Here is a 62,616-nt window from a genome sequence, read left to right on the forward strand (position 1 = left end):
AATTGGTAATTAATTTTTGTTTTGTTTCTTCAATAAAAATGGTTTCGACAGCTTGGCGACTCCACTGGGGACATAAAATAACAGAGTCGAGCCACAAAGTTGATTAATTTCTGTCTTATGGTCGAGAAAATAAATTTTAAGAAAATTCATGAGATCCTTTCGCATTCATTATTTTTACCTAATTGATCTAAGTATTTTTGCATTATACATTACATGAGTCGAATGATTTTACCCTTCTAAGTGGGAGTGAGAAACTATTCCTTCGTGAGGTTTTCACCTCCGTATAGGATAGTGGATCACTTTCGGGATACATCTGTACCTATGCCTTCGTGAGATTTTCATCTCCATAGGGTCATAAAGAAAATGTATTCCCCTGAACTAAACTCAATCTATATGAGCCTATAAAGGGTGAAGATCGAGGAATCTACTGGTTCGGGTACCTTTTCCCTAGAAGCCGAACCTCATATAATGAACTTTAGGAATCCACCCTAAGTAGAGCTACACTGAACCATAGTAGATGCCCGAATAGGTGTTTTTACTATTTCTTGATTGCTTTCAATGTTTATACATGATACTAACTTTTCGTGTTTTATTTTGATTGCATGACATGACATTTCATTATAAAAGGTGTTGGTTCATATTCAGTTGCTAGCTAGAAAGCTTATAATAGAAAAAGGGTTTCATGATAAAGTGGAGGATAATGCAGCTGTCCCAGCTTGGTCTGAAACAACGCAGTGAGAGAAAGGTGATAGTTTTGCTGATGGATACGTATCAAAATTATGAGACTTTACGCGCATCAGTGTAATTCAAAACAATTTGCAAGAATTGAAGGAAATTTGGGATCAGTGGAATGATGAGGTTAGACAGCTATTTTATAATAATTATGGGGATTTGCCTTATTTGCTTGATGTGAAGATCGACAAGCACTTGTTTCGAGCCCTCGCCCAGTCTTGGAATCTTGCTTACAGTTGTTCCACATTTGGGAAGGTCGATTTGGTGCCAACGATAGAAGAATACATGGCCCTACTTCGATGTTCAAAGTTTCAAGTAGACAAAGTCTACTCGAGAGCGGTAAATGTGCCAACCTTTTTGAAGAAGCTGATGAATATAATAGGGATGAGCGAGCAGTAGGTTACTGCACAGATTAAGCAAAAGGGGGATAGCAAGTGCATTCCTTGGAAGAGTTTGAAGGGTGCAATTCTAACGCACCCAGACGAGAGGAAAAGGGTAGATATCTTTGCTTTGAGTATATATGGCTTAGTTATCTTCCCCAAAGCCTTGGGGCATGTTGATGAAGCAATCACCGATTTATTCGACCGGCTTGATAAGAGGGTTACACTAATTCTGGCAATTTTGGCAGAAACTTTTAGGTCATTGAGTGTATGCCGAAAAGCAGGTGAGGGTAGATTCATTGGATGTGCACAACTCTTACTCGCATGGTTTCATAGTCACTTTAGGAAGGTTGACAAGGTTTTGTATCGGGTTTTCTCCGAAAATTATTCGCCATTAAAGGAGATAGTAGCTACACCCAAGAGAGATGACATTTCAAAGGTGAAATGGATGGCAATTCTTCAGAATCTTCAAGAAGAGGACGTCGAGTGGAGAGCCCCTTGGTTGCTTCCAGATGAGATCCTGTATAGATGTGGTAATTTTGATTAGGTTCCACTGCTTGGAATTTGGGGAGCTATTGGATATGTCCCATTGTTAGTGCTAAGGCAGTATTGGTCAAGACAATTTATACCTGCGACCCAAGGAATAGCTGATTATGAATTTTCATACAGGGATGATGGTTATAGAAAAAGGATTCAAGAGATATCTAGCGCATGGAAACAAACTCGCCAGATGAAGAGGTTAGCTGTGGGTCCGATGACAACTCCTAAGTTTAATGAATGGTGGATTAGGAGAATTAATGATAATACACCCAAGTCAAGATAGGAAAATGGCCAGTCAATAGAGGAACATTTGAGGGTCATCACATCTGAGTTGGAAATCATAAGACAAGATTTTGAAAAAAGGAACGTAGATTTAGAAAAAAAGATAGAACAAATGGAGGAAGAAAAGATAAACTTGAGATTAGACATAGACGTCCAGAAGCTTGAAACCGAGAAATTAAGGAAAGGGAAAAATAAAGCTTAAGAAGAGTTGGATAGTTTGAAGACAGATTATAAAAAGTTGCGTCGGTCAATGAAAACTGCCGGGCTGGGAAAATTCTCAGAACAGTGGCGTGTAGAAATTCGAGAAGAAAAGTTCAGAAAATGAAGAAAAGAATAGAAGAGTTAGAAATGAAGCTGTAAAATTATGAGATCCGGATCGAGTACTTGGAAGCAAATGAAAGTCGTAATAATGAGTAGCTTCACTACTTTCAGAATCAGGTCAGGAGCAAAGATCATATTATGGGAGAAGCTGTGGTCCAAATTCGAGAAGTGGCTGATCACATACAGACTTGAGCAGTGCAGGCCAACATGCTGAGCGTGAAGTATGAGTTAGAGTCAGATCGGGGATGAAAATTAGCTTTGTTACTTAGAAAGATTAGAGTTCTGAGTATTAGGGCAAAGCCTTATTTGTAATTCACTTTATGTAAAAAAAATTATTTTCTAGTAAAGTTTTCCTAGATGGAATTGAATTATAATTGGCGTCTTTTTGCATTCATTACATGCATTGCATTGCTTCATATGCATTAAAAAGGTATTAAAATATTCTAATTAATTTAAATCACTCCTCAGTTAATCTGGAAATCAACCAACCTACCAAACACCACTACGGTACTCGATCTAAAACTAAAGACATGGACCAAAGGATGGAGAGGCTAGAACAGTTCCAAAAAGAAATGCAAGATCAGCTTCAACAACAAATGAAAGAGCAGCTTGAGAAGATTCAATAAAAAATGATGGAAAAAATGATGGAATCTCAGGGAATATGATGACTCAGTTAACTCAGTTGTTGACTAGGGGAATTGATAAAGGAAAGGGCTATGTGCTCAACGTTGAAGAAGGAGACAGTGAGGAACCTATTTATCCCTAAAGCTTTACCCCTCAACATGTCGAGGGATACCCGCGCAAATCCTCTATCACCATCAAGCCTCAGTAGTTTTAGGCCGGTGCTACAACACCAATGAATTTTCAAGCTGGATCGGGCTCTAACCCTGGAGACGACCTTGTTAATCCTGCTATCCCTGACTTCGATGAAGCAACTGGAAAGGAGAAAATGAAGGATGAATTGCCAAAACAGCATGAAGAAACGTATAAATGGCTGAAAGAAAATTTTAGAGCGATGGAAAGTACTGAGAGCTACTATGGGGTTGATGCTAAAGAATTGAGCTTAGTTCTGGATTTAGTACTCCCTTACAAGTTCAAAATGCTAGAGTTTGAGAAGTACAATGGAACTAGTGGCCCTGAAGCTCATATTACTATGTTTTGTAGGCGGATGACTGGGTATGTTAATAACGACCAACTGCTGATGCATTGCTTCCAGGATAGCCTCACAGGGGCGGCATTCAAGTGGTACAATCAATTGAGCCATACCAAGATTAATTCATGGAGAGATTTAGCACAGGCATTCATAAAGCAATACATTCATGTAACCGACATGGTACCTCATAGAATCACCCTACAAAACATGGAAAAGAAGCACGGTGAAAGTTTTAGGCAATACGCATAGAGAGGAGGGAGGTCGCTGTCCAAGTTCAGCCACCGCTCTTGGAGAGGGAAATGTCAATGCTATTTATAAATACATTGAAAGCCCCATTCATCACACATATGTTAGGAAGTGCCACAAAAAGCTTTCTTGACATAGTCATGAATGGTGAAATGATTGAAAGCGCCATGAGGAGCGGAAAGATTAATGCTGGAGGAAATAACAGAAAGCAAGCCTCAAAACAAAAAGAAAATAAGGTGAACAACGTGAATACGTACAGCAAATTGATTGCTAATCAGTAGGGTTCATCAAGACAAGAATCAGGTGTGAAGCAAGGTACTGAAAAGCTCCAGTTCACGCCAATTCTAATGTCGTACAAGAAGTTGTATAAAACTTATTCGACGCACATGTTCTTTCTCCTTTTCATGTGAAGCCTCCACAGCCTCCGTATCCCAAATGGTATGACACAAGTGCACAATGCAATTATCATGCGGGAATTACGGGACATTCAATAGAGAATTACACTACCTTCAAAAAGCTAGTTGAAAGACTCATCAACATGGGTGTTGTCAAGTTTGATGACTCATCTAGTGAAGGAAATCCGCTACCCAATGATGATTGCTAATGGATTGAATGCAATATATGAAGAAGTGGTGGGAAATTTTCACATCAATGCCATATATGATGACACAATTTAAAAGGGACCTTGTTAGATATCCACCTTTATAAACTCGGGAGTGTTTTAAGTAATCGAACTGCAGAAGAAATATTTGTAGTATTTAGGGCTTATTTAGAGCTGTGTTAAAAACACATTTTTTGCTTTTAGCCTAGAGGCAATAAGAATTCCGTTGTGAAATAGGCTCATGTCTGAATGTCATTATTTTAATGAAATGCATCCTTGCGATAATTTTTGAACCAATATTCTTTCGCTCAGTTTGAATAGTTATTCTTTCATTCTTTTAGATTTTCTTCCACATAATTCATTCACTCATAATTATGTTGTACAAATATTTATTCATAAATTTATACATTCTTTTGTATATTCTTTGGTATTTATTATGGGTCCCTAGATATCAATGACATGAATGACGTTGCTACAGACTCAGAATTTCTTTTTGAGCGAGGCATGTGTTTAGAGGGATTTCATAACTTTGAAAATGACATAGATTGTAGCTTATCTCCTAACTTGTTGAGGATGGTAGAGCAAGAAGAGAAACAAATTTACCTCATAAGGAGACAATGGAGACTGTGACCTTGAGGGAACATACATGACCAAAGAAACAAAGCAAGATGTTGCCTTCACATGGTCATACCAGGATATGCCCGGGTTAGGCACTGTCATTACAATCTAAACAATAGCACGATATCAGAAATTTGTAGTATGTTCAAGATTAATATCACGAATGATGTGTGAAAACTCTACCCGAGCAATGCTTCTTTTAGTTTATCACAGTTTTTCTATTGAAGCCAAAATTCTTTCTCTCCGGGTATTGGCTGAGCAAGTTGGATAAAGCAGAACGGATCTAATCGTGATGTGATCAGAAAAAGGTTAACAGCTATTCGTCATGGTCAAATGTACCAGAAATGAATGATGCAAGCCTATAACAAAAGGGTTCGTCCTAGAGAGTTCCACAAGGGTAACCTAATGTTGAAGATCTTCCCTCTACAAAAATATATATATTTTAGAGCGAAATGGATACCAAATTTGGAAGAACCTTATGTTGTAGAGAAGGTTCTTTCAGAGAAACACTGATCTTGAGAGAGATGGATAGTAAAAACTTGTCTAAACCTGTAAACTCAAATTCAGTCAAGAAATACTTCGCTTAAAGAAGGAGAGGACCAAGGTAAAAACCCGCAAAGGGCAGCTTGAGTCCCAAAAAAACAACGTGATGTGAAAAAATGAAGAATGAAAATGAAAAATGAAAAATGAAAAAGTAAAAATGGAAAGGCTAAGGTGAAAACCCGCAAAAGGCTCCTTAGACCAAAGGGGATTTGAGTTGAAAACCTGAAAAGGGCGGTTCAAATTTTGACCAGAATAGGCCATGAGGTGATCAGGGTTACTCAAATGTTGATCAAAATGAGGCATGCAGTGATCTTGCTATGCCTGAATCAACAAGAAAGGTTAGGCGACATCTTGGGGCATCGACAAAGTATTGTAGATCTCCTAAGCACATGTCAAACTCAGAATGGTCTTCAGAAAGTTTGTATAGAGAAGTTCGAGCTGCGATATCTGGGGCACCTAGTCTTTATACTATTGAATTGCATATTCTTGGAATACTTCATTCTTTTTTAAGATATGAGTCAATTCCTCTTTTATTCTCAATATTCTTGATAATATATTCATGTCAAGCTATGCTCTAAAATCAATTCTATTTTACCCATTGTTTTGTTCTTTTGGCAAGTGTGTTGCATTAGAATAATGATTAATAGACTAATAAAACTTTCACAATGGAAGTTTTGCATATTACTCTAGAAGTTTCTAAATAATACAGTAACCTGAAGCAGGGCTATTGTTTAGAATGCACCAAGTTTAAAGGTTGAAATTTCTAAGAAGGAAAAGTCTAAATTAAGACTCTCCCTTCATATTTTGTTGTCAAAAACATTGACTAAAAAAATGAACAAAAAGACAAGATGTCAGGTTGGTGACGAGGCTTAAATGAACAAGTAAGCAATTATCACCGAGCAATAGAAAGGGGTTTCCTTGGAGAAGAGAATCCTTCATTTATGCATAGGCATTTGGTATGACACCCTATGAATGGTAAAAGATCAAAGTGCTTCACATGGAGATAGGAGAGGGTTGAGAAAAAGGCCAGATTTTTCTACCATTGGGTCACAGCTGGAGGAAGATGATACAAATTTTGCGTCTCAGTGGATTGAACTTTGACGTTCACAGTGAGGGGCAGTTTGATTAAGTGTTTATTTGGAAATGCCAGCCAAACAAGAAGGCATTGTAGCACATCAGTGATAAAGAAGGATCATTCTCGAAAAAATGACATCATGCAAAATTCATTCATACACGTCTAGTTAGAAGCATTTGATTCATTCTGATCATGACATCCTATTCACTAGACATAATTAGGTTCATAAAATGAATTATACAGGTCATGTTTCCCAGAGAATAGATCGGTGTGAGCTCAGCTTTATCTCTCTGAGCAGCAATGGAGTAGGTTAAAACTAGCAGATCTTGTCTTCCTGTATCAGCAGCGAAGTAGATCGAAGATACCAGCCTTGTCTTCTTCAGCAGCAGTGGAGTAGGTTGAAAATAGCAGATCTTGTCTTCCTGTATTGGCAGCGAAGTGGATCTAAGATACCAGCCTTGTCTCCCTGAGCAGCAGTAGAATAGGTTGAAAATGACAGATCTTGCCTTCCTGTACTAGCAGCAAAGTAGATCGGAGACACCCCTCTTATCGCCTTGACATTACAATGGAAAAGATTAAAGCCACAACGGTGAATCTTATTTTCCTGGCGTTATAGCAGAGCAGATTGAAGCCATGACGGTGAATCTTATTTCCCTGGCGTTAAAGCTTGGATTAGTTGAAGTGGAGCGGATTGAAGCTGTAGGCAGCAAATCCTATCTCTTTGGCATTACAGTGGAATAGATTGAAGCCACAACCGCGAATCTTACTTCCCTGGCGATGTAGTGGAACAGATTGAAGCTGCTACGGTGAATGTTGTTTCCCGACATTGTAATTAATAGATTGAAGCCACAACGGCGAATCTTACTTCTCTGGCGCTGTAGTGGAACAGATTGAAGCTACGATGGTGAATCTTGTTTCCTGACATTGCAATTAAAAAGATTGAGGCCACAGCGGTGAATCTTACTTCCTTGGTGGTGCAGTGGAACAGATTGAAGCTACGACGACGAATCTTATTTCCCAACATTGCAATTAAAAAGATTGAGGCCACAACGGTGAATATTACTTCTTGGCAGTGCAGTGGAACAGATTGAAGCTACGACGGCGAATCTTGTCTTCCCGACATTACAGTTAAATAGAAGAACCAATCCTATCTCCCTGAAGTTGCAGTGGAGCGGATTAAACTGATGGATCTTATCTCTCTGAAGTTGCAAAAGAGCATATCGCATCCAGTCTTATCCTCCTGAAGTTGCAGTGGGGCAGAATGACGATGGCAAATCTTATCTCCCTGAAGTTGTAGTGGATCAGATTAAAGCCAATAATCCTATCTCCCTGAAGTTGAAGTGGAGCAGATTAAAGTGATAGATCTTATCTCTCTGAAGTTGCAGAGAGCAGATCGCATCTAGTCTTATCCCACTGGGGTTGCAATGGGGCAGACTCAAGAAAGCAAGTCTTATCTCCTTCAAGTTGCAGTGGAGCAGACTGAGTAAGTAAGTCTTATCCTCCTGAAGTTGCAGTGGGGCAGACTGAAGATGGCAAGTCTTATCTCCCTGAAGTTGCAGTGGAGCAAACTCAAGAAAGCAAGTCTTATCCCCTTGAAATTGCAGTGGGGCAGACTGAATAAACAAATCCAATCTACCTAAAGTTGTAGTGGAGTGGATTAGAATGATGGATCTTATCTCTCTGAAATTACAGTAGAGCAGATCGCATCAAATTTATCTTTAAGTTGCAGCGGATCAAGTTTAAGCTATAAGTCTTATCTCTCTGAAGTTGCAGTGGAGTAGATGAAAACACTAGTTCCTATACTTCTGAAGATGTAGTAGGAAGGAATGAGGCTACTTGAAGAATAAGAGTACCAAGTTCCAGCACGATCGGGCAAAAATGGGCATTTTTAAAGTCTTTGCTCCGTTCCCGTTACACGATAACGAGCAAAAAGGGGCAGCTGTAATTGGCCCAATTTGACCCGGCCTATACAAAGCAAATACAAACAGTCCTTTTACAATAAAATGGGCCTAAAACCCAAACCCAATTACAACAAAATAGGCCCAAACCCAGACCCGATTTTTGTTAAACTATAGAGGCCCAAATTACAGTGGCCCAAAAAAGATTCAAGAAACCTTAGGGTTTCTAGTGTGAACGTTGCGCCGCTGCCAAGCCCCCGCATCTCCAAGCTCGTACCTGCACGACAAGAAACAAAACAGTATATGGAAAGAAAAATCAAAAGATTGTGAACCAAATCAATGTAAACAGATTTGCTTTCTATATTATTGTCTTATTTTGACTATAAAAAGGCCATTGTTACACTAAAAATGGAAGAGGAGATCAATAAAAAAACAGCTATTTTCGCAACCAAAAACAGAGAACTCAATACTGAGAGCAATACAGTCGATCCAAAGGTTAACATCTGCAGTTTTTTTTTACTCTTATTTTTATTATATTTTTTATTTACATACGAATAAAGCAAAAAAAAAGAGAAAAAGAGAGAAACGACCTTTAAGTGACGCCCAGATCGCCGGGGACAGCCGAGGAAGTTGTCTCCAAGGACGGACAACTGGAAGCCGAAGGGTCTTCTCGAGATTTGGGGCTTTTTGGCGGTATCTTGAAGGATCTAAACCCAGATTTGGGCTTTGAGGGGTCGGAAGGACCAAAAAGAGGATTTTCCTCTTTTCGGCCACCGCAGACGATGGTACCGTCGCCGGAGATCGGCGGTCGATGCGGTGGCCGATGACCGGCCAGTGCTCGGACCCTGACCGGACGAACTGGGGGGATAGCCTTTTTTTTAGAGGTTTTTTGGTTTTTTTTTAAAGGGAATGAAAAAATGAATTTTTTTGAATTATTTTTGGCTTAAATAGCCTACTGAAAACAACGTCGTTTAGGCCTGGATCAACCCGAAACCAACCCAACCCGGCCTAGGATCCACACGTTTTTATGCGGAGGGGTAAATTATGTTTTTAGCCCCTCCGCCTTTTAGTGTTTATTCAATTGGGTTTTCTTTTATTTTTAAAATTTATCCTTTTAATTTATTTTCGATTTCAATTTAATCCTATTTGAACGACGCCGTTTTAGAGGAGAAGGGATAATTTCCTTTCCAGCCCCTCTAAGTTATTGGCTTTTTCAAAATAGTCCTTTAATCTTCAGTTATTTGCAAATTTCCCCCCGGGTTTCTATCTCCAATTCAATTTAGTCCTTTTCATAATTTTTAATTAATTTCAATAATGTAATTATTATTTATATTTTTATAATTTATATATGTAATTATTTTTTTATAATCTATATATATATGTATATATCTATTTTTTATATATGTATATGTATATTTTTTTTCTAACGAATATTTTTCTATATTTATATATATATGTACGTATATATCTATGTTTTTTATTTTCGAAAATAATTAAATACTTACTTATATTTTTAACATATATTTTATAATTTATATATTTTTCTTTATTTTCATAAATGTATTATATATTTTGTTACAAAAATTTTATAATCCCAAATTTTATATGTAAATTTGTGTGTATGTCTATTATTCTTCATAATTTCAATGTATATATTATGTACCTTCTATTCTTTATATTTTGTTTATTTCCTTCATTTGTTTATTGATTTATGTTTTCATTTATATTTTAAAAGAATGTTTTTTTTATTTTGCTCATTTATTTGATACTTTGCATGTCATTGATTATTTTTTTATGTACATTAGTATCGTTTATTTATTTATTTATATTATTTCTATACCATTGTTGTATTTATTATTGTTATTTTTTAAAACGGCATTTATGCATACATCTAATGAAACATCAATTTTTTTACTCGAATTCATTAAAAATGAAAAACTTCGAAAACAAAGGCAATACTCGTATTTAGAATCTTAGAAAAGATTGAGCCCTAACGTATTAGGTTCCAATTTTATTCGTTGAATCTAATTATCGAGAATGCTCTTTAAACAAACAAAATAAAAAGTTTGTCGTCATGAATTCGATATGTTGTGTCCTAATGCATTGTGTAATACCCGATTTTGGCCCGGGTAAAAGGCCCAAATTATAAACAGGCCTATAAGGGCCCAAACCAAAATAAAACAAAGGCCCAAAGCTCAGTGGCCCAAATTAGTTGCAGAAACCCTAGGGTTTCTGAGGAAACCTTTGTGCCGCAGCCACCTAGCCCGCACGATCTGGATCTCCACGCCTTCACTTGCAAGAAATAAACACAAAGATTGCAGATCAAGAAGATATCAAACGTGATTTGTTTCTTTATTTATTATTATTATTATGACTATAAAAAGGCCATTGAAATATTGTAAGAGGGATTGGAAAAAATAAATAAAAAGGGCAGTATTTCGCACAAAAAAGCGACTGGAAACACAGACAGAATCAATCGAAAATGAAGATTGATTTTTTAGCTTTATTTTATTCTATATTTGTCTATCTATTTTTTTACTAAAATAATTAAAACAACAAGTAAAACACTTACTTTCGTTCGCCTCTGTAACGCCGTTAGGAAGGCCGAGGTCCGTCTCCGAGGACAGACGACTAGAAGCCGAAAGCTTTCTAGGGTTTTTCTAGGGTTTTTTCGTTGATTTTGGGAAATTTTAACCCGAATTTGGGTTTAAAGGGGCCGAAAGAGGCGAATAGAGAATTTTCCCCTTTTTCGGCCACCACAGATGGCGGTGCCGTCGCTGGAGGCCGGCGACTGGCGCGGTGGCCGAAGATCGGCCGGTACCCGGACCCTGGCCTGACGACTGGGGAGGGGAGAGAGTTTTGAAGGTTTTTTTTTGTTTTCTTTTAAAGAGAAATGAAAAATGAAATTGTTGAAACTTTTTTGGCTTACACAGCCAAATGAAACAGCGTCATTTAGGCCTGGATCGACCCGAAACCGACCCAATCCGACCCGGCTTAGGATCCACGTGTTTTTATGCGGAGGGGCAAATTGCGCTTTTAGCCCCTCCGCCTTTTAATATTCTTATAATTGAGTTTTTTTTATTTTTAAAATTTATCCTTTTAATTTTTCTTCGATTTCAATTTAATCCTATTTGAACGACGCCGTTTTGGAGGAGAATGGATAATTTCCTTTCCAGCCCCTCTGAATTATTGGCGTATTCAATAGGGTCCTCCAGTCTCAATTTATTTGTAGATTTGCCCCAGATTTCAATTTCTAATTCAAATTAGTCTTTTTTTGTTATTTTTAGGAATTAATTAATTTAAATGATGTAATTATTATTTTTTCTTTTATAATTTATATATATAATTATTATTATTTTTATAATCTATATATACACGTGCACATCTATTTTAAAATTATATATATACATATATCCATATATCTATTTTTTATTATTTTTGCAAATGTCTTAATTCATATATATATATATACTTTACATTTTAAATATTCCTAGTTTTACATAGATATTTTTTTTCATAATTGGTATATACATATATTTTATAAATTTTATAATCCTTATTCGTACCTTATGTATGTCTTTTATTTTTCATAATTTCAATAGATATATTATATACACACTTTATATCCTTTATTTTTTTTATTTTATAGTTTCACTTATGTCCTTCACTTGTTTATTTATTTGTGTTTGCATTTATATTCTAAAAGAATGTTTTTTTACTTTGCTCATTTATTTGATATTTTTGCATTGTTATTGTTTATTTTTTTATTTATATTAATTTTGTTTATTTACTATTTATACTATTTCTATACAATTGTTGTATTTGTTATTGTGACATTTATACATACATTCAATATAACATTACATCATCTTTTACTCGAATTTAAAAATAGAAAATTTTCAAAATAGAGATAATACTCGTATTTAGGATTTTCAAGAAAATTGAGCCCTAACGTATTAGGCTCCAATTTTCTTCGTTAAATCTAATTATCGAGAATGCTCTTTAATCAAACAAATGAAAAGCTTGTTGTCGGGAATTCAATAAGTTGTGTCCTAATACATTGGATGTGACGTGTTGATTTCTCGAGACAAAGATTTTTTTTAAAATTTAATAAAGGAAATGTTCAACGTTTAGGATTTTGAGAAATTGTGCCCTAATGTATTGGGCTGCGATTTCTTCATAAATCTCAAACAATTGAATATATTTTTTAAAATTTTATTACATGAATCTTTTGGACAAACTCATTTTTGAAGAAATAAAATATCATGCCCTAACGCATTGGGTGTGACATTTTTCTGCAAAATGAGTGACTGTTAATGAATAACTTGATTTAAATAAGGATCATATTTTTCAACTCTCGACATCAAGATATTTATTAATCAACTTGGTACCAATTTTTGGGCGTTACGGGGTGCTAATCCTTCCTCGTACGTAACTGACTCCCGAACCCATTTTTCTAAAACTCGTAGACCAAAGTCATTTTTAGGTGATCCAATCACACCTTAATAAAATATTGGTGGCGACTCCAATTTTCATCGACAACTAATTTTTTTTTCAAAAATAAAAAATAAAAATGGTTTCGACAGCTTGGTGATTCCACTGGAGACTTTTAAAAATAAGAGAGTCGGGTCACAAAGTTGATTAATTTTTGTCTTATGGTCGAAAAAATGAACTTTAAAAATTCATGATATCCTTTTGCATTCATTATTTTCTTGATTAATTGATCTAGGTATTTTAGTTATTTTTGCATTATACATTACATGAGATTAATGATTTTACCCTCTAAGTGGGAGTGAGAAACTATTCCTTCGTGAGATTTTCACCTCCGTATAGGATAGTGGATCACTTTCGGGATATATCTGTACCTATGCCTTCGTGAGATTTTCATCCTCGTATAGTCATAGGTAAAATGTATTCCCCTGAACCGAACTCAATCTATATGAGCCTATAATGGGTGAGGGTCAAGGAATCTGCTAGTTCAGGCACCTTTGCCCTAGAAACCGAACTTCATATAATGAACCTTAGGAATCCACCTTAGGTAGAACTACACTGAACCCTAGTAGATATCCGAACAGGTGTTTTACTATTTCTTGTTTATATTCAATGCTTATATATGATACTGACTTTTTGTGTTTTATTTTGATTGCATGACATGGCATTTCATTTCATTATAAAAGGCGTCAGTTCATATTCAGCTGCTAGATAGAAAGCTTATCATGGAAAAAGGGTTTCTTGATAAAGTGGAGGATAATGCGGCTGTCTGAACTTGGTCTGAAACAACGTAGCAAGAGAAAGGCGATAGTTTGGCTGATGGATATGTATCAGAATTTTGGGACTTTACGCGCATCAGTGTAACTCAAAACAATTTGCAAGAATTGAAGGAAATCTGGGATCAGTGGAATGATGAGGTTAGACATCTATTTTATAATAATTCTGGGGATTTTCCTTATTTGCTTGATGTGAAGGTAGACAAGCACTTGTTTCGAGTCCGAGCCCAGTTTTGGAATCCTGCTTACAGTTGCTTCACATTTGGGAATGTTGATTTGGTGCCTACGATAGAAGAATATGTGGCTTTACTTCGATGTTTAAAGTTTCATGTAGATAAAGTCTACTCGAGAGCAAAAAATGTGCCAACCTTTTCAAAGAAGCTGATAAATATAACGGGTATGAGTGAGTAGTGGGTTGTTGCATGGATTAAGCAAAAGGGGGATAGCAAGTGCATTCCTTGGAAGAGTTTGAAAGATTTCATTCTAATACACTCAGATGTGAGGAAGAGGTTAGACGTTTTTGCTTTGAGTATATATGGCTTAGTTGTCTTCCCTAAAGCTTTGGGATATGTTGATGAAGTAGTCACCGATTTATTTGACCGGCTTGATAAAAGGGTTACACCAATTCCGATAATTTTGGCAGAAACCTTCAGGTCGTCGAGTGCATGCCGAAAAGCGGGAGAAGACAGATTCATTGGATGTGCACAGCTCCTACTCGCATGGTTTCACAGTCACTTTTGGAAGGTTGATAGGGTTTCGTATCGGGTTTTCTCTAAAAATTATTCTCCACTAAACGAGATTGTAGCCACACCGAGGAGAGATGACATTTCAGAGGAGAAGTGGATGGCAATTCTTTAGAATCTTCAAGAAGAGGACATCGAGTGGAGAACTCCTTGGTTGCTTCCGGATGAGATCCTGTATAGATGTGGTAATTTTGATTGGGTTCCTTTGCTTAGAATTTGGGGAGCTGTTGGATATGTCCCATTGCTAGTGCTAAGGCAGTATAGGTCAAGGCAATTTATACCTACGACCCAAGGAATAGCTGATTGTGAATTCTCATACAGGGATGATGGTTATAGAAAAAAGATTCAAGAGATATCCAGTGCATGGAAACCCACTCGCTGGATGAAAAAGTTAGCTGTGGGATCGATGATAACTCTTGAGTATAATGAATGGTGGGTTAGGAGGATCAATGATAATACACCAAGTCAAATTAGGAAAATAGCCAGTCAATAGAAGAATATTTCGGGTCGTCCCTTTTGAGTTAGAAATCATAAGACAAGATTTTAAAAAAAGAAATGCGGATTTAGGAAAGAAGATAGAACAAATGGAGGAAGAGAAAATGAACTTAAGATTATAGAAAGAAGGCAAGAAAGAAGAAGGGCGCTTTTAAGTGGGGAGGAAATTAAATAGGAGCCAATGATAATTCCCCACATATCCAAAACCTTCGTATCTGGAGGGATCATTCATTCTGAGAGAAAGATACTGATTGAGGAAAGCATCAGAGAGACGTTGGAAAATATGCACATCAATGCCATCAATGAGGATGCAAATGAAGAGAGGAGAATGTTAGACATTTGTCCTTATGAACCTGGAAGTGTTCTAAATAATTGGACTACGGAAGAAATACTTGAAGTCTTTAGAATTGTCTCAGAGTAATATTCAGAACAAACTTGTTGTTTTAGCCTAGAAATAATAAGAACTCTTTTGTGAAAAAAGGCTTATGTTCAAATATCATTATTTTAATAAAATACATCTTTGCAATTGTTTCAAGCAAATATTATTTTATTTTTTCCATACGAGTAAATATATTAAATTATTCTTTCATTTATAATCATATTGCACAAATAATTGTACATAAATTCAAGCATTCTTTTGTAACCATATTAGGTCCCTGTATATCAATGACGTGAATGACGCTGCTACAAACTCAAAGTTTCCTCTTGAACGAAACATGTGTTTAGAGAGATCGCAGGACTTTGAAGGTGACGTAGATGGTGGTTTATCTTTGGACTTGTTGAGAATGGTAGAATAAGAAGAAAAACAAATTCTACCTCACAAGGAAGCAATAGAGGTTATGAGCTTGGAAGAAGGGAAAGAGGTGAAAGTTGGAACTGAGATTTCCGCAAAGACAAGACGAGACCTCATTGAATTACTCCAAGAATTCAAAGATGTCTTCGCATGGTCATACCAAGATATGCCCTGGTTGAGCACTGACATTGTAGTGCATCGCCTACTTATAAGGAAGGATTGTAAGGCAGTTCAACAGAAGCTAAGAAGAATGAGGCACGATATTGTGCTTAAAATAAAAAAGGAAGTCAAGAAGCAGTTTGATGCTGGGTTTTTACAGGAGGTCAAATATTCTGAATGGGTAGCCAACATCGTTCCAGTCCCTAAAAAAGATGGAAAAGTACGAATGTGCATAGATTACAGAGATTTGAACAAAGCAAGCCCAAAAGACAATTTCCCATTGCCACATATTGATACGTTGGTGGATAATACAGCGGGGTATTCACTGTTCTTTTTCATGGATGGTTTCTCAGGATATAATCAGATAAAGATGCATCCTGAAGATATGGGAAAGATTACATTCATTACTTTGTGGGGAACATTTTGCTATAAAGTGATGCCATTCGGATTAAAGAATGCGGGAGCAACATATCAAAGAGTCATGGTAGCCTTGTTCCATGACATGATGCATAAAGAGATTGAGGTTTATGTAGATGATATGATTGCCAAATCCAGAATAGAGGAGAAACATGTGCAGGTCCTGAGAAAATTATTCTTAAGACTAAAAAAGTTTTAGCTCAAACTTAATCCAACAAAATGCACTTTTGGAGCTAGGTCAGGAAAGTTGTTGGGCTTCATAGTCAGTGAGAAAAGAATCGAGATTAACCTAGAAAAAGTCAAGGCAATACGAGATTTACTGCCACCACGTACTCAGAAAGAAGTTTGAGGTTTCTTAGGAAGACTGAATTATATTGCTCGGTTCATTTCACAATTGACCGAGAAATGTGATCCCATATTTTGTCTTCTAAAGAAGCATAATCTAGGTGTTTGGAATGAAGAATGCCAGGAAGCTTTTGAAAAGATAAAGCGATACCTATCCAATACTCTAGTGCTGTCACCACCTAGCCCAGATAGACCCTTGATTTTGTATTTAACGGTGTTCAACAATTCCATGGGATGTGTGTTGGGTCAACATGATGCGACTGGAAAGAAGGAAAAGGTGATATACTATCTCAGTAAGAAATTCACTAATTGTGAAATGAGATATTCGTCTATCAAGAAATTATGTTGTGCCTTGATTTGGACGACAAAGAGGTTCAGGCAATACTTACTCTATCATACGACTTGGCTAATTTCAAAATTAGACCCTTTAAAGTATATGATGGAGTCAACGGTGTTGAATGAGAGAATGGCTAGATGACAAATCTTGCTCTCCGAGTTCGATATAGTATATGTAATTCAGAAGGCCATCAAAAGGAATGCGATAGCAGATTTCTTGGCTAGCAGAGCTTTAGAAGATTATAAACCTCTGGACTTTGATTTCCCGAATGAAGACTTGATGTGTGTGGTGAATGCTAAAGAGGATCCCCAAGAAAATCATTCTTGGAGGTTAAACTTTGATGGAGCTTTGAATGCGTTAGGCAATGGAATGGGGGCAATCCTGGTATCTCCAAATGGAGATTATCATCCTTTCACTAGTAAATTGGACTTCGATTGCACTAATAACATGGCTGAGTATAAAGCTTGCATCATGGGTATCTGAGCAGCCATAGAACGGAAAATTAAGACACTAGAAGTATATGGAGACTCAGCATTGGTAATATACCAACTAAAAGGGGAATGGGAAACGAAAGACCCCAAGTTGATCTATTATCAGAGATTGGTTCTGGAATTGATTGAAGAGTTTGACAACATTACCTTTTGTTATCTCCCACGGGAAGAAAATCAGATGGCTGATACTCTTGCTACTTTAGCCTCCATGATTAAAGTGAATAAATTAAAGGACATGAAGCCCATTCAAATTAGTATTTATGAGATCCTGGCCCACTGCTACAGTATTGAAGAAGTGAAGAATGATAATCGTCCCTGGTACCAAGATATATTGCTATATGTGAAGAATCGCGAATATCTTGATCAAGTAACAGAGAATGATAAGAGGACATTGAGGAGACTAGTTATTGACTGTGTCTTAGATGGAGAGGTTCTATACAAAAGCGGAAAGGATCAAGTACTGTTGAGATGCGTGGATACTGTAGAGGCTAAGGAAATTTTAGAAGAAGTCCATGAGGGTATTTGTGGAACACACACCAATGTATTCACCATGGCTAGACAGATCATAAGATTCGGATATTACTGATCCACCATGGAAGAAGATTGCATCAATTATGCCAAGAAGTGCCGTAAATGCCAAATTTATGGGGATAAAATACACGCGCCTCCTTCACCTCTTCATGTTATAACTTCTCCATGGCCTTTCTCCATGTGGGGGATGGATGTCATTGGGCCAATATGGCGGCTTCTAATGGACATCGTTTCATTTTTGTGGTTATTGACTACTTCACTAAGTGGGTAGAAGCAGCCTCATATGCTAATGTCACGAAGTCAGCAGTTAGTAAGTTTTTGAAGAAAGAGATCATATGTCGATATGGAATGCCTGAAAGAATCATATCTGACAATGCGCTGAATCTAAATAACAGCACAATAGTAGAAGTCTACAACCAGTTCAAGATTAGACACCATAATTCATCACCATATCGTCCAAAAATGAATGGTGCAGTGGAGGTGGCCAACAAAAATATCAAGAAAATTGTGGCGAAAATGGCTGAAACTTACAAGGATTGGCATGAGAAGTTACCATTCGCTCTTCTTGCTTACCGAACATCTATCAGAACTTCTACTAGGGCAACGCCTTTTTCTTTGGTTTATGGGATGGAGGCAGTTTTACCCATTGAAGTTGAAATCCCTTCTCTCCGGGTATTGGCTGAGTTAAAGTTGGATGAGGCTGAATAGATCCAGTCTCGGTATGATCAGTTGAACTTGATAGAAGAAAAAAGACTAAAAGCTATTCGTCACGGTCAAATGTACCAGAAACGAATGATGCGAGCTTATAAAAAAAAGGTTCGTCCTAGAGAATTTCATGAGGGGGACTTGGGGTTGAAAAAGATCCTCCCATTACAAAAGGATTTCAGAGGGAAATGGATGCCAAACTGGGAAGGACCTTATGTAGTAAAAAATGCTTTTTCTGGAGGTGCTTTGATTTTGAGTGAAATGGATGGTAAAAACTTATCGAATCCTGTAAATTCAAATTCAGTCAAGAAATATTTCACTTGAAGTAAAAGGAGGAATCAAAGTGAAAACCCGCAAAGGGCGCCTTGAGACCAACGGGGATTTGAGTTGAAAACCCGAAAAGGGCGGCTCAAACATTGATCAAATTGGGGCATGTGGTGATCTTGCTATACCTAAATCAACAGGAAAAGGACATGCGACATCCTGGGGCATCGACAAAGTACTGTAGATCTCCTAAACACATGTCAAACTCAAAACGATTCTTAGTTTGTACGGAGAAGTTCAAGCTGCGATATCTAAGGCACCTAGTCTTCATTTACTTGTACTGAATTTGTTTGTTCTTGTATACTTTATTCTTTGATGATCTTGAATATTTTTTTCTTTTCAAGGTACTTGCTATCAATAAATTCCTTTTCTATTATTCGAGTTATGCCTCGAATTAATTCATCTCTTAGTCAGTATTTTGATCTTTGTGCAAGCATGTTGCATTAGAATAATGATTAATGGACTAATAAACTTTCACAAAAGAAGTTTTACATATTACTCTGGAGGTTTCTAAATAATACAGTAACCTGAAACAGGACTATTGTCTAAAACGCAACAAGTTTAAAAGTTGAAATGTCTAAGAAGGAAAAGTATAAATTAATACTGTTCTTTCAGATTTTGTTGTCCAAATGTTGATTAAACGAAATGACAAGAAATCTTGATTGGTGGCAAAGTTTCAAGGGATAGGAAGAAGTTCCCTTTAGAAAAGAATTTCTTCATTTGCGCGTAAGAATTTAGTATGACACCCGGGGAATGGTGTAAAGGACCAAAGTGTTTCATGATCTGCATCATTGAGTTACGATAGGAGAAGATTGAGGAAAAGCCAGATTTTTCTACCTTTGGGTCACAATGAAAGAAAGATACAGTGGGACAATCTGACTAAGTTTTTCTTGGGAGACACCAGCCGAGCAAAAAAGCGTTGTAGCACATCAGCGATAAAACCTTAATAAACTTTGAGTAAACTTGAATGATAATGAGGGATCATTCTTGAAAAAATGACATTCTGCATTCAGTCAAATGTCATTCATACATGTCTAGTTAGGAGCATTTGATTCATTCTGATCATGACATCCTAATCAATACACATAATTTGGTTCATGAAAAGAAATTACAGGTCATGTTTCTCAGAAAACAAACTGGTGAAACTCTAGCCTTGTCTCCCTGAGCAGCAGTGGAGTAGGTTGAAAAAGTAGATCTTGCCTTCCTGTAATGGCAGTGAAGCAGATCGAAGACACTAGTCTTATCGCCTCGACGTTGCAATGGAAAAGATTGAAGCCATAACGGCGAATCTTATTTCCCTGGCGTTGTAGCTGAGCAGATTGAAGCCACGACGGTGAATCTTATCTCCTTGGCTTTAAGGCTTGGATTAGCTGAAGGGGAGTGGATTGAAGCTATAGGCAATGAATCCTATCTCTTTGGCATTACAGTGGAGCAGATTGAAGCTGCAACGGTGAATCTTACTCCCCTGGCGGTGTAATGGAACAGATTGAAGCTACGACGGTGAATCTTGTTTCCCCAACATTGCAATTAAAAGATTGAAGCCGCAACGCCGAATCTTACTTTCCTGGTGGTGTAGTGGAGTAGATTGAAGCTACAACGGTGAATCTTGTTTCCCCAACATTGCAATTAAAAAGATTGAAGCCGCAAAGGCGAATCTTACTTCATTGGCGGTGTAGTGGAGCAGATTGAAGCTACGACGGCGAATCTTGTTTCCCCAACATTGCAATTAAAAAGATTGAATCCACAACGGTGAATCTTACTTCCTTGGCGGTTTAGTGAAACAGATCGAAGCTACGACGACAAATCTTACTTCCTTGGCGGTTTAGTGAAACAGATTGAAGATATCAGGTCTTATCTCCCTAAGGTTGCAGCAGAGCAGACTGAATAAACAAGTCTTATCCCCTTGAAGTTGTAGTGGGGCAGACTGAAGATGGCAAATCTTATCTCCCTAAAGTTGCAGTGGAGCAGATTTAGGCCAATAATCCTATCTCCCTAAAGTTGCAGTGGAGTGGATTAAAGTGATAGATCTTATCTCTCTAAAGTTGCAGAGAGCAGATCGCATCTAGTTCTATCTCCCTAAAGTGGTAGTGGAGCAGACTGGGTAAGAAAGTCTTATCCTCCTAAAATTGCAGTGGGGCAACTGAATAAAAAAAATCCTATCTCCCTAAAATTGTAGTGGAGTAGATTAGAATGATGGGTCTTATCTCGCTGAGATTACGGCAGAGCAGATCACATCAAATTCATCTTTAAGTTACAGCAGATCAAGTTGAAGTTATAAGTCTTATCTCCTTGAAGTTGCAGTGGAGCAGATTGAAGCACTAGTTCCTATACCGCTGAAGATGCAGTAGGAAGAAACGAGGCTACTTAAAGAAGAAGAGTACCAAGATCCAGCACGACGGGCAAAATCGGGCATTTTTTAGCCTTTGTTCTGTCTTTGTTACACGATAACGAGCAAAGAGGGGCAGCTGTAATACCCGATTTTGGCCCGGGTAAAAGGCCCAAATTACAAACAGGCCTATAAGGGCCCAAACCAAAATAAAACAGAGGCCCAAAGCTCAGTGGCCCAAATTAGTTGCAGAAACCCTAGGGTTTCTGAGGAAACCTTTGCGCCCCAGCCACCTAGCCCGTACGAGCCGGATCTCCACGCCTTCACCTGCAAGAAATAAACACAAAGAAGGAAACAAAATCAAAGATTGCAGATCAAGAAGATCTCAAACATGATTTGTTTCTTTATTTTTATTATTATTATGGCTATAAAAAGGCCATTGAAATATTGTAAGAGGGATCGAAAAAAATCAATAAAAAGGGCTGTATTTCACACAAAAAAGCGACTGGAAACACAGACAAAATCAATCGAAAACGAAGATTAATTTTTTAGCTTTATTTTATTCTATATTTTTCTTTCTATTTTTTTACTGAAATAAATAAAACAAAAATTAAAACACTTATTTTCGTTCGCCTCTGTAACGCCGTTGGAAAGGCTGAGGTCCGTCTCCGAGGACAGACGACTAGAAGCCGAAAGGTTTCTAGGGTTTTTCTAGGGTTTTTTCGTTGATTTTGGGAATTTTTAGCCCGAATTTGGGTAAAGGGGCCGAAAGAGCCAAATAGGGAATTTTCCCCTTTTTCGGCCACCGCAGACGGTGATACCGTCACCGAAGGCCAACGATCGCCCGGTACCCGGCCCCTGGCCGGATGACTGGGGAGGGGAAAGAGTTTTGAAGGTTTTTTTTGTTTTTCCTTTAAGAAATGAAAAATGAAATTGTTGAAACTTTTTTTTGCTTAAATAGCCAATTGAAACGGCGTCGTTTAGGCCTGGATCGACCCGAAACCGACCCGACCCGGCCTAGGATCAGCGTGTTTTTATGCGGAGGGGCAAATTACGCTTTTAGCCCCTGCCTTTTAATATTTTTACAATTGAGTTTTTTTATTTTTAAAATTTATCCCTTTAATTTTCTTCAATTTCAATTTAATCCTATTTGAACGACGCCGTTTTGGAGAAGAAGAGATAATTTCCTTTCCAGCCCCTCTGAATTATTGGCGTATTCAATAGGGTCCTCCAGTCTCCATTTATTTGCAGATTTGCCCCAGATTTCAATTTCTAATTCAAATTAGTCTTTTTTGTTATTTTTAGGAATTAATTGATTTAAATGATGTAATTATTATTTTTAATTTTATAATTTATATATATAATTATTATTATTTTCATAATCCATATATACACGTGCACATCTATTTTAAAATTAAATATATACATATATCCATATATCTATTTTTTATTATTTTTGCAAATGTCTTAATGCATATTTATATATATATACTTTACATTTTAAATATTCCTAGTTTTACATAGATATTTTTTTTATAATTGGTATATACATATATTTTATAAATTTTATAATCCATATTCGTACCTTATGTATGTCTTTTATTTTTTATAATTTCAATAGATATATTATATACACACTTTATATATATCCTTTATTTTTTTTTATTTTATAGTTTTGCTTATGTCCTTCACTTGTTTATTTATTTGCGTTTGCATTTATATTCTAAAAGAATGTTTTTTTTTATTTTGCTCATTTATTTGATATTTTTGTATTGTCATTGTTTATTTTTTTATTTATATTAATTTTGTTTATTTACTATTTATATTATTCCTATACAATTGTTGTATTTGTTATTGCGACATTTATACATACATTCAATATAACATTACATTATCTTTTACTCGAATTTAAAAATAGAAAAATTTCAAAATAGATATAATACTCGTATTTAGGATTTTTAAGAAAATTGAGCCCTAACGTATTGGGTTCTAATTTTCTTCGTTAAATCTAATTATCGAGAATGCTCTTTAATCAAACAAATGAAAAGCTTGTTGTCGGGAATTCAATAAGTTGTGTCCTAATGCATTGGATGTGACGTGTTGATTTCTCGAGACAAATATTTTTTTTAAAAAAATTAATAAAGGAAATGTTCAACGTTTAGGATTTTGAGAAATTGTGCCCTAATGTATTGGGCTGCGATTTCTTCATAAATCTCAAACAATTGAATATTTTTTTTAAAAATTTTATTACATGAATCTTTTGGACAAACTCATTTTTGAAGAAATAAAATATCGTGCCCTAACGCATTGGGTGTGACATTTTTTCTTCGAGAGTCTTAATGAATAACTTGATTTAATTAAGGATCATATTTTTCAACTCTCGACATCAAGACATTTATTAATCAACTTGGTACCAATTTTTGGGCGTTACGGGGGTGCTAATCCTTCCTCGTACGTAACTGACTCCCGAACCCGTTTTTCTAAAACTCGTAGACCAAAGTCGTTTTTAGGTGATCCAATCACACCTTAATAAAAGATTGGTGGCGACACCAATTTTCATCGACAACTAATTTTTGTTTTTTTTCAAAAAATAAAAATAAAAATGGTTTCGACACATTGGATGTGACATATTGATTTCTCGAGATGAAGATTTTTCTAAAAATTAATGAAGGAAATATTCGAAGTTTGGGATTTTGAGAAATTGTGCCCTAATGTATTGGGCTGCGGTTTCTTCATAAATTTTAAACAATTGAATGTTCTTTTAAATTTTATTACACAAGTCTTTTGGACAAACTCATTTTTAAAGGAATAAAATATCGTGCACTAACGCATTGGGTGTGATATTTTTTCTCCGAAATAAGAGAGTCTTAATTAATAACTTGATTTAATTAAGGATCGTATTTTTAACTTTCGACATTTAGACATTAATTAATCAACTTGGTACCAATTTTTGGGCGTTAGGGAAGTGCTAATCCTTCCTCGTACGTAACTGACTCCCGAACCTGTTTTTTCTAAGACTCGTAGACCAAAGTCGTTTTTAGGTGATCCAATCAGACCTCAATAAAAGATTGGTGATGACTCCCAATTTTTCGTTTTTAAATAATTAATTTTTGTTTTGTTTCTTCAAAAAAAAATGGTTTCGACAAAATTTATTAAATATTATCCTAAAAAATACTGATGAATTATAAAAAGTTCTAAAATATATAGAAAAATTTTGTTATTTTGATGGTTTGAAGTATTTGATTTCGGTAATAATGAATGAGGAACTTGAAGTGCGATAGTGATTGGACTTGTATTGGGTGTCGAATGAGTGATTTGAGTGTTTTGTGGCTCAAGGTGAATAAAGAGTAATGAATTTGGTTGAGAAGAAATGATACAAGAGAAGCTCATAAGCATGAACTAAGGTATGATATAGGGCAACATGTGAAGGAAAACAAGAATTAGTAAATTTTTATTAAAATACTGCAAAAAAAATAGAATATTATCAAAAAGAAAATACAAAAAAATATATAAATTATTAAAAATAATATTACTACTTTTATAAATTTTATAATTTTAAATATTTTTTATATTTTTTATAAATTTTTAATATTTTTTTATCTTTTTAGTAATCTTCATATAATTTTAAATATCCAATTGGTTGATTAAAAAGGAAAATAGAAAAGGTTAAACTAATATTAATAAATAAATTTTAAACCAACAGTGTCGTAAATTTTATAACGAGTTAAATAATTTTTTGGAAGGATCAATTATGAGAATAATATTATAACTATATATTTAAAAATTTCGAGAGGCGAAACATAAGTATAGTTTCTTTTAAAACGGTAATATGAATAATATAGAAACACTTTATAATTTTGGGGGGGGAGGGGGGGTGGGGGATGGCTAATAGAGACGCACACAAAGGAGAGACTAATGGCAGACATGAAATTGGAAATAAATATTTGCTCTAAGGATAAAAGTATCGTGAATCCTTTATTAGGAGTTAAATTGTACTCTGTTTTTTTATTTAAAATAGGTAAATTAATTATGGAACGTTAGATGAAAGAGAAAATAAGTTTTTTTTTGTTAAAAATTCAATTTATTTCTACTGTTAAAAATTAGTATGGGTGACAGAATAATCAAACAGTTACACTTAGGGTGCTATATGTATCTCATTCTAATGTACAAAGACCAGTTTTTAACAATAGAAATGCATAGATTTTTAATAGAAGAATCAATTTGTTCTTGAATCTAACGTATAGAGACTAATTTAAATTTTTGTTTAGTATAGGGGTAAAATGTAATCTAATCCCTAATATAATGGTATAAGGACCTCTATGATACTTTTACCTTTACTGGCAACATTAAAGTAATTTTAAATAGAAATGATAATAATAATAATAATAATAATAATAATAATAATAATAATAATAATAGTGTTTAAATCTTGGATTTCTAAACAATTCCTATCCTCTATCTCTAACAAAATTATGAGCTAGAGTTTATTTGTAATTTGATTTTATATATTTATCTAGATTAAAAAAAGATTACTTAAATAATCAACTTTTTATTTTGTTTTTCTTTAACAAAGTCTGAATAGTTGACAATGATTTACATTGCTATATTATTTTCACTGTGAATTAAGATATCAAAGAATAAAATGTTGAATAGTTGGTATCTTACCCTATGATTGTTATATACCAGTTAAGGAGACAATTGATTATTGAATTAAGGACAGCCCTCTCGAGCCTTTTGATCTATCGTTGTCAATGTCATTAATGTTGGAATGAAGTGTAAAATTTATACTGGACACAGATAAAAGCATTCGGGTTTTAAACATGTTACAAGTGATTTTGAGTTTAGGTATTTGGGTCCAATTATTTTAAATTTGAGTTCAAGTAAACTTAACTTCATTATATTTTTTACTTTGGCGGCTTTGAAATTTAACTAAATTCTAATTTTTAGATGTCAAAGTAGATTTTTCTTTCTATCATTTTTGAATTAAACAATTATTTTAAAGAAAACTTTGAAATTAAATAAAAATTAAAAAAAATAAACAACCGGGGCCAACCCTTCTACCTGTCCCTTGGTTACACGTCTCTAAGCTAGCTGTATGCTCCCTTGGAATCTAAATTCTATAAATTGGTGAATCAATTTCCACCACTTAACAATCGCAGATTCTTATTCTCTATTCTCTTTGGCAAAATACAAATATTAATATTAGGAATGGCTGATTGCCGGGAGAAGATGGGGTTGAAGAAAGGGCCATGGACTCCAGATGAAGACCAGAAGCTCTTAGCTTATATTGAAGAACATGGGTTGGGGAATTGGCGTACCTTGCCTGAAAAAGCTGGTGACCATCCATCATCTTTTTTCCATTTTAGTATTCAGCAAATACGCGTTCTTTCTATACGTTTTGCTGGTCTACTTTATAACTGACCAAAATGCTTCTTCTTTTTATCTCAAATAATAACAAAAAATAAGGGCTTCAAAGATGTGGAAAGAGCTGCAGACTGAGATGGATCAATTACCTCAGACCTGATCTCAAGAGGGGAAAATTCAGTTTACAAGAAGAACAAACCATCATCCAACTCCATGCTTTTCTCGGAAACAGGTCTTAAGATGCCACTTCTCCACTTCTCTCCCTAAACCATCAAATCTTTTAAATACCCTTTAATTAAAACAAATTCAACAGTATGGTGGAATCAATCAAATCTGGGTTTTAAGGATTTCAAAGAATAACAATGGAGTGAAACGAGATTGACCCACAGTTTGTTATATTCTATTCCACTCCATTATGAAGGTGTAATTTTGAAAACTCTTATATATTTCCATGGATGTTGGAACATCTATCTTTATTGTTCAAAAAGAAATCTATCCTTGAGACTTGCTCAATCATTTTAAATTTTTTGAACTAATTTTTTATTAGCTTCAATTATTATTAAATCGATTTAAGTTCAAATTTATGTGCATGTCTAAATCAAGTACATTATAGTTTATATTATATTTGGGTATTTCAGCTTCAAGCCATTCGTGTAAAGTTTACACTATTTACTACTGGTACTGGACTGTAAATTTAAGCATAGGGAAGTTTGTTGTTGCATGCATGCAATTATTTCCAATTTCAGATTATTTACAAAATTCTACGTACCTTTCCTGTGAAGGTGGTCAACCATTGCAGCTCACTTACCGAACCGAACCGACAACGAGATTAAAAACTACTGGAACACACATGTTAAGAAACGGTTTACCAAGATGGGGATCGATCCCACCACACACAAGCCCAAATCGAACCATGTCGTCAGCCCCACCGGTCGAACCACACTGAACCACATGGCTCAATGGGAGAGTGCTAGGCTCGAAGCAGAAGCCAGGCTGGTCAAAGACTCAAAAAATCTACCCTCATCTTCTTCAAGACCTTCCCCATATCAGAAAAGTTGTAACAAAGGCTCAAAATCCCAGTGCCTTGACGTTGTTAAAGCATGGCAAAGCGTAGTGGCTGGCATGTTCGCCACCTCTACTAACAACTCGAACCGCATCATATTCGGACCAGACCAGAGCTCCGGAAATTACGAGCTTGATTCAATTATACCTATTGGAGGTAATGTTGAAGACGAGTTAATGGTAGGCAACGATAGATCAAAGTGCCAGGTACCAGAATTGAATGAAAGGTTTGATAATTACATGTCTTTGCATGATACGACGCATCTTTGGGCTGCTCCTATAGCTGAAAACGACGTTGTAGAAGGCTTTCCAGATTTCTTGGTGCATGATTTTGATTACCAAATTGACAACGAGGAGTCTATAACCGTTTAAAAAATTTATTTTGGTATTTGAATTTGGTAATTAATTTTATTTCTTCTAAATTTGGATTTCATCAAGATTTGATGATATGGTACTCTTGACATCTTTGAACTTTTATATTTTTTAAGTTTAAAGATCAAAATAAATCTAATTATTAAGTTCAAGTACTAAAATAAACACATACAAAAAATTATAAATATCAAAATACCTAATTATCGAATTGAAAATTTGAAAATTAGATTAACTCTTAACAAGATATCAAATATAGGAAATGTAATGTAATGGGAGATCAATGTTGGAGAAGTAAATTAATTCCATTTGTGCTATATTTGGTTATTACTATTTTACTTCATCAAGAGATTATTAGCAAAGTCTTACTTAAAAATAAAAAATAAAATATGAGTTTTTTTTATAGTATGAGATTATATCAATTGATTGAACTTAAAATTAATGGTCTAATCAGTTTAAATAATACTATAAAATAGAACAAAGGGTAAAATAATCGTTGAAGCGACAACAAAATTACTCAAACCAGATAAAAATTGGTCGAATCAAATTTAAGTTAGTTTAAATATTCAATTTTGTTGTTATATATTTTTTTTAGAAAAAATGGATGTTTATGTTTTTTATTATTCATTTGATTTTTGTTTTTAAATACTTTAGTTTGCTTTTATACTTCATTAAATATTTAATTTTTTACTGTAATTTTTATGAATTTTTATATTTAAAAAAAATTATTTTGTAATGGTTGAACTGAAAGTCAATGTTCTTATCAATTTGACAAGCGTTAATTTTTATTCATTATTTACATATAAATTTTTGAACTAGTAATTTTTAAATCAGATATTTAACTGAAAATTTTAACAGTATCTTTCAATTATACTAATTTCTTAATTTTCACAAACTAAAAGGACTAGCTTATTAATTTTCAGAAAATAAACCATAAAATATCCAATAAAACCAAAAGAGAAGAAATATAAATGCATTAAGAAAACCTGAAAAAGAGGAACTGGACAACAGAAATAATAAATTTATGTGATAGGGCAGCTCTGAATGAAATTGACACATATTCTAATTTTCTTTACGGGTTTCCCTTTATTAAATCATTCAAAATATATTAAAAGATTTTACAAAAAATTGAAAACGGTTTTACGTAAAACTAAAAACAATGGATTAATTTTTTTCAACGCATTAAAAAATGGATTAATAATAAATTTTCAATTAAATTATAAGGAAAAAAACTAAATAGAACCTTGAGTTACTTTTTATTTAAGAAAAAATGATTTATTTATGTAAATAAGGTTATAATTTGTAAGGTAAATTACTTATCAGTCACTCTAAATATAAATACATTGTTAATCTTCTATAATCATTTAACGATGGAATGACTAATTTAATAAATTTTTTTTTTGAGTGACAAAATTTAAAAAAATTAAAGTAATTAAAATAAAAAAGTCTTACTTAAAGTCACTAATTACCGTATTTTATAATTGAAGAGAATCCATCAAACTCTCATGTTTGATTACTAAGAATAAATTAATAAATAAATAAAATGCATAGACACATGTTTTTATGGTGGTGGTGGACAGTTTCTGATGCATTCTAAATGCACATTAAGCTATGCCACGGCCTGGCCCCTCTCTGTCTTTCAAAATTACTTCAGAATATGTTCCAATCAAAAAGGATATTTTAAATTTTGGTTAAATTTTTTCTTTTTCAAAAATTTAAAATTTAGTTATTATATTTTTATTTTAAGAATTTATTTTTTTATTTTTTAAATTTTAAAATTCATGTTTAACTAATAATACTGTTAAGAATTTTTTATTAAATTTAAATTTATTATAATAATATTTTTAATTATATAATTATTAAATGAATATTTTTATTTTAAAATATCAAACCAATAAATATTTTAATACTATTGCACCACAACATTTGTCTTATATATTTATATCGGTCGTTCAATATGGAAATTTTAATGTCTTCTGTGGAAGGAAAAAGAGAGTTTTAATGTCGTCTTTCACTGAGACATATGGCAAAATTTTTATGGCTTCAATTCACAATCGAGGGACGTAGGGAAGGGGCAGGGCCCATTATCTTTGAAAAAACTGTTCTATAATTTTATATTTAAAATAAAATAAAAAAATTATTTGGATTCCTCCTAAACTTATAAATTTGATATTATTTTATCTCAAACTCTTTAATATACAAATTCTAGCTTTTTGTATAAAAAAAAAGTTGTTGCTTTCTCTCTAACTCATACGGATCACTTTTATTGAATACTAGAAAATAGTCTCACTTCACTTATAAAATTAGGACCAACTTTAAAAGTATACATAATTTTTTTTAATATATAATTTGGTACAAGAATTTTAATCTGGTGTGATTAGCAGCATGAAATTTTGATTTTGGTTCAAATATATATATGAAATTTTACTTTGATTTAATCATATATATTTGAAGAAATAAATACATCAATTTATTTTTATATTGGATAAATAAAATTATTTATGCATGCATATATAAAGATAAAATAATGTTATATCAATAATTGTGTTAATAATTTGTGATAGTTGGACCAAATAAAAATTTCTTGTATAAAAATTACACATTAGACCAAAGTTCATTTCTAAGGGATAAATTCAAAACTACACATGAACTTTGATGATTTCGTGCAATCATACACAATAAACTTTGATTGTGATTTAGATGTATACATAATACATTAATTTTGATTCAACAATATATATTTAAAGAAATAAATATATCAATTCATTTATATATTAGATAAATATAATTATATGTAACTGTAAATGTAAATTGGTTCTATATTGATAATTGTATTAGTGATTTGAAAAAATTGAACCAATATAATACAAAATCATAAAAAGTAATTAAAACACTTGATGTCACTAAAAATAATATGAAAGTAATTGTCAAATAACAGGGATTCAATTAAATAAGTACATTTATTATTAAATGGATAAATTTAATTTTCTTATTAAATAATATTAAATGATAAGGAAGTTAATATTCATTGTTTAAAAAATATATAAAATAACTTTTTATTTTTTACTAAACTATAAATTTAAGATTTTATTCACAAAATTATAACAAAAATTTGAAATATTAATTATGTTAGACAGTAAGCTAGGTTTGGTTATTAATATAGTAATATAAGTAAAAAAAAACTTATTTAATACATATATGTTATAATAGTTAGACATAAAATGAAAAATAATTGGTATAAATTTAGATTTGAAATTAGAAAAATAAATTAAAACTTTTGTCAAAATAAGTAAAATAATTTTTTGCAAAAAAATTATGTAAGTAATTAAAAATTACCAATCCAAATTCAGTTATTGCATATTGATAAACTAAAATATGCAACATAAATGCTAATATAAAAAATACTGAAGAGCAGGAAGTAGTTAGAGATGATGACGGGTAGGGAAAGACGAAAGTTTCTAAAATGGAGTTAAGTTTTCCATTTTATAATTTCTTCAGCATGCTCATTGTACGTCCTGCAAAGCTGCAGCCTTAACCGATAATAAATGGTGTTGATGAAAAGCTGTGATTAATATGATTTAAATATTTACCTATAACTCAAACCAATTTTACGGCAAATTTACCCATATATGTTAAAAAATTTGAGAAAATTTATGTTTTTTTTTAATTTATCGATCTACTTTATTTTTGGAGAGATAAAAAAACCTGACTTACAACGAAAACGTGTTTTTTCTAGAACATCAATGAAAACATATCTTATAGGACTCGTTTTCTGTCCAACGCTAACTTCCAAACGGCAATAAATCCAAACGACTATTTTTTTTTCCTATATAAACCTTGCAATTCTCATTTCATTCAATTCAATTCTCAACTTATTATTCTCGATTTATTGTTCTCAATTTTTTATTCTAAATTCCCAATTCCATTTTTTTAAAAAAATTGTCTAAAACTTTTGATTTTATTTTATTCAATTTTCGATGGCATATCATCTTATTAGTTTGGATGACAAGCACATATCTTGTGTTCAATTATAAATTGTAAGAAAATATTATTTAATTATTTAATTTTAATCTATTAATTATTATGATGTTAAGAAAAAAATTATCAAATTATTTAAATTTAAATAGTTAATTATTATGTTGTTCAAATTAATACTTTTTTATGTTTATATACATAGGCCGAAGATTGAATTTTGGAGACGTACATAAACAACTTAAGCGAAGGTGCACCGAAAGTCATTCATGGACACTTGCGAGATACAGGCTTTTTATATGTTGCTCGCATGCTGGGGGACTAAATTGGATCCCCCACTCACCAGTGCTTTGGTCGAGAGATGGAGACTGAAGATGTACACGTTCCATCAGCGAGTGTACAATTACACTCGATGACATCAGTTTACAACTCGGTCTATCCATCGATTGGGATGTTGTTACAGGGCTAGTTGTTAGTGCAAATGTGAATGCAACATACGAGCAACTACCGGGGAATGTGTCAAACGGATTTAGGGGTAGCCGGATCGAGATGAGATGGTTGGAGGACGACTTCTAAACTATCGGCACTTCAGTGAGCGAGGTCGAAATAGAGCAATTCGCATGTGCATTCCTCTTGAGGTTGATACGGGTCTGCTAATGCTAGATAAATCTCGCAATTTAGTACACTTGAGGTGGCTACTACTACTAGCCGACTTGAGAGAAGTGGGAACACTTAGCTAGGGATCAACGGTACTGACGACATTGTATCAAGAAATGTGTCGGGCGACAATACCAAAAAAAGCTAAAATAGGCGGTTGCATGCTACTTCTTCAATCGTGGGTATGGTATCAACTACCCTTTTTACACATTCGAATGCAAGTTCCTTATGAATTCCCACTCGTAACATGGTAAAATTGATTTAATAATATTGTTATCGTATCAGAAACTTCATTGTTATAATTTTTAAATAACATATTTTTTGTACAGGTGGAACAACCTCGCCAGACAACAGTATACTGAATGAGCTCGAAGACATCCGACTAGCTTTAGACCAATAAAATAAAGAGGTGGTTAGTTTATTAATTTCATAGTTATCGATTTTTTTTATTCGTACTGCAGTTGCTGAAATTTATAAATTCGTACTACTGTTCGTATGGATGCGTTACGCGGATTTAAGGATTCAAAATTGCATCTTGGATGAATTTTTGGCCAACCGTAGAATCTAGCAAGTAAAAGTGCCATTGATCATGTTTGCAATGGTCAAGATGCACAAATCTGACCGAGTTACGCGGCAGTTCGGGTATATGCCGCCGCAACCTCAAGAGCTCGATGACCTACACAAGATTGACATGCGGAGGAGATTTGACAAATATTAGGCAACATTTCATAATAATTATATCGGGATTTGGCAGCACAAGTACAATTACTTGCCAACGCGTGAACCTTTTCTCACATTGGAGTTGGTGACAACTCGAGATTACATGGATTGGTTCAAGCATCACGAGATGTTGTATCTACTTCTAGCTTCAGAAAGGAGTAGGAAACGTCGTTGTAGGAGGCTAAGACGAGGGCCCATCAATCCTAGGTTGGAAGGAGATGTTGCGGAGGGATCGATATGTCCGCCACATACACACTAGAACCCAGTTGCTGTGTAACATCCCGGTCAGTATGATTCATTTATTCTTATTACAAACCCTTTTATTTTACACCATCATTACAACACACATAATTGTTCCCTGTATCAACACATACAACATCAATTTATTTTACATGAGCACCACATCACGTGCAATCATTCCCTATACCAACACATTTATCACCACTTTATTTCACACAAGCACCACTATATGGGCAATCTTTCCCTACACCGACACATTCATCACAAGTTTATTACACACAAGCATCCCAGCACGTGCAATCATTTCTTGCCATCAATTTATTATTCACAAGCAGCACAGCATGCGCAATCATTCCATGCACTGATACCTTCTCCAACACTATATGTCCCAAAACCGCCACCTACCGCATTGTATTACACGCCCTATGCGCCAGTTATAGGGACGCATATCGTATCACCAATAGTGTCGTAAACACCCCAAGCATTATTGTTCTTCCGAGCTAGGTCATCCTTACATACGCTGACTCAATCAGAGGGGATACACTATGGGTGACTAAGACACATTCGCAACCATCCACGGAAGAAGGAGATGAGGTCAGTGATCGACCCCGAAGTGCAGTTGAAGAGAAGGTCGAAGAGGAGTCACCAGCCCTAATAGTGAGACGGAACCCTAGGCAAGCTTGACGCGCACTCGGTTGTGGCACACATTCTAGACATCGTTGATTATGTTTATTTCTAATTTTTCGAGGTTGTCTAATTTGTTATACATTTGCAATGTACAGTTATTTAAAATATTTATCTTGTTTACTACAACTGAGATGCATGTACATAAGTTTCTAAGCTAAGGATTTTGAATATGTTGGGCCATGCTACAAATCTTGTAATTTTTTAATGACTTGAATGAAATTTTAGTACAGTAAGTTACAGACCAATAAGTTAGTGTAATTACTATACGAGTTAGTCTTTTGATTAGCTCTTCTCATCAATATTCCTGAGGTTATGTAGACATCTTGGCTTCGTATAACTTGGGTTCTTGCAGTAATTGCATAACCTTTGTTGGTCTCCTTGCTCCTGAATATCCATATTGCTTCATATTCGAGTTGAGGTCAGTCGACCTTTTAACTTGTGCGCTTGTTCTTATTTGGTACCAATTCGAAAGGAGCATGCAAGGTAGGCAATCATATTCTTTCATCTGGGATAGGTGGGAATACAAACTTCCAAATATTATGTCTGTATTCAATTTTAAAAACTTTTTCAATGAATGTCATGCGATCTAGACATGCCAAGGCACATGCCGTAATTGCATATGCGCATAGATAACGAAACACTTGAAATCTCCCACAGTCATAAGCCATTTGTCACAAGTTCAGTGGTACGCTCCACTAATAACTCCATGGTCGATTCTATGCGACTATCTAACCTGGAACAAAAAATTTGGTACCAAGTGGCACACTAAAGTCATTAAGTTCATGATCTATTTACTTTTCTTAATAACTTTCAGCATAGACTCGTACCAAATGTGACTGCCCTTTAGTTCACCTGTGTATGTCTCAATTCACTTCGAAAATAAGGTTGCTAATAAAAAATACGTTTCCTTAACCACCGATGCCATCAGTAAATAACGTGTCCCCTTCATTATGAAATTAATGCATTCTGCTAAGTTCAAGGTCATGTGCCTATACCATAGGGCTTTGTCATATGACCACGTCCACTTTTCTAGAGGTATCCCATCGACGTACTGCACACCTTGATTGTTTACAGCCCGTAATCTCTCTAACATTTCATGGAATGTATGTTGGATGTACTCGCACCCTGCCGATAGTAAGCATTATTGCATTAAAGAAAAACAACCGAACTTAGTACGTTAAATTGTTTTATAGGAAACCATGTACCCAAGTTGATTACATGTCATCACTCCGTATCCTTCTTGTATCGGCCATGTAGTTAGACTATATGTGAGACAAAAAATACCTATAGTGTGCATGATCCCATAGGTTTGAACATCAATCGAAAGTAGTTATTTTGGAGCCCCTATCGAAGATGATGCAAACGTCGGACTGCAGCACCATATGTCTTCTCAAGTTAGTTAGAAAGAAATCTCAATCATCTCCAAATTCTTCGAGAGTTATTACAAATGCCATTGGCAAGATTTTTCGGTTAACATCCTATGCAATAGCTATCAACAACTTATGTTCATATCTCCCGTACAAGAATGTGCCGTCAATTTAGACAAGTGGCTTACAGTATCAGAATGTCGTTACGCATTGCTGGAACATCCAAAGAGAATGGTGGAATACTTTTTTCCCAAGGACCAAGCGAGACTCGTAATAAACAAGCTCCGTTTACAACTCGACTATGGAATTCAGTACGTAACGCTCCAGCACTTAACACCATTGCTACAACTCATCGTAGGATTTCTCCCACCCATTGTGCATCTTCTTCAAAGCTTTCTATTTTGCCAACCATGCCTTATGGTATGACATGGTGTAATCGAACTCACTATGTATGTGTGCGACTAAAATAGGGACCGAAATTTTAAGGCTCGCTTTGACCATGGGTAGATAAAGTTAGAAATCATATTTGAATCCAATTTTGGATGATCGATTGGCATGCTTGGAAAAGAGAAAAATAGGACTAGCATACATAATATAATTATCTGAAAAGAACCATAGATGTCAAGATGCTTTTTTGCATACCAACTACAGCAAATGTATGTGGTGCGGTAAACTTCCTGATCGTCTAGAATGCTAAGTTCTTCCTCACTGATGCCATGATTTTCCATTGGCATCTTATTCTATGCAATGCACACTTTGCCTCGCATTTCTCTACTCTGGAGTATGTAACGATGAAGTTGACCCCAAGTTGTATGTTATACCGCTTGATTGTGGCCAAAAAGCATCTTTAGAGTCAAACTCCATCGCAATCTCTAAATGGCCGAAATCTAGAGATGAAGTCGCATGCCCTGGTCTTCCACGATGGAGGTCTGGGAATTCTAAACCATCCTCAATAGCAAGATTAAGTGTATGTATATGGGTGGGGTTCGTACACCGTGAAATTTGGGTCATCCTATCGAGCGATGTTTGAAGCCTAGCCATCAGATCCACCATCCTCCGGTTTAGTGAAAATGAGATGCAGTTCTAAAATCATTACAGTTTTCGCACCACTCGGTCCTGGTTCTTTCATTAGGTTATTATCGATCGCGCAATCTTCTTTGACCTCATCATTCTCCGAAGGTTGTCAGGGTGTACCCTCACCGATTAAGGTTGTCGGGAGTACACCATCTGTTCTTGTAAATCCGACGTCATCCCCAAAATCACTTATGTTTGACACAACCTAGTAACTTGATGATGTACATGCATAACTACTACCAATGTTGATCATTGGTATTCTGAAGTTAAAATTGAAGGTATTGATGAAATGTTGTACGAGTGTGTCGCACACCCGATGACCGAATACACTCGATTGTCCCCGAAAATTGGTGAGGTGAAATCGATAAATGACTCGCCATTGATGATGGTTCTGACGAGTCTTGGTATGAGCTTTGTAGCAATGATGTGAACCTACCACACAACCGTGTGGTGGGACTTTCAGTTTCTTGAACCAGAGTGGAACTTGGCGGACAGAGTGCCATAGAGCTCTGGCCACCTTCATCCTCTTGGACAAAGTCGGCATATAACTCTAGTATAGCATTCCCATTAAAGAAATGAGATTCCATTACTTGCTCCAGATCATTGTCCCTCCTGATCTCATAGATGACATATCTAACGGGTTCATATGACGAGATATATATAAATTAGAGGTTCAAAATTCTTCTTTAGACCCCTACTTTACCCTTAATCCTTATCTGAAGCTCTTTCAACTTTAGGACACGATTGAATACCAGATCTTCAAATTGCACTGATACAAAAATGAGGTCAATTTCAGTCTCACAAATTTGATAATTGTAATGGATAACTACTCTGGCTCGTCTGCTCATTTCGACAAAAATACCTTATTTCACATGTTTAAAACCGGTGAAATAATAAGAAAACGCAGTTCCTATCATTCAAGACCATAAGCCTATACGTAATTTAATGAATTACCTTTACTTTGACAGTAACATAGGAATGAAATCCAAGCTTGCACGACAACACTATTTGCTCATAATGCTAAGTAACCTTCAACAATTTACTTTGAAATTCGTATGGAAAACCAAATAATTATATTACGCTTTTAGAATTTTGAGGGGTAGAAAACGGTCTCCCACATGTGCATTTTTTTAAAATCCTAAATTTTATCTTGAGAATCTCGGGTTGGAGAAAATCCCAAAGAGAAAACGCCCCCTATAGGTGGCATTTTCAACTGACATGTTAGAAATGCACTGAAAATACAGAGAGAAAACTCCTTTTCCAGGAAGCGTATTCATTGCAATTTTAGACAAAAATGCCTCTTGTAGGAAGCGTTTTGCCTTTGGGGGTTTCAACACCAACCAAAGTTAATTGCTTCTGTGTATGAGACCTACAATCTGGGAGTCCTAGGATAAAAAAATTTCCCATTTACCCGCCCCATTCCCTATATAAATACACTAAACCTAAACTTAATCACCTACATCTCTAAATTGTTTTTTTTCTCCTGCCTCTTAAAATTTTCAGGTTTGAAGATTTATTTCCTTCACTCTGAGAGAGACATAGTCTTAGTTTTAAGTTATGTTTGGGTTAATGGTGATGTTGTATAGTTGGGTGACCTACAAATTTCACCTGTTGTGTGAGCATCGAGCCATCACCTGAGACGCTGAGATCGCATTACAACTCGAGGTCCAAGTTGATGGTGATTATACCATCTAAGGTTGAAGTGTAACTAAGGCTTCAAGTTTACAAAGGTTATACTGTCAAGGGACAGAGCATAACTTTGGCCCTAGTTGGTGGTGGTTATTTTGGCACAATAATAATTTTTTTATCATTAAAAAAGGAAACTATTCACCACAGAAACATAAGTACGAAGAACACAAACGCAGTGCTATTTTAGTATAATTAAGTAATTTAGTGGACATGGATAAAATGAATTACTTGATTGTACTAAAATAGAACTGCATTTGTCTTCCTTATATTTATGCTTCTGTGGTGAATAGCATCCTCCCTTGATGATGAAAAACTCATTGTCGTGCCCGCATAACCACTGCCAATTGGGGCCCTATTTATGCTCCATCCCTTGATAACATAACCTTTGTAAAATTGAAGCCCTAGTTACACTTCAACCGAAGATCGTATAACCACCTTCAAGTAATAAGTAAGTATAACAGTTATTGTCCCCATAGGGATTGTGTTTAAATCGATAGTTGTAAAATTACTATTCACAAGTTGGTTAAGAAAAACACAATAATTTTAAGTGATAGGTGTCAAATTCAATTAATTAACTAAATGCAAGTTAACCTAAATGCAAATGAATTGAAATACAATGTGACAATTTAGTAGCAATTTCATGAGTTAACAATAATAACATGAATAGGCTAGAATAATTACAACATTTGACTCAATTCATTTTTCATCATGATTAACAACGTTCCGAAAAAAATTCATGGCAACTCGATCATTCATTAACTTGGAATCTGGTATAAGTTTTTTCGAAGTCATGTACTTAGAATAACTTGTACATTTCGATGTCCATATTTAATTAAGGATTCCTTAGAATTTATGTGAAGTAATAGGGATGGGTTAGGTTTGAAATAATTTAATCATACAAATCTAAACACTATTCAAGGTAATAGAGCTCTTTTGAGTTATTACAAACATTTAATTTAATCAGTTCAGGATCTAAATTAAGCATGCACCTTCAAATTATTGCGTCCATTACTCGCCATCTAGTTAGGATTGATAAACTAATTCTAATGCATTCAAACATATTTTAATGCATGAAATACATAAATGATTTTAATTGGAAACATGAAAAAATGAGACACAAAACATCATAAACATGAATCAAATGAACTTCACCAAATTAATGCAATTATTCTTGCCAAAATAAAATTAAGTCATCATCATTAATGGAAAAACATTAAAACAATTTGCAAACATGTTGAATAACTAAGAACAAATTAAAGAAAGAAGAAAGTCTTGAGAAATTCGACGATTCTCGAAGACTGGTTGTGGTAGCTTCCTCCAATTCTCGCGGTTGCTCCTTCGCAAATTACTCCTCAAAGTGACTAGCCAAGGGTGGTTTTCCTTAAGGGAAAATGCTAGCTAAAGGAAAAATGGGGAAATGGGAATGCTTTAAGTGTGGAAAGGAGAAGAGAAAAGATCAGAAATGTTGTGAATGAAGGATGTATGAATGATGAGGGATGATTGAGAAATTGAATGAATGCCGTATTTATAGTAGAGGAATAACATGGGAGTTAGCTAAAAATAGCTTCAAAATCCCTTGTATTGCTCCACTGCTTGGTCGACCATGAATTGTGGAGAGTGAGCTGATTTTTTTCATGATTTTCTCATGCCTTTGCCAAATTTGGGCCATTTTCCCCCTTATTGGATGGTTTTGACAACTCAATTGAGAGCAGACTTCATTCTTTTTAGCAACCATATTCCAAGTTGGGTTGAATCGAATTTATGAGTCCAATTGGTGAGCTTTCCATCTACATGAAGTAGAAATTAACTTGTGTTCATGTGTGATACTATTGACTCCCACATGAATTAATTTAGTGGTCCAACTGTAACAAATTGAGTAAAAATTAACATGTAGCATAAAATAGCAAAATTATGTAAAATTAATATTAAATTGTATAAAATTACTAACTTCATTCAATTTATATCTAATGTTTTAATATGAATTAAAATAACTCAATTGGCTACCCACATGCTCGTAATTTGCATAAATTATGAGTAAAAAGGTGCTAATAAAACCTATATATTTTAAACATATAACACCCCCAATCTTTATCGGTTGCTCGTCCCAAGTAATGTTTCATGCAAAGTAAAAATTGAAGGCAATCTTGCACAATATTTACAGAGAATTAACTTTTCACATAATTATACAGCAACAAATTTATGCTCACAATCTCTTTTTGCTAATAAATCGCTTACATGCTGATATTTTTTCAAAATCTTATATTAAGTAAAAGAGAATGCTATCATTAGTCAAAATTTGCATGCATTCCAAAGTCATATATAAAATTCACCATTCAACAAATTTTCCTTATCTAGTTAGACAAACAATCAATAGGTTTAATTATTGGACTTCATATGTTGTACTTAGTAATTTCTCTCTACTAATGTAGTCGGCATAATTATCAAAATCAGGTCTTTTATAAGGTTGTAATGTGGCTAGTCTCAAGGTGGAGATAAAAAGAAGTGATTTTTAGGCTAAATTATCTTAATCAGAACTTTTTCTTGGAATTTTTTTTGGGTACAATCTTTCTAATAATGGGTTTTAAAACCCCCAAACTTAATTTGAAACTTATGCTCAATAATACATCTTAATACTTGAGTAGATTTTTCTTTTTCTTTTTTAGAATATGTACATCTTTCTAAATTTTCCCTCGAATTTTACTCACCAAGACAAGTATAATTAAGAGTGGTGCAAGATAGGGTAAAAATTTAAAAGATGATAATATGGTAGCTTATTATGTAGGTAAAGAACAATAAATTGGCTATATGGCTCAAACTGAGGTTTCAAAGGTTAAATTCATATGGTAGACTTGAAAGGCTCAAATGATCCAAAGAAAATGTGCCTAAATCATATTTAGATTCTTATGCTTCCTAAGACTTTGCCTCAAGAAAGCTACTAAGACAATTCTAAAGACTTAAACCTTCATGCATGTTTATTTCTAAGCAAAGTAAATTTTCATGGCAAATACTATATAAAACTATTGAAAAATACAAACATACCATAACTAAGATAACATATAACAAGATCTTAAATAAAATCAGAAATCATACTTGCATATGGGCTAACTTATTAACAAAAATTGTTTTTGAGCATCACTTTATTTTAGCATACTTATGTGTGAAAATTGAAAAAATATAAAATCATACAAGATTGGCCCTTACCCCCCATTTAAAAAGAAGCAATGTCCTTATTAAAAAATAACAAAGTAGTGAATGAAAATTGTACATTAGGTAGGACTTAAAAAAGAAATGTGAGTCATGAAGACTGCTTAAGTACCAAGTCTTTCTTGAAAAATCTAATCCTTAGAACATTCACATTGCCACACTACTATGTTCTTTACTAGAGAACAAAATTAATGGAAGAGCATTAGCTTAATTTATTCATGAATTGTAATTTATTTAACTTTATTATGCATAAAACAAAATATTCCTAAAATAAAATAAATAAAAGTCTTAAAAGTAATACTAAAGAAAAATAAATGCCCCCTTTCTTAATCTGAATCATCCCCTTTGTCTTGCTCCTTTGCCTCTCGTTCTCATTTGAATTCACGTTCTCTTGTTTCCATGACTCAAAGATATGATCTGGGAACTCAGGAATAAAATTGTCAGAGATTTTTTTTAAAGTATTCCTTATGGAATCATCTTTAATTTTTTCATATTTCCAATAAGCCTATTGTTGGTTATGCATAAAATCTCGCATATCCATCATAGTTGAAAATTTCGATTTCTTCACAGTGTTTGAAGAAATGGGCATTGGAAAGGTTAACTCAGGATAAACTCTTGGCTTAAATAGTTCAGCAATATTTGGTTCCACCCTCAGTTCAGGGTTGTTTGGTTCGCCTTCAGATTCTGCTTCTTCTATTTTATTTACTGAGTCAGCTTCCAGTTCAGATTTGGCTGACGACTCATCGAATTTTGGATCGTTCAGTTCATTCGGCTCAATCTGGTTCAACCTTTCAACATTCTCCACTGACCTTTCAAAATCATGTCTTGTTATGCAACCTTGAACGTAACGACTTTTCAGGTTTGTCTTTGATTTAACTTGAGCTCGCAAGTAAAGTGAAGTAATCAATAATTGAAAATAAGCACTTCCTGCCTTTTTCCTCACACAATCTTGAATTTCTTTGAGAATAATTTTCCCACCATTGATAGACCTCTCTATCATAATTGCATAGAACAAAAGCATTCGTTCCATCAAGATGGTGGAACTATATAAGATAGGCATGATGCCATATCGAACAAAGTAGAACCATACCTTAGCCACTGGTCTTAGGTATTTCCCTCAGCAAGAATGACTATCGTATTCTCTTATAATCCATTGGGATCCCAAATTTGTAACGACATTAAGTACTTGTTGAAGAAAATCTCAATTGATATTTTTAATCATGGAAGAGTATTCATCTTCTTCAACATCAGGCAGATTAAACAAATCATTAATGGACTTAGAAGTAAAGGGTACCTTCGTTGTACAAGCATGAACCTCAGTAGCATTAGGCGTGGTCAAATTGGTGTAGAACTCTCGAACTAATTCCTCTTCAAGGAGTGATCGTGCATCATAAAATTGATTCTAATTTAAAACATTAATTTTTTTCGAATTGACAAAGGCATAATCATCTTGTCATTTATCTCCAAATTGAAACCTTTTTCTAGCATCATAGGCTAATTTTTGAAGATGGAATTAAATCTTTTCCTTGTTTTTCTCATCGTAAATTACAATTAGACTTTCAACCGAAGTCTTTGAAGATCTCGTTCTCTTTTGAGACATGATAATTTTTCCCAAAAAAAAAGAAAAATTTTGGCTTTTTGAGGTGAAGGTTGAGGTGGCGATGAAGTTGTGGCGGCAACAGGATTGTGGTGGCAAACAGGGTAGGTAGCAATGGTAGCTGTAGCAAAAAGGTTTGCTACAACGAAGCATTCGCGACAATGATAGTAGGGTTATGTGACAGAGAAGAAAAATTAGGGAGAAGCTTTTGGGATGTTGAGGCTGGCGATAAAGAGAAATAAAAAAATGTAGGTTTAAGGTGAAGGTTAATTGTTTAGGTGTTGTGGAAAATATGATGGTGGTAAGGGGTTGATATAATAGTAGATTAGGGAAAACTTTTAGCTAAATTTTAGCTACAGTAATGATTTGGGAGGCAAGGCATGGAGGGAAATAAAAGTGGCGGCAAATTTAGGGTTTCGAGGGGAACTATGAACGACAATAAGTGGGTAATTTCCTCCTCTTCACTGTTTTGGGCCTCAAGCCCAAACTGCAATTATTTTCTTGTACTTGAAAAATTGAACTAAACAAAAAAATAAACAGATTAGTACATGAGCCAACTTGATCCTCTTATTGAACACAAAATAATAAAATTAAAATTAAAAATTCCTTTTAGGTTACTTAGAAAATTTATTCTAAAAAAATTACATCAAATTAAATTTCCAAGAAAGGTTGGAAGGGTCACAAATGGTCCCGCTTAAGTTCCAGTCTCCTTAGACAGAATTAATTTAATGTACTAATCCAAGAAAAAGAATTTCTAGTCATGCCATTTATTCAAATGAGAGAAAAAAATGAAAATAAAATAATGGCAGAGAAAGTGAAGAGAACTCCCTCAATGTCATTGGTGATCGTCACTAACCGAGGCGATGTCAAACGACCATTTATCATGTAACACTCATAACCCGTCTCCATTATCGAATTAGAGTTATGGAGTGTTACCGATAAAAATAGAACATTTCACTTTATTTCAAATCAATTATACAAATAATTTAGAACATATAACAATTAGATCAATTCATGGTATAAATACACCTATGGGCCTTAAAATGGGCTTATGGGGCCCTAAAAACATTTTGAGAATAATTCGGGATCAAATCGAAACAAATTAGAAAATTTCAGAAAAACTTCAAATTTTCAAAACAATAGGGATGTGACTAAGCCCAGATTGTGTGGCAATTCGAAGTCTAGACACACGACCATGCCCCAATCCGTGTGAATATTCAAAATAGGGCTACACGACCGTGTCACAGGCCATGTTTGTATTCAACTTTGGGTCACACGGCTGTGTCGCAGGCCGTATGCTAGACTATGTAGCAATCTGTTTTGGCTCTCACAGTCGTGTCGTGGGCTGTGTGGATACTGTACCTAAAATGAATAACTACACATGATCGTGTTTGGAGACCGTATGTGGCACACAGGCGTATGACAGACCGTTTCCCAGGCCATGTGCACCATTTTGACCCATAAATCAAGAAATTTCATACACTATTCCTTGCACAACAAGACATACCATATCTATATCAATTCCTAGGTTCAAAAACACTTTCAAATAATGAATTACATGCTAAAATTCCATCCATACTATGCCTAACCAATCTGCCATTTAAGGGCACCACAATCGAAGATTATTAATTCAAATAAACAAGCTAAAAAGAACACATGACATTACCCACCTATTCATAATCAAACTTTAACAAAAAATGACATAAACATGAACACTTTCATCATGTTATCACTATAGGCATCATGACCTAAAACATGGTCTTAAGGCTTACAACCCAAGCAAAGCAAATACATACATTCAAAATAACCATTTCACTAGCATAACATTTATAGAATAAAAATTGCATATTCACAACAAAACACCAATATATACATGCCACATCCCAAAATGAAATATAAAAGCTACCAAATAGTTGGATAGTGTGAGCTTTCTTCCGATCTGTCCGGTTAGTCTGTAACTTTGACAACTACAAAAGAACATAAATGAAACAAGTAATCTTAAAAAGCTTAGTAAGTTCATAGTTTAAAACATCAAACTAAACTTACCATCACTAACATCAAAATATAAAGAGATAACATACAATTTCTAATAGCCAAATACACATTCACAATTCACATTAGTTCATGATCTTATATCAACATATAACATGATAAAACTTATCACATATAACTTATCAATTCCATAATCCACATATCATCGATACAGATGTGCTCATATCTAAACAAGTATTTCATAGATCAACTATACATTCCATTAACATTTACGTCGATGAACTAAGTAACTTGACTCAAATACTCGGGTAACTACACAACACCAAAGGCATCATAATGCATAACAGAGGCGCCAATGTGCAGACAGGAGCACATATGTGCAATCAGAGGCACCAAAGTGCAAATAGAGGCATCAAAGTGAAAATCTCATACAAGCGCGCATACTAACCATATTAGCATGCCAATCATATCCTACACAATTACTAAGTTCGACCGAGCAGTAACCAAAATTCCATTTCTTTTATACCAATTCAAAGGCACTTCGTCATCTTTTATACACATATGGTATTTTTATTATAAACACATTCATAATATGAAATCATCAAAATACCACCATCAATCGTATATTTCCATACATATATAGTTGTATATTATAATCATATATCCCTATCTATTGAATTTTTAAAAGATTACCTACTAATAACTAGAAAATGATAAATAATCACAAGAAAAATACATTTTTATATTGAACTACTCCACAAGTTTTCCTTTTCCACGATTATTGTCTTTTTTATCCAAGTCCTGATCTAAATTAATAATTAAATATCCTCTATTAATTTCATAAACAATTCATATTTATTTTAATGCATATGACCTTTAAATTTTCATTAATTACACATTTTTCTAAACTTTTACATCCTTCATAAATTAGTCCATGCCTTCAAAATACCAAAATTAACAAAAATTTATAACATAACTGGCTAGCCAAATTTTTACCCTACAATATTTAGCCCACATTTATTCTAAATTCACAAAAATTCCCTATCAATTCTAACATTTAATCAATTTAATTCTTTACTCAAAAACTAACAAAAACCACTTTATAAAATACTCATAACCAACAACTAATAAGTCAAATCTATTATTTAACATCATGAACATCAAGAACTCATCAATGGGGAAATCCAAAATTATTAAAAAAATTCAAAAAGTAAGGCTCAGGTTAGTTGGACTTAGTTACAGTGATATCAAAAACATAAAAATTATTAAAAACAGTTTGGAAAATACTTACATGCAATGGCTATGGTGACCAAACCTTCAAACACCAAGAAATATGGTGTTCTTCCTTTTCAATTTTTGGCTAAAACATTGTGGAAGATGATGATACCAATTTGTCTATTATTTTACTTTAGATGTAATTTATTAAATTACCAATTTTCCCTTAATTCAAAAACTTACAATTTCATTTTATAAGGCCACTAACCATCCAAATACATATCTATTGGACTAATTACCTCATAAGTCCTATTTATTTTAATAACTAAGCTATCAAATTCATATAATTCAATTATGGCCAGTTTTACATCTCTTACAATTTGATCATTTTTCTTAAATTAACCAAGTAAACATTAAAATTTCTTCACCAAAACTTAATACTACCCTAATGTAACTCCATAAACATTAACTAAACCGTAAAAAATGACTTCACATATCAGATTTGTGGTCCCAAAACCACCATTTTTGACACTACTAAAAATAATATATTACATATCATATTAATCGTATCCATCTAGAAAGAAAAAATAATTTTGCTCAGCAATTATGTTCAACATTTGGTCAAGGAATAGTAGCAGAAAATGGTCTTTTTGCATTTCTTTTCTCAACTTTCTACCATTCATATAATTTTGTTTGCCCGTTATTGTCATTAATGGAATCAACTCGTTATATGTGATACCTTCTTTCTTTGGTACAAATCCCACCCACAAAATATCATAGATAGGATAAATGATCCTTGCTTTTACCCATTGAGATTCGAGTTTCCTAGGATCAAATAGTCAAGATTGGATCAAACTCTTCTGTCCCTTAATAGATCTCTTTTCAGTATCTAATAACTTCTGAGTACAAAAAGAAGGATTATTACCTCGAATATTTGTAATAGTCTACTCGATACCCTTCTCGTGCCTCTTCAAAACCGTTAAGTCTAACTCGAGTGGCTCTTCTTTTGATGGGTTGGGTTGCTAATGCTCATATGATGATAGCTCTAATGATTCAAACTAGACTTTTGAACTGAATTCTTTCGAGTTAGCTTCCAATAAGGACAAACATGTATTATCCTCATCTTGATGTAGAGAGTCATATGAAATACCTTCCAACGAATCATTGACTTCTAATTTTGTAAGAACCAGCGGATCTACCTTGAAGACAGCAGAACAATTTTTAACCTCATCAGGAGATCTTATGGCCTTGAGTACATTAAAGGTCACCTGTTCATCTTGAACTCGTATAGTGTGTTTACCTTTCTGCATATCGATTATCGTCCTATCAATTTCCAAGAAAGCCTTCCTAAGATGATTGATACTTCTTTATCTGCTTCAAAATCTAAGATAATAAAGTAATAAGGAAATATGAATTTATTAACACGTACCAATACATCCTAGATTTTTCTTTCTGGATACACTAAAGATCTGTCTGCTAATTAAAGTGTAACAGTAGTTAGTCTATCCTTACCAACACCTAATCGTTTGAACACGGACATTGGCATCAAGTTGATACTCGATCCTAAATCGCATAAAGACTTACCAGAATAGGATTATCTAATATTACAAGGTATGGTGAAACTTCCTAGATCCTTCAGTTTAGGAGGCAACCTGTTCTAAAAAGATAAGCTACATTCCATAGTCAGGGCTACAATTTCAAATTCCCTAAACCTTCTCTTCTTAGACAGAAATTCCTTCATAGCTTTTGCATAGTTCGACATTTGCTCCAAAGCATCCACTAACGAAATGTTATACGTAGTTGTTTCAATACATCCAAAATTCTCCAAAATTGAGTATCATGTTGTTGCTTATGTTGCTGGAGTCTTTGAGGATATAGAGGTTGTGGAACTTTGGCTTGGACTGAACAAATTTTTTGAGGTAATGTCTCTGCATCTAATATAGATGTTAGATTATCAGAGTTTACAAGTTTAGATTTTACCTCTTCAGAAACTATAGCATCTGGTTTTTCTAGTGTAGGAATTTCAACTGTTGGTTGATTTTCCTTTTCCTCGGTAGTTTCATCTTCAATTTCAACTTCCTTAGGTTCCAAAGTCCTTCCGCTTCGTAAAGAAACTGCTTTGTAATGTTCCTTACCCACTCTCTTCAGATTTTTCGTGTCACTTGGTAAGGCTTATTGTGGTCTATTACGAAGCTCCGTAGCTAACGACCCATTTGGTTCTCCAAATTTTTTAGTGTTGTTGCTTGGTTTTGGATTAAACTGTCATTCTTTGCCCTATACACCTTCAAAAAATTCTCCAAATTGTTGAACGATTCAGCTTGTGGTGGTTTCTGAACTTGTTGATGAAACTCTTGAGGTTAATTTGATCTATGTTGTACGTAATTGTTATTCGGTCCAACTCCTTGGTTATTCTAAGAAAAGTTTGGATGGTTACTCCATGAAGGATTATAGAAGTTGGATTGTGCTCCTTGTCCACTTCTATTTTGGTGTTAATTCCCTACATAACAAACCGACTTGGATAGACAATTCCCAAAAGAATGTCTGTCTCAACAATATACACATGAATTAACATCAAAGTGGCTTAGTGGCTGAGCTACAACATGATTTAAATCATTAGTAGTAAACTATTTCAACATTGAAGAGATAGAAGATACCTAAGCTGAGAGTGAAGTGAGGGCATCTACTTTATGCACTCCGGCTACTCGTCTTCCTGAAGCTACTCGATTTTTTAGCCACTGGTAATTGTTACTGGCTATTCTCTCGATGATCTCATAAGCCTTATTATAAGACTTTGATAAAAGAGCATCATTCGTAGAAGTATCTACCACCAACCTTGTGTGTACATTGAGACCGTTATAAAACATCTCTAGCTAGATGCAATGTGGAGTCCCGTGGTGAGGGCATTTATGTAGTAACTCTTTGAATCTTTCTCATGCCTCGTATAGGGGCTCATCATCCATTTTTTGAAAAGCAATGATCTCATTCCGCAACTTGCATTTTTGCTAGGTGAGAAATACTTTACCAGAAAGCATTCTGCTAATTCTTGCCAAATAGAAATTGAATTGGGTGGCAACGAATTAAGCCATGCTTGTGCTCATCTTGCAACAAGTATGGAAACAACTTCAACCTCAATGCATCTTTAGTTACACTGACTATCTTGAAGGAATCATTCACCTCCATGAACAATCGAAGGTGAAGGTGTGGATCTTCTATGGGCATTCCACTAAATTGGCCCAATGTTTGAAGCATTTGAAACAACACATGCTTCAATTCAAAATGCGGTGCCTCGATATCAGGTCTCCTAATTCCTAGATTTAACTCATTAAAAAGTGGCACAGCGTACTATCTTATAGCTCGATCTCTATCATCAGCAATAAGGATTGGATTACGAGCATTAATGGCTCCATTCCCTTGAACCTTGTTTTGATTTTCAAGGTCCATTTTTGCAGTTTGTTTCTGGGCTAATCTTTCAAATCTTCTTTGTATAAATGTCTGTTCGATTTCAAGGTCTACATGGAGTAAATCGATGATCTGATCTATGCTCAAACACCTGAAAATAAATCAAAAAAAATAAAGAATAAAAAATTAATTAAATAAAAATAAATAAACAAAATGCAAGAAATAATTTCACAAATAATGATTAAATTAGTCATCCTCGACAATGGTGCCTAAAACTTGGTTCGAAACGGAATGTGCAAGTATACAGAGTCGTTATCAAGTAATAAGTAAGTATAAGAGTTATTGTCTCCATAGGACTGTGTTTAAATCGATAGTTGTAAAATTACTATTCATAAGCTGGTTAAGAAAAACACAATAATTTTGAGTGAGAGGTGTCAAATTAAATTAATTAACTAAGTGCAAGTTAACCTAAATGCAAATGAAATGAAATGAAATGTGATGGTTTAGCAGTAATTTTACAAGTTAATAATAATAACATGAATAGGCTAGAATAATTACAACATTTGACTCAATTCATTTTTCATCATGCTTAACAATGTTACGAAAAAATTTCATGGCAACTCGATCATTCATTAACTTGAAATCTAGTATAAGTTCTTTTGAAGTCTTATACTTAGAATAAAATGTACATTCTATGTCCATATTTAATTAAGGATTCCTTAGAATTTATGTGAAGTAACAGGGACGGGTTAGTTTTGAAACAATTTAATCACACAAATCTAAAAGCTATGCAAGGTAATAGAGCTCTTTCGAGTTATTATGAACCTTTAATTTAATCAGGTTAGGATCTAAATTAAGTATGCACCTTCCAATCATTGTGTCCATTAATCGTCATCTCGTTAGGATTGATAAACTAATTCTAATGCATTCAAACATATTTTAATGCATGAAATACATAAATGATTTTACTTGGAAGCATGAACAACCGAGGCACAAAACATTATAAACATGAATCAAATGAAATTCATCAACTTAATGCAATTATTCTAGCCAAAACAAAATTAAGACATCATCATTAATGGAAAAAAATTAAAAAAATTTGCAAACATGTTGAATAAATAATAACAAATTAAAGAAATAAGAAAGAAGAAACTTTTGATGAACTCGGTGATTCTTGAAGACTGATCGTGGTGGCTTCCTCCAATTCTCGCGATTGCTCCTTCACAAATTGCTCCTCAAGGTGGCTAGCCAAGTGTGGTTTTCCTCAAGGGAAAATGCTAGCTAAAGGAAAAATGGGGAAATGGGAATGCTTTAGGTGTGGATGGGAGAAGAGAAAAGATAAGAAATGTTGTGAATGAAGGATGTATGAATATTGAGGAATGATTGTAAAGTGAAATGAATGCGGTATTTATAGTAGAGGGATAACATGGGAGTTAGCTAAAAATAGCTTGGAAATCTTTTGTATTGCTTCATTGCTTGACTGACCATGAATTGTGGAGAGTGGGTTGATTTTTTCATGATTTTCTTGCTTGATTTGTGGCATGGGTTGGACGAAAAACAAGGTGGAAGTTAGGGGCTGATTTGTAATTTCTTTGCACATGTAAGGGCCTTCAAATTAATTCTCCCCAAGCTGATTTGGGCTGCTCTCATGCCTTTACCGAATTTGGGCCATTCTCCCCCCTTACTGGATGGTTTTGACAACCCAATTGAGAGCAGACTTCATTCTTTTTAGCAACCATCTTCCAAGTTGGGTTGAATTGAATTTATGAGTTCAATTGGTGGGCTTGTTGTTCACATGAAGTAGAAATTAACTTGTGTTCATGTGTAATATTACTGACTCCCACATGAATTAATTTAGTGGTCCAACTGCAACAAATTGAGTAAAAATTAAACAAATTGAGTAAAAATTAACATGTAACATAAAATAGAAAAATTATATAAAATTAATACTAAATTGTATAAAATTATAAAATTCACTCGATTTATGTCTAATGTCTTAATATGAATTAAAATGACTCAATCGGCTACTCACATGCTCGAAATTTACATAAATTATGAGTAAAAAGGTGCCAATAAAACCTATATAATTTAAATGTATCACCTACAGGGTGTGTTTTCTCTAAAACATTAGTGAAAAGTCGCCCTATTGGACACGTTTTCTTTTGTCTCTCCAAAAACAACGCAGATTGTTTAAATTTTAAGAAAAATGGCATAGTTTCTCAAATTGTTTTTTTAGCATATATGGGTAATTTAGCCCAATTTTACTATCCTTTAAATAGTAGTTTTTAAATTTTAAGAAAGAAAAAAATAGTTATTTAAATTAGAAAAAAAATCGATCGGTTGGACCAGTTGGATCAAGAACTAATTGATATATCAATCTAGCTATAAGGGTTGAATTGGTCTTTTAATGAACTGCTCAGAATCGGTAAAAAAAATTGGACAAGAAATCCATGGTTGAATTGGTTTTATTAAAATTTTCAATTTTCATTTTTTAATTCTTTATTTAATTAATTATAGTTGGATTGATGATCAAACCAATGATCTAATCAACTTGAGCATCAATTTGGTTATTAAAACATTGATATTAGGAGAGTTTTGTCCAATGATCTGCCATAATCTGGTATGTCAAGTTAGGCTCCCGTTATACTTAATGAGTTTGTTCTCGAGCAATTTTAATGTTTTTTCCATAGTTTTCGTTTAATTTTTATTTCTTCTCCTTAATAAACTTTTCATGCATTTTGCTCATTTTGTGTAATTTTGATACCCAATGGCCAAATGTGTCATTTGGACCTCAATGATTGATTAAGTGTTGTAGGAGCTTGTTAGTAACCCAAATTTGAGTGAAAACATTGTCACAAGTAGAGGTATCGTGACATCAGAGCCTGGATATCACAACACTTCCAACAAACCTGAAATGAAGAGGAATGTGAATCACCTACAGTGGTGTTGCGATGCCCACCCTTGGGCATCGTAAAATCCACCATCAAAGACACACCAAGGGTAGTTTTTGTCCACTCGAAGCACCAATCAAGTAAAAGATGGAGAACAACATTTTGGGGTCAAAATCAGCTTTAAAATCCCAAAAAATTGGCTGAAGGAGGATGTTGTAGTTTAGGTTAGAAAACTTTTAGTTTTAAGATTTCCTTTCATCTTTTAGTTTAGGTTTAAGGTAGTTTTCTTTTCTATAGCTTAGGGTTCTTGGATATTTTTTTGTTCTTCTTAGTGTTAATGGTAGTTAGTTAAGTTAGTTTTTACTATAGCTTAGTTTTATTTACATGTTTAGTACCTCAAACCTCATTGTAATCACCTTTTAATCTTTAGTTTAATATCCATTCAATTGGTTTTATTTTTCTCTTTTAAAAATCATAGCTTTAGCGATCTTGTTTATTCTTGCTTGTGTCATTTTATTGTTGTTAAGTTTTTCAAAGAAAAATCTAATCTTTCATCTTTACTTTCTTGCATTTGATGTTTATGGTTGTTATATTTGCTTATTTGATGTTTGTTAGTTTAAATATGGTATTGGGTAACTAAACCCTAAGTGGTTGGTTGATGAAAATGTTGTTTGGTTAGTTTTTAGGTTCGGAAACTAATTCATAAAACTGGACTAAATCGAATGAACTTCAAAATTTAGGATTGACGCCCTAAGGGAAAATCAAGATAAGTGAGACCGAGAGGTAATCTTATTGGACAACAATTTATTAGTCCCAGGTTAGTTAGTGAGATCAAGAGGTAAACCGGACTAACTTGTCTAAGTTGATAAAGTTGATACGAGAGGTAAAATGGAGCCAATTTAGGAGTGTTAATGATTTAGATCCCTAATTCAAAGGTTAATTAACAACATGGAAATCAACCAACCCTTACCTGTTATCGTATTTGATAGTTTTATATTTTATTTTATTGATAATTTAGTCCCTTTCTGTCTTAGATAACTAATTAGTTTTAATTAACGTCATTTATGCTTTGTCGTAATATAGAAATTAGTGTGTAGCTAGCTAGACTCTATTTTTGCATGTTTCTAATAGAAATCACTAAATTACTGATTCTCTTGGATTCGATCCTTAGAATACTCCGGTGTTCCATTGTAACACTACAAAAATTATAACTAACCTGTCACACTTGCAGACACCGCACTTAGTATTTTATTTAATTGTTGATTTCTCTCCCTCGTTTGCGAGAGTAGAGGAGAGGGCAACCATCCTCTATTTAAGAGTTCAGCTTGACTTCAAATTTATTTGGAACTCAATAAGTTATGGTATGTTGAAAAAGTGTTAAACAATTTGTTTTTTTGAAATATATTAGATTCTAACAAACCTACTATGTGAGTGAAAAAAAATTATTTATGAAATACATTTGATTTTTATAAATTTTATATAGAATATAAAAAGATAAAAAATATTATTCATTGTTATATTTTGTTACCTTATAAAAGCAACGACTTTTTTAGTTATTTTTCAACTAAGTTGACATCCGGCTCATTCGTAACATTAACTCAATTATAATTTATTATGAAAGGTTTAAATCTAACATTTATTTTCACTATTAAAATTTATTAATAAAATTTGTATGAATATAAAATATAAAATACGTTAAATATATTTAGAAATTCTATCATACACATATGCATGTGGAAAACACGTTTTTAGAATACATGTGTATTTAAAAATAACATACAATTAATAATGAAACATATGGTTTGAAACTAATTAATCATAATAACACATGAAATATCTAGATATTAAAATAAAAAAATAGATTAAAATTATGAGTAAAACGAAATTTAAACACATAAATACATCAAATCAACAATAAAAAATGCACTACAATTATTTATCATGTTTTTGTCAACAATTGTAAGTTAGTGTCGAGTTGACTTGTGACACCAACTCAATTAACAATATTATTAATACTAGAAATTCTATCACACACATATGCAAACGAAAACTACAAATTTAGAAAACAAGTGTGTGTTTAAAAATAACATACAATAAATAATGAAACGTATTGTTTCAAATCAATTAATCATAATAACACTTGAAATATGTACGATATTAAAATTAAAAAAAGGCCAAATTGTGAGTCAAACGAAATTTAAACGCATAAATACATCATATAAGCAATACTAAATGCACTACAATTATTTAATTTGTCAACAATTATGAATTAGTGTCAAGTTGACTAATGAAGATAATAACTTGTGCATATTAAAATAAAAATGAATATAAAATAAATTAAAATGAAGCTTTGGTTGAGTGGTATATTTAAAGTTTTACTAATTCAATTAGCATGAGTTCAAATCTCATCATATGTAACACCTCTTACCAGTGTTCATCGCCGAAACAGGGTAAAAAGTATTGTCAAACATAAAATCCATATTTTCATACAATCGGATTTTTTTTTATAAAATTTTTGACATAATCCCTTTTATAAATGTCTAATCCCTCCTGCAAATTTTCAAAACGCAATCTCAAACCAATTCAATATTTCAACTAATACAGCTATATACTTAAACATAATTAAATCATTCACGACATTCAAAGTAACCTCGCTAGAATTTTTAAAAAAACAACCTATCAATTAATATACGTTAACATCTTAAGCTAAGTAGTAATTAGTATATATATATACATCACATTAACATTAAGTCTTCTATACATGCCATAATTCAAAAATATTGGTTTCAAAATACCAAAAGAGGTAGATAGTGTGGATGATTGCCGACTCTGTCCGAATTCCAATATGATTTATAACACTATAAAACAAGAAAAAAGAAAGAGAAGTAAGCATACAGCTTAGTAAGTACATATGTAATTGATAAACAAATTTAAAACATTTTTTCATAGATAACATAATTTTAATCAACCATAAATTTGATATTTATTCAAATTCCAGCAAACTGTTTTTCTGCATCGTAGTCACTAAATTATTTTTATCAGGAGCTACGGAACTCCAATTTAAGTTTTGTAAATTTTCCCCAAAACTAGACTCATATACTGTCTTATCCTAAAATTTGCAGAATTTTTTACCTGGCAAATTAGTACATTTTATTCTTTTAAGTCACCCCTATTTCACTGCTCAACATCTCTGACCTCTCTTCACTAAAAGTAAATTATGTCACTGTACAGAATTTGAATGATATTTTAGTTTGTTTATTTTGAAAATATACTCATTAAGGATTCTAAGCATATAAATTATATCTCATAACTATTTTTTTACAATTTTTAATGGTTTTTCCAAGTCAGAACAGGGGATTACGAAATCAATCCGACCCTGCCTCACTAAAATTCAAATATCTCAAAATATACAAGTCTTTTGCTTGATCTGCTTCTTTTATATGAAAGTAGACTCATACTTTAATTTCATATCTCATTCAACCAATAACTCAATTTCTACAATTTTTGGTATCACTTCCACTGTTCGAATCTGTTCTGTTTCAATTTCACTCATTTACATAACATTACAACAATTTATTTTGTAAGCATAGTACGAAACTTCATCACTCCAGTTACTCTTTAGCAAATTTTCACACTTGAATCACATACTCATATTTTTTTATCAATACTCATATCCCATTGAACACATCGGTATAATGGCGAATACTCAAAATTTCCGGTTCACGTAGTAGCCTGCACCTAGTATTACACACGTGACCAAAACCTTCCAGTACACATAGTAGCCTGCACATAGTACTACACATGTGACCATTATCTATCGATACACGTAGTAGCCTGCACTTAGTACTACACACGTGTTTATAGGCACTTTATTCAAGCCTTTCTTATTCCGACAGTCCCACAGAGATTCTTACTTTTCAAAGATTTACAATTTATCCATACCCAAATCACAATTTCAATATTTTAGTCCAATCCCATAACAAATTTAATAATTCAATTCAACTACTTCACCTATTATTTGTCAATGATATATCCATAATTCAAGCAGATTTTAATCGATTCAACTATAAATTCTAAATTTCTAATTGTTACATAACTATTTCATAATCAACCATTTCTCATATATTATAACAAAATATCAGAAATAGTTATAAACAATGTATTAATTACATATTACTTACCTCGGTGCAAAATATAGGAATTTTGCAATTCAATCCACAATCTTTTCCTTTCCTTTATCGAGGTTGATTCCACGTCTTTCTTGATAATCAAGCTTGAAAGTGGCAAAAACCCTAGCTATGGAGTCCTTCAAGTTTCAGCAGCAAGCAAATATGATAACCCCATTTTTTACATCTTTTTCCCATTTTAATTCTATTTATTTACTAAATGACCAAAATGCCCTTACTTAAAAAAATCCTATTTCACTTATTTTTTATCCATTTTTGTCCATCATTAACTAATGGTCTAACTACCACATAAGGACCCCTAATTTATAATTCCATAACAATTAAATACCTTTAACAAATAAAACTCAACTTTTGCACATTTTACAATTTAGTTTTTTTGACTAAATTGAGTGTCCAAACGTCAAAATTTTCACAAAATCTTTTCGTGAAATTGTAGACCATAAAAATATAGTAAAAATAAATTTTTCATCTTTGGATTTGTGGTCTCGAAACCACTGTTCTGACTAAGCCCTAAATCGGGCTGTTACAATTCTCCCCCCTTTAGAGATTTTAGTCTTCAAAAATCTTACCGGAAAAGAGGTTTGGATATTGTTTTCCCATAACTTCCTCCGGTTCCCATGTAGCTTCTTCCTTTCCATGTTTTTGCCACAACACTTTCACTAAAGCTATATTTTATTCCTCAACTGTTTTACTTCCTGAGCCAGAATCTTTATCGGTTCCTCCTCATAAATCATATCCGATTGAATATCAATTTCTGTCGGAGAAATTATATGTGAAGGATCAGAACGATATCGTCGTAACATTGACACATGAAATACATTATGTATCCTTTCCAATTCTGTTGGTAAAGCTAACCGATAAGCCACGGGTCCAATCCTTTCAATAACTTCATACGTCCCAATAAAACGTGGACTCAATTTACCTTTACGGCCAAATCTTAAAATCTTCTTCCACGGAGATACTTTCAAAAATACTTTACCGCCCACTTGAAACTCAATTTCTTTTCTCTTTAAATCCGCATATGGATTTTGTCGGTTTGAAGAAGCTTTCAAACAATCACGGATTACTTTCACTTTTTCTTCAGTTTCTTTCACCAAGTCAACCCCGTGAATCCGTTTCTCACTGAGCTCAGTCCAATACAAAGGGATTCTACACTTACGTCCATATAATGCTTCATACGGTGCTATTTGTATACTCGACTGATAGCTATTGTTGTAGGAAAATTCAACAAATGGTAGATATTTCTCCCAACTACCTTCAAATTCTAAGACACAACATCGGAGCATGTCTGCAAGAACTTGAATTATTCTTCAGATTGTCCGTCAGTTTGCGGATGGAATGCAGTACTAAAGTTCAAATTTATACCCAATGCTTCTTGCAACTTTTTCCAAAACCTCAAAGTAAACATGGGATCTCTATCCGAAATAATGGACTTAGGTACCCGGTGCAACCTCGCAATTTCAGCAACATATAACTCCGCCAACTTGTCAAGTAAGTAATCAATATGTACCGGTATAAAATGGGCTGATTTCGTCAATCTATCAACGATTACCCAAATAGCATCTTTCTTCCTAAGAGTCAGAGGCAAACCCGTCATAAAATCCATCGTGATCCTGTCCCATTTCCAATCAGAAATCATTAATGGTTGAAGTAGGCCCGAAGGTACTTGATGTTCAGCTTTTACTTGTTGACAAATCAAACACTTTGATACAAATTCAGAAATATCCTTTTTCATGCCAGGCCACCAATACAATTTCTTCAAATCATTATACATTTTCGTACTACTGGGTGAACTGATAAACTACCATTGAGTGCCTCATGTAAAATTGTCCGAATCAACTCATCATATTTTGGTACACATATCCTATCTCAGAACATTAGACAATCATCTGATCTAATTCGAAAATCTGAATCACAACCTGATTCACACTGAGATCTCTTGACTTGTAATTCACTATCATTCTTCTGAGCTTCACAAATTTGCTGCAAAAATAACGATCTAGCTTTCAACTCAACAAAAATTGAACCATCCTCAGACAAAGCTAAACTCGTATCCATGATTCTCAAAGCAAACAAAGATTTTCTGCTCAAAGCATCAGCGACTACATTTGCCTTTCCTGGGTGGTAATCAATAACTAACTCATAATCTTTTATTAATTCGAGCCATCTTCGTTGTCGCAAATTCAAATCCTTTTGATTCATCGGATACTTTAAACTTTTATGTTCAGTAAAGATTTGACATTTCTCACCATACAAATAATGACGCCAAATTTTTAAAGCAAAAACTATAGCAGCTAATTCCAAGTCATGCGTCGGATAATTCTTCTCATGTGATTTCAGCTGTCTCGAAGCATAGCTATTACTCTACCTTCTTGCATTAGCACACATCCAAGGCCATTCAGCGATGCATCACTGTAAATTATAAACTCTTTCCCTGTCTCAGGTTGCACCAACACTGGCGCCTCAGTCAATAACACCTTCAATTTTTCAAAAATTTGTTGACATTTATCAGTCCATTCAAATTTGACATTCTTTTGCAATAACTTAGTCATAGGAGAAGCAATCATTGAGAATCCTTTAACAAAATGTCTATAATACCCGGCTAAGCCCAGAAAACTTCTAACCTCGGATACATTCTTTGGCGGCTCCCAATTAACAATTGCTGAAATTTTACTCGGATCAACCCGAATACCATCATTTGAAACTATGTGTCCCAAAAATCCAACTTCATGAAGCCAAAACTCACTTTTACTAAAATTAGCAAATAACTTCTTCTTTTTCAAAATCTGCAACACAGTTCTCAAATGCTCGGCGTGTTCAGATTCATCTTGAGAATAGATTAAAATGTCATCTATGAACACCACCACAAACTTGTCCAAATACGGTCGAAAAATTCGGTTCATCAAGTCCATAAAAATAGCCGGAGCATTAGTTAAACCAAAAGGCATCACTAGAAATTCGTAATGTCCATATCTCGTTCTGAAAGCAGTTTTTGGCACATCTGACTCTTTAACTCTCAATTGATAGTAACCTGATCTCAAATCAATATTTGAAAATACTGTTACTCCCTTTAACTGGTCAAAAAAGTCATCAATTCTTGGCAACAGATACTTGTTCTTTATAGTTACTTTGTTGAGCTGATGATAGTCAATACAAATTCTCATAGAACCATCTTTCTTTTTCATAAATAATACAGGAGCACCCCAGGGAGAAAAACTCGGTCTCACAAATCCCTTATCTGTCAACTCTTGTAACAGAGATTTTAGTTCTTTTAATTCGGTTGGAGCCATTCTATATGGAGCAATAGAGATCAGTGCAGTCCCATGTAACAAATCAATAGTAAACTCAACTTCTCTAATTGGTGGTAATCCAGGCAATTCCTCTGGAATCACATCCGGAAATTCACAAACTACTGGTACTGATTCAAGCTTCGACTCAGTCATCTCAGTGTTTAACACATAAGCAAGATAAGCTTCACACCCTTTACTCAAATATTTCTGGGCAGACATGTGCGAAATCACCATAGGCAATTTATTTGATTTATCTGTTTCAACCCGAAGAATTTCACCAGTTTCACATTTCAATTCAAGAATTGTCTATCTACAGTTCACCTTGGCATCATGCAAAGTCAACCAATCCATCCCCAAAATAACATTAAATGGTAGCAACATCAAATTTGCCGGAAAACAATGACCTTGAATTATTAAAGGGCAATTCTTGCAAACCTTATCGACTAACACATATTTGCCTAAAGGTTTTGACACTTTAATCACGAATTCAGTAAATTCAACAGGCAAATTCTTATTAGATACTAAATTCACACAAACATAAGAATAAGTAGACCCGAGATCAATCAATGTAATAACATCAGTGTCATAGAGAGAAAATGTACCAGTAATCACATCGGGAGATGATGCATCCTCTCGAGTACGTATAGCATAAGCTCTAGCAGGTGTTCTATTTTCTGGTCTCACAACAGCATCTTTCATTTCACTTTTACTGCTAGCTCTATTTTCGGTATTTCTTGGTGGTCTACCTCTGCTAACAGTATCACCCGATCAAACATACTGAAATTTTTCTTCTTCAACTTTCTCAGGGCAATCTTTAATGTAGTGTTGTCGAGAACCACACTTGAAACAAGCTCGGCTACTTAACCAGCACTCACCAGGATGTTGCCTTCCACAATGTTGGCACCCAGGTTTATTAGACCTCACACTACCCACACTTACTATTGAAGTAGCTTGAGCTTTCGGATTCGAATATGATCTCCCACGATCTCGGTAAGAATACCCAGTTGAAGCAGTCGGTCGAGAATTCACTTCTTTGAACTTCTTTGATTGAGTTTGGAATGACTTACTCATTGGTTTTTTTCTTGCATCCCAAGCCTCAACCACAGCTTTTCTCTTTTCTTTATTCAATTCTTCAGCCTTGCAAGCTCGATCAACCAGTACCACAAATTCTTTCAATTCCAACATCCCAACAAACATTCTGATATCTTCATTTAACCCGTCTTAAAACCTTTTACACATAATAGCTTTTGTGGGCACACACTCTTGAGCATATTTACTAAGTCTAACAAACTCTCTTTCATATTCTGCAACAGACATTCGGCCCTGCTTTAATTCGAGAAATTCCTTACATTTTTTATCGATGAACCATTGACTTATGTATTTCTTTCTAAATTCCTCTTGGAAGAAATCTCATGTAACCCTTTCTTTTGGAACCACAGATACTAATGTTTTCCACCAACGATATGCTGAATCTTTCAGTAAAGATATGGCACATTTTAAACATTCTTCAGGAGTACACGATAATTCATCAAATACCCAGATAGAATTTTCAAGCCAAAATTTTACCTTCTCGGGATCATCATCTATGTTAGCCCTGAACTCTACTGCCCCTTATTTTCAGATTTTATCAACTGGGGTTTTACTAATTCAACACCTTGTGAAGCTACAGGAATCGGTTGAGGAATAAGAGGGGGTGGAGGAGGTTGAACATTCGGATTTGCTCGAATAAACTCTGTGTACCAATTATTCATCATATGAAGGAAGGCTTCTCGAGCCTCATCCTGACTATGTGTTTTAGTTCCATGTCTACTTTCGTCAGGCGCGGTCCCTTACGCAGGAGCCGGTGTATTGCTCTTTACATCATGCACTACAGCTCGGTCGGGATCCATTTACTATATAAAAACACAATTTTTAAATTGTCAGAATCATCACACTATCACAATATATTTATGGCATGTATAGATAGACTTTCACACATATTTTGTTAGTCCGAGAACCGGCAAAATCGTAGCTCTGATACCACTCAAATGTAACACCTCTTACCCATGTTCATCGCCAAAACAGGGTAAAAAGTATTATCAAACATAAAATACATATTTTCATACAATCGGAGTTTTCTTTTTATAAAATTTTTGACATAATCCCTTTTACAAATGTCTAATCCCTCCTGCAAAATTTCAAAACGCAATCTCAAACCAATTCAATATTTCAACTAATACAGCTATACACTTAAACATAATTAAATCATTCACGACATTCAAAGTAACCTCTCTAGCATTTAAAAAAAACAACCTATCAATTAATATACATTAACATCT

At 34.0% G+C, this 62,616-nt stretch overlaps 1 protein-coding gene and 1 non-coding gene across 2 annotated transcripts; both read left to right on the forward strand.

Annotated features, from left to right (window-relative positions):
• Positions 1–15,075: 15,075 nt before the first annotated feature.
• Positions 15,076–28,181, forward strand: LOC107919142 (uncharacterized). Its single transcript, XM_016848666.2, has 8 exons — positions 15,076–15,311; positions 15,547–15,682; positions 17,129–17,363; positions 17,433–17,568; positions 17,722–17,893; positions 26,414–26,657; positions 26,789–26,918; positions 27,469–28,181. The coding sequence occupies exons 1-8, from the start codon at positions 15,076–15,078 to the stop codon at positions 28,118–28,120; spliced, it is 1,941 nt and encodes a 646-aa protein (XP_016704155.1). The 3' UTR covers positions 28,121–28,181.
• Positions 28,182–49,416: 21,235 nt separating this feature from the next.
• On the forward strand, positions 49,417–49,523 carry LOC121225905 (small nucleolar RNA R71). The gene has a single exon (XR_005923807.1). It is a non-coding gene; the product is annotated as a small nucleolar RNA R71 (small nucleolar RNA).
• Positions 49,524–62,616: the final 13,093 nt, after the last annotated feature.

The sequence above is a fragment of the Gossypium hirsutum genome, chromosome D13 (genome assembly GCF_007990345.1).
Source record: "Gossypium hirsutum isolate 1008001.06 chromosome D13, Gossypium_hirsutum_v2.1, whole genome shotgun sequence".
Classification (NCBI taxonomy): domain Eukaryota; kingdom Viridiplantae; phylum Streptophyta; class Magnoliopsida; order Malvales; family Malvaceae; genus Gossypium; species Gossypium hirsutum.

Excerpts from the sequence above, each read along its gene's own strand:
- LOC107919142 (XM_016848666.2), top strand. The coding sequence starts at position 15,076 with ATGATAATTCCCCACATATCCAAAACCTTCGTATCTGGAGGGATCATT. Across the intron at positions 15,683-17,128 it reads CTTTGGACTTGTTGAGAATG|AAGGCCATCAAAAGGAATGC; the intron begins GTAGAATAAGAA and ends TATGTAATTCAG. Across the intron at positions 17,364-17,432 it reads AGATTATCATCCTTTCACTA|CCATAGAACGGAAAATTAAG; the intron begins GTAAATTGGACT and ends GTATCTGAGCAG.